Source organism: Quercus suber, unplaced genomic scaffold (assembly GCF_002906115.3).
Source record: "Quercus suber isolate HL8 unplaced genomic scaffold, Cork oak 2.0 scaffold_99, whole genome shotgun sequence".
Lineage (NCBI taxonomy): Eukaryota > Viridiplantae > Streptophyta > Magnoliopsida > Fagales > Fagaceae > Quercus > Quercus suber.
Genome location: NW_027069564.1, coordinates 238,483 through 309,869, shown reverse-complemented (window position 1 = coordinate 309,869; position 71,387 = coordinate 238,483). Strand labels below are relative to the sequence as shown.

The following is a 71,387-nucleotide window of genomic DNA, read 5'->3' as shown; positions in this document are numbered from 1 at the left end:
TCTATCAAAGAATCAACACCAAACTATTCCAAAAACAAGGCAGCAATAAATCCATACCAACACCAAAAAGAAATGCCCAACCCACCACTAAACATCAACCTAAGGCTGCCTGAACAGATAATCAGAGAACGTATTGAAGAAGAGAAGAAAATCAGACCATGGTTGAAACCCTCAATTGAAAAACTCTGGCAGCCACACTAGGGTGCAGGAGCGGTGGCACGAGGACCGGCGAGTAAGCTAGGCTAGGTCGCCGGAGGAGGGCGAGTAAAACCCTGCCTCTCTTGCGGTCAGGCGACATCGATTTGGTGTCGTGAGACTGGAGAGAGGGTCACCGGCGTTGGACAACTCCTTCAGCCACTAAATTGAGATCGTCGGAGGTCTCTATTAGGGTCGTCGGAGTTGGCGAGTAAGGTTATGGTTGCCGGCGACAAAACTATCGATGGGTGGTGGTCGAAGGGTTAACAGCAGCGGCAGGTTGGTGGCTCTGATACCATATTGTTAATTGTGAAAGTGTTTTAGGGTTTGATAAGTCAACCCTAACACATAAAATGTTATTTATATATAAAGTACATGATATTACTGTTTTGCCCCTATTACTCATAACAAATAAATAACAACCCAATTGGATTGATAAATGTAAAGATGCTTTGACCAATTATTACTGAAATTTTCAACCTACTTTTTTTTTTGTTTTTTTTTTTTTTTGAGAATAAGTGAGAAAATCCTTCAATTTTTTTTAATCCAACAGAAAATCACACTTTGTAAGTTCACTTGCAATCTAAAAGGTGAGTTCCAATAAGCTTACAATTTGAGCCACATCTTAAATACCTTCACATTACATATCATCTTATGATTAGTGATAAATAATATTAGCATTAGTGACTTAGTATAGTCTGATGCAAGGAAGATGATCAGAATGTTAAGATCAGTGACTTATTCCAGACCATTGCGTACTACTATCTTTTTCTTTTTCTTTTTTAATTGATCTTTTTACATGTGCCAGTATTTGATCAGTTCATTTTTCTTGTACTGCTCACTATTGTTTTTTCTTATCTTATTTTCACATGCGGAGAAGAAGGATGTGGTTGATTTGTGGGAACAGGTACTTGTATGAAGATTGCACTTGTAGAATTTGTCTGGAATGTTTAATTATTGGAAACTGATACAGATTGTGTGCTCTTCAGGTTTTTGTCGGAAAAGTGATTGAGCTGCATGACAAATACCTAGCATATGTGAATGATTATCACACTTTTCATAAGGTTTGTGTTAGAAAATGCCCTCAGGGTTTTCATGATAACACACATGTTCTTCTACATCTAAATATTCAGTGTTCATTTTAGGCGTTTGAGGAGGCTTTTGAGGTCTTCTGCAACAAGGGTGTTGCTGGAAGCTCAAGTGCAGAACTACTTGCCACTTTTTGTGATAACATTCTTAAGAAATGTGGAACTGAGAAACTAAGTGATGAAGCCATTGAAGAAACACTTGAAAAGGTCTCCTCCACTCCTGATGAGTTATTCTATTTAGCTTCTAACAGATATCTTAGAACTTAATAATTTCTAATCAACCTGCAGGTAGTAAAGTTGCTTGCTTATATCAGCGATAAAGACCTGTTCTCTGAATTCTATAGGTAAATAGTCTTATTTTCATATATCGGTTGTCTTCAGTCAGTTCTTTTGAAAATTCAAACCGCATTGATTATTGCTTTATTTTACTTTAAAAACAAGAAGTTGTAGATGATTCATTAATGTTGCATAATTTCTTGCAGGAAGAAGCTTGCTCGACGGCTTCTTCTTGACATGAGTGCGAATGATGACCATGAGAGGAGTATTTTGATGAAGCTTAAGCATCAATGTGGTGGTCAGTTCACCTCAAAAATGGAGGGAATGGTCTGTTAACTTATAATCTTTAAAGGACTAAAATTTTAACAGTTAATGAAGTACATTTCTTATAATGATGGATCCCAATATTTCATCACAATTCAATATCCAAAATAGTACTCTAGTGGAGACTTTTTCTATTTAATTTTTTCTTTTTTTTTTCTTCTAGATTACGGACTTAACATTGGCTAGGGAAAACCAGACCAGCTTTGAGGAGTATCTTGTTAATAATTCACATGCAAATCCAGGGATTGACTTGACTGTTACTGTTCTGACTACTGGCTTTTGGCCAAGTTACAAGTCTTTTGACCTCAACCTTCCACCAGAGTTGGTAATTTGGAATTCTTTTGTTGATATGATATAAATTTGCAATGTTAATTATTTTGTGGAAGTCGCTAACATCCTTCTCTTCTATTGCTATTGCTTTAGGTCAAGTGTGTCAAAGTTTTCCGGGAATTCTATCAAACAAAAACAAAGCACAGAAAACTTACGTGGATATACTCTTTGGGTACTTGTAATATCAGTGGGAAATTTGAACCCAAAACTATGGAACTGATTGTGACCACTTATCAGGTGATATGTTCACAAAGTTTTATTTCTATTCTGTGAATGCTTTTATGTGGTTATGAGTGCCACTTTCAAATGGATTTATTTCTTGCTAATATAGAGGGTTAATTCTTCTTCTTGTGGGGCAGGCTTCGGCCCTGTTGCTTTTCAATTCCTCAGATAGATTAAGTTACTCAGACATCATGACAGAATTAAACTTGACCGATGATTACATTGTTAGAATTCTCCACTCCTTGTCATGTGCGAAGTACAAGATTCTGACCAAGGTGCCTAACACGAAAACAATATCTCCTACTGATTACTTTGAGTTCAACTCAAAGTTTACTGACAAAATGAGGAGGATCAAGGTACTGAGCTATCTTCTGAATGTCTTGTCCCAGTTTACCCTTTCAATTTACTGATTTTTGCTTGGGATGTTTAATCTATTGCTTGGTTTGATGTGCAGATTCCTCTCCCTCCTGTGGATGAGAAGAAGAAAGTAATTGAAGATGTTGTTTTGGACAGACGGTATAACATTGATGCCTCGATGGTGCGCATCATGAAGAGCCGTAAAGTTTTAGGCCACCAGCAGCTGGTCATGGAGTGTGTTGAGCAGTTGGGTCGCATGTTCAAGGTTTTTATGTCACCATCTTCATTTATGATTTATGACCTGTTTCTTTCAATCAGCTATAACTCACTGTTGTTGCTTGAAATGTGATTTTGCAGCCCGATTTAAAGGCAATAAAGAAGCGAATTGAAGATCTGATCACACGAGATTATTTGGAAAGAGACAAGGATAAGCCTAATTTGTTGAGGTACGTGGCATGAGGTGGCCTAATTGAATATCACCAAATGAATTTGTGACTATTACTGCTGCAAATAACAAAGAAAATAGGCTGAGTTCGTGGTGGAAAGAAAATGGGCAAAGGCATGTCCATAAATGCCACCATGTGAGTGCCTCTTTGTGATTGCTTAGTAGCAGTACGCAGAGAACGCTTGTACATCTTTCCTTGGAAGCCAAGTAATGGACAATTACTGTAGATTGAGCACCCATGTTGGAGAAGTTGTAATCGATTCCATAAAGTGGTACAGTGCACTAGTTGGATCCGAGTTGTATCTTTGTGTTGTAATTTATTATAACTAGCCGCAAACCCGCGCGTTGCGCGTGATAATTATTTTTATGGTAGTTTTATTAAAAAAAAAATTTACAATTTAAACTAATCTAATAATGAGTAATGTATTTCGTAATTATATTTTTTATTTATTATAGGAACAATCATAAATGCAAAATAGGAACAATCCAAAACATCAAAAAAACGTTTAAAAAAAAAATGATAAAACTTAACAATGATTAATTGAACCAATATTAGGATAAAATATTGTTTTTGATAATCTATTAAGGTTTTTTTTTTTTTTTTTTGTAGAAATTATAATTTCGGCCACCCAAAACATATTATCAAATAAAAATTATTAGCAAAATCTAAGAATTAAATTTCTATACATGCATTGTTATAAAATAAAATAAAATTGCAAAAGTTAAAATTTGTCACCTATCCGATTATTTTCGTTTGGTTAACCTTTGCTTTTCTTTAAATGAATGACATTATAAAGTAATTCTAATACAGCTATTAAGAGTACTTTGTCCACCACAAAGGATTAGAAAAAAAGACAAAAATTAGTAAAGCCTTATAGTTTAATATCTAAATTAAGCACTATAAAAAACCATACATGTAGCAGAATAATTACCAAATTATCAAAATTATGCTATGTAATAGAATAATATCATATTTTTATATGCTATATTTAATTCTTTAGAACACAATAGGATAACATTTAACAAAAAAAAAAAAAAAAAACAACAACAACAACAACAATTTAAAAAATAAAACTAAATCGCATTAACCCAAAATAGAGTTTTAAAGAATATAAAAAATTATCAACCTAAAGTAGAGATGCAAAAAAAAAAAAAAAAAAAAAAAAAAATCCACCAAAAAATTTAGAGAGAAAGAGAGAGAGAGAGAGAGAGAACCATTTTTTTTGTGAGGGAAAACTATGCATAGAATAGAAAAGATAGTGACAAATTTATAGTAAGAGTGTGTGAATAAAAAGAGACAAAAATAAAGGAAGATGAAAGGAAAGAGGAAGAATGATATTAATGTAAAAGGTAGTGGGGAGATGAAAAAGTAAGGAAGAGAGAAAGATTGAAGAAGTAGTGGGGAGATGAAATGGTAAGGGAGAGAGAAAGGTTGGAGAAATATAAATATTAAAAATAAATAGATATTAAAAACAATTATAGGAAAATTGGAAAAAAAAAAAAANGTACATTTCTTATAATGATGGATCCCACAATTTCATCACAATTCAATATCCAAAATAGTACTCTAGTGGGAGATTTTCTATTTAATTTTTTCTTTTTTTTTCTTCTTAGTTACGGACTTAACATTGGCAGGGAAAACCAGACCAGCTTTGAGGAGTATCTGGTAATAATTCACATGCAAATCCAGGGATTGACTTGACTGTTACTGTTCTGACTACTGGCTTTGGCCAAGTTACAAGTCTTTTGACCTCAACCTTCCACCAGAGTTGGTAATTTGGAATTCTTTTGTTGATATGATATAAATTTGCAATTTTATTTATTTTGTGGAAGTCGCTAACATCCTTCTCTTCTTTTGCATTGCTTTAGGTCAAGTGTGTCAAGTTTTCGGGAATTCTATCAAACAAAAACAAAGCACAGAAAACTTACTGGATATACTCTTTGGGTACTTGTAATATCAGTGGGAAATTTGAACCCAAAACTATGGAATTGATTGTGACCACTTATCAGGTGATATGTTCACAAATTTTATTTCTATCTACAATGCTTTTATGTGGATGTGAGTGCCACTCAATGGTTTTATTTCTTGTAATATAGAGGGTTAATTCTTCTTCTTGTGGCAGGCTTCGCCCTGTTGCTTTTCAATTCCTCAGATAGATTAGTTACTCAGACATCATGACGAGAATTAAACTTGACGATGATACTTGTATAGATTCTCCACTCCTTGTCATGTGCGAAGTACAAGATTTTGACAAGGGCCTAACACGAAAACAATATCTCCAACTGATTACTTTGAGTTCAACTCAAAGTTTACGACAAAATGAGGAGGATCAAGGTACTGAGCTATTTTCTGAATGTCTTGTCCAGTTTCTTTTCAATTTACTGATTTTTCTGGGATTTTAATCTATTGCTTGGTTTGATGTGCAGATTCCTCTCCCTCCTGTGGATGAGAAGAAGAAAGTAATTGAAGATGTTGGACAGACGGTATCCATTGATGCCTCGATGTGCGCATCATGAAGAGCGTAAAGTTTTAGGCCACCAGCAGCTGTCATGGAGTGTGTGAGCAGTTGGGTCGCATGTTCAAGGTTTTTTGCACCATCTTCATTATGATTTATGCCTGTTTCTTTCAATCAGCTTACTCACTGTTGTTGCTTGAAATGTGATTTGCAGCCGATTTAAGGCAATAAAAGAGCGAATTGAAGATCTGATCACACGAGATTATTTGGAAAGAGACAAGGATAAGCCTAATTTGTTAGGTACTTGGCATGAGGTGGCCTATTGAATATCACCAAATGAATTTGTGACTATTACTGCTGCAAATAACAAAGAAAAAGGGCAGTTCGTGGTGGAAAGAAAATGGGAAAAGGCATGTCATAAATGCCACCATGTAAGTGCCTCTTTGTGATTGCTTAGTAGCAGTAGCGGAGAAGCTTGTACATTTTTCCTTGGAAGCCAAGTAATGAACAATACTGTAGATTAGCACCCATGTTGGAGAATTGTAATGATTCCATAAAGTGGTCCAGTGCACTAGTTGGATCCGTGTATCTTTGTGTTGTAATTTATTGTAATGTCCAGTCTCATGACTTAGTTTATGCTTGTCTGTTAATTGTTTATCCCCACCCCGCCCCCTGCGACCGTCTGCCAATGGAAATGAAAAGTGTATCTTTAATGTTTCTCATCATTGCCTTTTATTTGTCAATCTTCAGACTATCAGATGGATTGTCCATCACTCCATCTTCATATGCAAATCTTTATTGCTCTCTTGTTTTGTGCATTAGTCTGTACTTATATAATTTTATTTGCCTAATGTAAATTCCAAGTCACTGTGCCAGCGTCATAAGATGCTTTTTGCCTTTTTTTTTTTTTTTTTTTTTTTAAGGCCTGGGACACGTGTTGGATTTAGAACAGTAAAATGAATTTCATATTCTCTCATGCTTTTAGAAATCAATCTGTGTATTCAAATACTATTATGATTAATTTCACTTTATGGGATTTAAAATAACCCCTAATCTCCTTGTAAACAGATCATGAGTGTGTGTGTTGATTGAAATTATTTGTTCACTTCTCCAATATTGACATATACTAGTCATCGTACCTATGTCTTTCTAAACCATGAAAGTGTGGGATTGCCACCTTCATGAAGAATTTTTTTGGTATGAGCATAAATAACGAAAATAAAAGTATTATAATTAAACACTATAAGTACAACCCAAAATATAACACAAACCAAGAGAAGTGTTAGCAATTGCCATGCAAATATGTCTCCAAGATTGAGACGTTCCTCTCTCAAAGTGTGCTCAAAAGCCTCAGGATCTCTATCATAGCCTTAAAATCTTGCGAGAAATTGATGTCTGTAGCCGAAGCCCTAGGGATTTCTCAGCGTTGCACCGATTCGATCTATTTTAGAGCATATTCTGCCTTGTTAGTTCCATTACGACAAAGAGAAAGATTCGGATCCTATTAGAAGGTTTATGCCAAATTTGGGTTTGCTTGATTATAGCTATGGGTTTTCCTGAGTGATATTCAATTTTTCAAGTTATGAGGTTATACAATTTTTCTCGGTTATGATATTAGGTTTGCTCAATTTTATCTCAAATGAATAATATGCAAGATGCTCGATTTTTGTTGATGAGTTTGTTTATTTGTTTGTATTTTGAATTTAATCTTTTTTTTTAATCTTTTTTTTTCCTAATTTTAAATAATAATTATTAAAAAATTGAAATAGTATTTTATTGATTTTTTTGTTAATTTATAAAATTAAAAGAAAACCAAAACTAAGTTGTTTTTAAAGGCAGTAATGGCATGATTCTATGATGAATTAAATAATGTTAAAATTTAGAAGACTGAATTTAGTAAAGTAAGAGTATACAAATTGTAATTTAGCAAACAATATATATATATATATATAGGCATAAAAATTAATATGTATGTTAAGAACATATAAAAAATGTAATTCAACGGTTGAATTTTCAAAATATGAATTCAACACCAAGTTATTGAGTAGTAACATTGCTTAGAGTTATACCAAGTATAACATTGCTTAGAGTTATATATATATATATATATATGAGTTTGTAAAAATATTTGTATTAAATGAGTTATTAGTTGCAAAAATCTAAGGGACTCTACCACAATAACTCCATAATGTTTTTCATTTTTTATTTTATGGAATATCTCCATAATGTTGATCGGTTTTTATTATTATTATTATACTTATCCGTAGAGTAAAGTGTGCGTGTGTGTATATATATATATATAGGATCGTGTAGGATCGTATGAGATCCTATTGATTCTACTGATCCTACCAAAACATTAATGTTTTCTAGTTTCTAGTTCACTTGTAATCAAAATGAATGAATGCTTCATCATTTCTAAATGAAGAATTTATATTGGTTTTGCTACATTTTAAGTTATAATATTGTTAAATTTGTTTGATCAATATACTAATTTGTGTTATAATATTACTAAAAAAAATTTCTTATATATAATTTTATTAGTATGCTTGTATTTGTATATTGATTAATTAATTTTTTTTTTTTTTTGCATGCTCTATAATTGTTGCTGAGTGGTATAACTTGAATAGTTAAGTGTGAAGTTGTATCTTGATATCTTTTGTAGCTCTAATATACAAATATACAATGTCTACATAGATGATGAAATGGGTGATGAGGATTAAGACAGTAGTTATAAGAACTCTAGAATGGAAATAGTTAAATGTTTACTTCACCTTAATATTAATCTCACTTTTGGATTTCATATTTTAGTTTGCTAGTTTCCATTTGATAACTTATTTTGAATTTTAAACTCAGAACTTAGAACTTGGAAAATATTTCTATATGTGTTGATAAATATTTTGGTATTTGGTTGCTAATTAAACATTTATTGAACTTTTAGATACATTAGGTCAAAACTTAAATATATTTATTTCGTTAGTATAGACATAGCGATGTATGATATGCAAATTACATCATGTGATGCAAATCTTTATTTTTTTATGGATAAATTTACAATTTACGTGATTGTTCAACATATAAAGTCATTATCAATGTGTTTTTTGCTTTAAATTTAAAAAATATGTAGGATCTTATGGTCCATGATTTGATCTTACAATTCACGATCCTACCTACTTCTCACGATCTTATGTAGGATCCCAATTTTGACAACTTAATTTGGACATCAAATTCAAAACTCACTAAAAATCACACTTAAAATAATACTCACATAAATTTTAGAAAAAATAAATTTTACATAATTGTTGCTTTTTATAATGAATTCATTACTAATAAAGTTCTATAACAATTATGCTATAATACATATACAACATTCTTCAAAACCATTTTATATAAAACATAACAAAATTATCCATATATTGCACGGGTAACTTACTAGTTTATAAAATTCAAAGACAATGGTTGTTTTCAAAGGCACTATTGACGCAACTTTAATGGACACTAATGAGATGCTGAATGAAATAAAGTTAAAATTTAGAGGACCAAATTGATTAAAATTAAAAGTTACAAGCCTCATCGCACACGCAGCAAAAAAAAATCTTGTGTTTTTATTTTTTATATATAATTTTTATTTTGAGAATCTAATTTATAATTAACAGGAGAGTGGTCCTATTTTTTAGGCAATATTTTAGTAGGAGTTAGAGTTACATTTTTACCGGATTGTCCTTTAGTTTTGTCTTTACTTAAACATAAGGATGTAAGAGTATTTTTGAACTAAAAAATGAGGAATTCAAACAGGAGAAATCTCTTAAATAATAGTATAGATAAGACTGAATTAAATAAAATTAAGTTAGATAACTAGATTGAATATTTTTTCTTTGAAACCAATAACTAAATTGAATATTAAGCAAACTTAAAGCGTGCAAATTGTAATTTTGCAGCAACAAAAAAAAAATGTATATTTGGGATAATTATTAATTACAACAGATTAAATACTTGTGGTTTAGCACACCAGAAAAAAAAAAAAAAAAAAAAAACTTGTGCTTTAGCCGTTGATAAGAATTTTATTTAAATGAGAAGGAACCCTCTCCTCTTTCGTTGTCAGAGAGAGAGAGAGAGAGAGAGAGAGAGAAGAGGAGACCAGTACTGCTCCAGACAGAGTGCTTAAAAGTAGTGAGAAGCAGAGTTACATTTGGAAAAGCCGAATGGGTGCTCTAAATAATTGCGTACTCGTACTACTACTACTAGTATATATATAGGATCAATAAGAAAGCAACACAGTAGTCAATGTACACTTTCTTTTTCCTAGTCTTTGCTATTTCCACCACTCAGACTTCAAATAACGACTTCCAGGTCAAAAGTCTACGAGAATCAAACAAACGAAACTAAATTAGACCTTTTTTTTGGTTTTTTTTATTTTTGGCTAAAATGTAAAACTTACGCATTAAGTTTCATCAGAACTTACTCCTAAAGTTTCATGAAAACTTGGACTGAAATTTGGTTGAATTCTTGTGCTTTTTAATTGTTGCTTTTCTTTTGATGGGTTTCTCATATTCAGCTTTTATGTTCTTTGGATTACAACTCTTTTAGCGAGAGAGAGAGAGAGAGAGAGAGAGAGAGAGAGAGAGAGAGAATATATATATATGTTTGAAATTTCATCTGTAATCTTCATCCATTTTTGCAAAAAATTAACATTTTGATTCGTTTTATGCTATGGTTTTGTATTGAAAGGTGTTTTTCTAACAAAGATTTTACCAATTTGTAATTTCAGCTCTTTCAGTTGTACGTTCACTCTTCCTTTTCCTCAGCTGAGAAAACAGAGCATTGGGGTTTTTGGACTGAGGATAGAGGCAATTTTGTTTAGCTATCAATTTAAGCATCTGGGAAATTCAATTTGGGGGTTTTCTTTGTGTGAAAATTTTTTGGTTTGCAGGTTTTTTTTTTTTTTTTTTTTTTTTTTTTTAAATTTAATTTTGGGGGTTAAGGAATTAAAGCTATAGCAGAATGATGATGCATGAGCGAGAGACCATACCCTTCAAACAAGGATGGGAGCTTATGCAGAAGGGGATCACAAAGCTGAAGAACATTCTAGAAGGGTTGCCCGACCCGCAGTTCAGCTGCGAGGAGTACATGATGCTCTACACGTATTGATTTCTATGCCATTTTGCTTTATTAGCTTTGTGTTTATGAATTGTGTGTGTTTTGAAGATTTTGAGTTTGATGGAAATGATTGTGATATTATTTTTTTTGCTTGATGTTATATGCATAGAACCATTTATAACATGTCTACACAGAAGCCTCCTCATGATTATTCCCAACTGCTCTACAATAAGTACCGGGAAACATTTCAAGAGTACATAACTTCAACGGTGAGGAATTTGACATGTATTCTTGTTCATTTTGTTTGAAGTAGCTTAAATAAGTTGGCATAGCATGAAATATGAAATGTGTGATAAAACTGCTTGCTGTAGATTATCATATCAAAAAAAAAAAAAAAAAAAAGTTTAATTGTGATATAACTTACATATTGCATGTCAAATGACTTGATTTTTGCACAAGTCAAATGTTGTTGCATACTCATGCATGAATGGTGTGTTTGGTTAAGTGGTCAAGTAACATATCAGGTAGTAATTACCAAAGTAAGTAGTTAATATAATATTATTAATTAGGGTGTTATCATGGTCTATCAAGGTGTCAAAAAGAACTTCCTTAGGGTGTTAGCATTCAACTCTCAAAAACCTAAAATCCACATGTGCCATATGAGAAAATGGTTCGACTAGACAAGTGTTTGATGTGATCGTGCATGTTGTTGGTGCCTCCGCATAAGAGCAAGGAAGACTCCTATGTTGTCCTACCCATTGTTGAGTAAAAACTTTAAAGTGATGAGTTAACGCAACTATGCTTGTGTGTTGGCAGCTCTCATAGTAGTGCAAGAGAGATTCCCCTTTTTCTATTGGTAATTTCACACATGCACCCAATGATTTTTGAATCCATAACCTCACACTTCACTCTTTTCTTTTTGCGGGGGAGGATATGCCTTTTGAGATAGAACTCATTGGCTACAAAAAGATTCCCATGTTAGTTGTATTGATGGTTGAGTAAAGGCACACTAATGGCAAGCATTGGATTGTTGCGACACATGACACCTAAATTATTATGAAAAAGAATTCCATTTGAAGGGAGGCTAGTCAGAGTGTTGCTTGATGTGGCGTTATAGAAGGCTTACATGTTAAGGATAGATTTGTTAGAATAATTACATAAGATATTAACACTTATCAGAGTAAATATTATCACCTTGTCACTACCAACAGATCAAGCCATCAAAAAGACACTCCTTAAGGTGTTATATTCACCCTCACAGATACAAGATCCCTACATTTGGCCTCTCTATCAAGACAATTGAGCATCCTTCCCATCTCTGAAGTGGCTGTTATATTTCTTTGAGTTACCTCGTTCTCAGACTGGAGAACAATTTTGTTAATTTTCAACAGGTTTCACATTTACTTGTCGATCATTTGATGGCCTCTGCTGCATGTTGATTAGATTTTGAGTTCATGCTTTGTTGCCCTTTGTTTTTCATGCAAAAATGAGATTAAGGAAACAGCAAAAGGTAATAATATTACAAGCATAGTTGTCAGAATAAATTTTAAAAAAGGAGGAAAATACACATCCACTGTAATTTAATATTGTTACTGCTTGTTATACCATTCTCAGAAGCTTTTTGCCTTTCAAGTTCTCAATGGTTTGCGATTATCTTAAAAGATGAAGAAAGCATTCTTATTCTTTTCTTTGGAAAAGAAGTATTAACGGCTACTGTTTGTTTTGTTCTGAGATTAGTATTATCATATCGGCACTTTGGTCTTTAGATTTTTGTTATCTATGAGGAGTGAGGAAAACTGTCTGGAAAGTAATTACCAAGATAAGGGCATTTGTTTGATCAGTACCTCACTTCTAGCTAAAGCAATGTCATGGATCTTAGCTCTAATTTATTCTGTGTGTGCATGTGTGTTTATAAATATATATATGTGTGTGTGTGTGTGTATTTATAATTCTCTTGCCAATGAGCTATGGCTCAATTGGCACTTCCTTCTCCCCTAATAATGGGATGGAGGGTGAGTTTGTGGGTTCAAAACCCACTAGGTGCATGTGTGACTTACCACAAAAAAAATGTATTTTTAGTTCTCTTGCAATCATTTTCTAATGGTTTCTTCTTCTGTACAGGTATTGCCATCTTTAAAAGAGAAGCATGATGAATTTATGTTGAGAGAGCTTGTAAAAAGGTGGGCAAACCACAAAGTAATGGTGAGATGGCTTTCTCGTTTCTTCCATTATCTTGATCGATATTTTATTGCTCGGAGGTCACTTCTGCCCCTTAATGAAGTTGGACTTACTTGCTTCCGTGATCTGGTATGTCATGACCAAACCCCTATGTGATGCACCATCTTGATTCATGTTGTGTAGGCCATTCTTATTTTTATTGTCCTCTTGATAATGGATTAGTTCACATTCTAAACCAAGACTATACAGTCTTCCATCCAATTTGATGCTCATTTCCTTCATAAGAAATATAAATCATGATACAGAGTTACTAGATTTGCTAGATAGCTGTGCTTTCCATGCATCCTAGTTTTTTTGTTTTGGTTCTTAGCACGCTGCCTGTGTGCTTTGGATTTTTCATTGTTCCTTTTCATAGTTTTTGAAATGAAGTATTATTTACCTATCAAAAAAAATTTTAATTCTGATTTCAGGTCTACCAGGACTTCAATGGAAAAGTTAGGGATATTGTAATTTCTCTGGTATGTTTGTACTTTTGCCTGTTTTCTATACTGCACTTGCATGGCTCTGAAATAAGTCTACTGAAAACAATTCTTTTCAATCAGATCGATAAAGAACGTGAAGGAGAGCAGATTGATCGAGCTTTAGTGAGGAATGTTTTAGATATATTTGTCGAGATTGGAATGGGGCAAATGGATCAGTATGAAAATGATTTTGAAGCAGCGATGCTTAAAGATACTGTTGCTTACTATTCTCAGAAAGCTTCCAGCTGGATTTTAGAAGATTCTTGTCCAGATTACATGCTGAAAGTAAACTTTATATGCCCTTGTTATTTGGTAAAGTGTAATTTCTTATAGATATAGAATGATTCCTAATGTGTTCGGAATTCCAGGCTGAGAAGTGCTTAAGACTAGAGAAAGATGGGGTTTCTCTTTATTTGCATTCTAGTAGTGAAGCAAAGCTACTGGAGGTTTGTACTTTTTATATATAAAAGAAGTAATCTTGCTTTTCTGGTGTAGTAGTCCTGTGAATGATGTTTTATTAGGTTGATGAAAGATTAAAATTTTTAGTGATATTGATTCTTGCAATGCCTTTCAATGGTTTGTTACTAAATCTCTAAATCTGGCTGTTACTTTGTTATTATGACTTCTTTTTTCTTCCTTGTAGAAAGTTCAACATGAGTTTTTGTCTGTATATGCGACCCAACTGCTTGAAAAAGATGACTCTCAATGCCATGCATTGGTTAGAGACGATAAGGTACTTGGTGATTATATAGTTTTTGAAATAGTTTTGCTGAGATTATTTGAAAATTGGGCAATTATTACAGCTTTCTTATCACTCTATTTATTTATTTTTGTGTTTAATGATGTCTAAGGGGGAAGATTTATCAAGAATGTCTGGGCTTCTTTTTTATTTATCAAAAAATAAAGAAAGGTTCAGGCTTCTTTTTAAAATACCTCAAGGCATAGAACCTGTTTCCAGTATATTTAAGCAGGTTAGTAGCCTCTAGCTTATGCTTTAACCATTTTTCTTCAATTAAAAAGGGATCTTATGCATGGCACATCTTCCTTATCTCTCATTAAAGCTGTTTTTTCCACTGTTCTGTTATGCAGCATGTCACTGCTGAAGTAACAGCCTTAGTCAAACAAGCAGAAGATGCAGCAAGCAACAAGAAGGTCTGTGCCTTGATTTCTTTTTCCTCCATATTTATTGTTTCAATGCTTTTCCAAGAAGGTCTTTTTCGTCACTTAATACCACAGTAGGAATTGAAAAGGCAAATACTTTCTTTTCATACCCTTGAAGTGGCATCCGTCCTTCTTCACATAAGTGTTTTATTGTTCTTATATTCATGGAGCCATTCTAAAATCTTGGTGACAACATGCAACACTTTGAATTATTTCAGACATGTTACATTTCCCTGTACAAAATGTAAGATTAGATACATTTGGTTTACTAGACATTTGTGTTGTGTGTGTGGATGTGTCATTTATGTGGCACTTGATTGTTTGGCCCTTTTATTGCCCTATTGCTCGTAAACTATTAGAATGTCTGAAGTATCCAATGGGATCTCTGGCAGAAATTTCAGTAGCCTGAGGCCATAAGCAACATTCTAATTTGTTCCTTGTTTTGAAGATTGGTTTTGAGGGTGAGTTCTAGTTAGCAAATTTGAATATGTTTCAGAGATGTGATAGAAATATATAGAAATATAAAAACAAAACTTATAACAGTATAAAAGTAGGCGTGGAAAGATCACATGTTACAACAAAGTGGAATACTGGAATCAAAAGAGTAAGGCACGAAGACACAGAAAATGTTATATAAAAAAATAATTACAGGCAAACAGATTAATTTTAATTTATACAGTCATTATAAGTTCATTATGAATACAGCTGTTATAAGAATGAGTCCATAAAGTGTATGGTCACCATAGTCTCCATGGGTGAATTGGCTTAGGTGTATATCTTTCAAAATTAAAATTATTTCTAGGTTCTGAATTACTCATTTTTAATGACCCGAAACTAATCATTTAAGAAAATTTAATGAATAATATTGTTAACTGTGAAAGTGTTTTAGGTTTGATAAGTCAACCTTAACACAAAATATTATTTATATATAAAGTACATGATATTACTGTTTTGCCCCTATTACTCATAACACTCCCCCTCAAGCTGGAGAGTATATATCATACAATCCTAGCTTGTTACATAATAAACCCAAATGAGTCTTACATAAGGCTTTAGTAAACATATTAGCAATCTAGACTCTTGTAGAAACATATGGAGTAGCAATTACACCATCTTCTACTTTCTCTTGAGTAATATGATAATCTACTTCAATATACTTGGTTCGCTCATGGAACACAGGATTGGAGGCAATGTAAATTGTTGCTTGATTATCACAATGCATAGTCATAGGCAGCTTCATAACGAATCTTAATTCCTCAAGTAAATGCTTAATCCACATAAGCTCACATGATGTGTGTGCCATGGCTCTATACTCAACCTCTGCACTAGACCTGACAACAGCATTTTGTTTCTTACTTCTCCAAGTAATCAGATTTCCTCCCAGAAAAGTGCAATACCCAGTAGTGGATTTTCTATTTGATGATGATCTAGCCCAATTAGCATCAATGTAGGCTTCTACCCGTAGGTGACCATTAGCTTTATACAAAAGACCACGACCTGGATGTGCTTTAAGATACCTCACAATTCGAATAACTACCTCCCAATGTGGAAGGCGAGGATCTTTTATAAACTGGCTCAAAACACTAACTGCAAATGATATATCTGGGCGAGTAATTGTGAGATAATTTAGTTTACCAACCAAACAATAATATCTCTCAGGATTAGATAATGGCTCCCCCTGATCTTCATACAATTTGATATTAGGATCCATAGGAGTCTCCACTGGTTTAGATCCTAACAAGCCAGCTTCTTCCAAAATATTCAACACATACTTCCTCTGTGATAAATTGATGCCTTCTTTAGATCATGCTATCTCAATACCCAAGAAATAACGAAGTTTACCCAGATCCTTAGTTCGAAAGGAGTTTTGAAGGTATCTTTTCAAATCATCAATACCCTGCTTGTCATCTCCAGTTATTATAATATCATCAACATATACTATCAACAAAATCTTTCCTCTATCAGAGGTATGAGAAAACACAGAATGATCAGAGTGGCAACTTCACAATCCAAACTTTAACACTACTTTACTGAATTTACCAAACCATGCTCTGGGAGATTGTTTAAGACCATAGATGGCTATATGCAACCTACACACTTTTCTAGACTCCCCCTGAGCAACAAACCCAGGTGGTTGCTCCATATATACCTCTTCCTTCAAATCGCCATTCAAGAAGGCATTTTTAACATCTAACTAAAATAATGCCAACCCAAATTAGCAGCCAAGGAGATCAAAATCCAGATAGAAGAAATTTTAGCAATAGGTGAGAATGTTTCGGCATAGTCAACCCTGTATGTCTGGGTATACCTTTGGCAACCAAGCGAGCCTTCAAACGCTCAATAGAACCATCAAGCAAATACTTCACAGTATACACCCAACAACAACCAACAGTGGTTTTTCCTGGAGGACGAGTAACTAAAGACCAAGAAGCATTTTCAGACAAGGCAGACATTTCTGTCTCCATAGCAGATTTCCAACTAGAGATGGACAAGGCCTCCTGGACAGACTTAGGAACAACAGTAGAATTCAAGGATGTGGTAAAGGCATGAAGAGATGAAGACAAGTGACCATAAGAGACAAACTGAGAGATAGGGTGAGAGGTACAAGAATGCTTACCTTTGCATAAAGCAATTGGAAGAGAGGCAGGATCAGGAGTCGGATCACTAGGCGGGGTAGAAGTCTCTGTTGGAGGTTTCTGCCGACGACAATATACCTGGAGTGGTTTCTGAGGAGATTCAATAGGAGACACAAGTGGTAGGAGAGGAAGACAAGGAGGAGAACTGTCACTAGCAACCGAAGGAGAGAAATAGGACTGAGATTCATCAAATGTGACATCAGCACTAATGAAACGACGCTGAAGAGTAGGTGAGTAACATCGGTATCCTTTTTGAGTACGAGAATACCCAAGAAAAACACATTTGATGGATCTAGGATCAAGTTTGTCACTCCTTGGACCTAAGATATGAACATAACACACACAACCAAAGATCTTAGAAGGTAGATGAAATAAAGGTGCATCAGGAGAGAGCACAGTATAAGGGATCTAACCACCTAGAACAGTGGAAGGCATACGATTAATTAGGTGACAGGCAGTGAGAACAGCATCACTCCAATATGATTTGGGAACACGCATATGAAACTTTAAGGCACGAGTGACCTCTAACAAATGACGCATTTTGCGTTCAACAACACCATTTTGTTGTGGAGCATGGGGGCATGAAGATTGGTGAATTATACCATGATCATCAAAAAATTGAGACAAAGATGTATGAAAATATTCATGAGCATTATCAAACCGAAAAATACGAAGTGAAGCATTAAACTGAGTCTTTATTTCCATATAAAATGATTTGAAAATCGAGTACAATTCAGACCGTTCTTTCATAAGATAAAGATAGGTGACTCCAGAATAATCATTAACAAAAATGACAAAATATCTAAATCCCAACAATGAGGGAGTGTTTATTGGACCCCAAATATCAGAATGAACTAAATGAAAAGGACTACTAACACGACCCTCATGCCTAGAGGCAAAAGGCACCCTATGGTGTTTACCCAATTAACATGTTTCACATTGTAAAGACTCAATTTGACGACACGATGGAACTAAGAACTTCAAATTCTTGAGAGATGGATGACCAAGGCGACAATGATGCTGAAGAGGTGAGATAGACAAATGAGAAGCCACTAAATGGGAAGAACCACATTGATCCAAGTAATAAACTCCACTGGCTTCATGCCCTCCACCAATAATCTTCCCCGTCTTGAGATCCTGAAAGATACAATGAGTGGATAAAAAAATGGCAACACAATTTAAAATTTTAGTAAGCTTACTAATTGACAAAAGGTTAAAAGAAAAATCAAGAATATATAAGATAGAAGAGAGAGAAAGATTAGGACTGAGATTGCCAGTGCCCAAACCAGAAATTGTAGTGGCTGAGCCATTTGCCAATGTAACATTGGGAAGACTACTAGATTGCTCAAGGTCAGAGAGTAAACCTAAGGTACCTATCATATGATCAGTAGCACCTAAGTCAATGACCCAAGGGTCCTGAGTGGCAAGACAAGCAGCAGAAGTACCTTGTTGAGCCAAAGTAGCAGTAGAATCAGACCCAACAAAGTTGGAATGCAGAGACAAGAGACAATTGTACTCTTCCTCAGGAATAGAGACTACTCTGGATGTTGGTGGAAGTGACTATGAAGGCGATTCTTGAACTTGAAAACTAGCTTGGTGAGCTGAGGGTTTACCATACAACTCCCAACAAAAGTCTACTGTACGATTCTCACCATGACAATAAGTGCACTTACGAAGACCATGTCCTTTACCACGACCCCCTTGTTCACTACCGTGGCCCCCTTGGTCACGACCTCCACGGCCTCGGCCCCCACGACCTTGACCTCCACAACCACCTCTATTACTCCCCATATAAGTGGTAAAGGCAGATTTATCACCAGAAGGTAATGCATCAGTATTGGAGGAAGAGAAAGGGTCAATACTTGAATCAGATAATGTGGCCTGTCGAAGTCTACCAAAAATTTCACTCAATGAAGGGAGGTCTGGACTAGCTAAAATTTGTGATTTTACTAGATTCAAACTTTTAGGCAATCCAGAGAGGAAGCGAGCAACATGCATAGAATCTTGTTGTTTCATCATAATTTTAACATCAGAGGAGATAGGCTGATAAATATTGAGTTCTTCACATACACCCTTAAACTTGTTATAATAGTCTTCCAAAGACATATCACTCAAACTCAAGGAGAAATAATTTGATGAAGATCATAAATCCGCTTCAAATTGTTAACACCAGAGTAAAGTTCCTTGGCTTGTTCCCAAACAAGTTTAGCAATTGGTAAGAAAACCAAACTACAACTGATCTTAGACTCCATGCTATTCCACAAACAACTCCTAATTTGTGCATCTTCATCTCTCCAATCAGCAAATTTAGAGTCTGTAGGTACAGGAGGTTCCTTNTTATGACTTTGGTCATAGATACATATAAGATAAAGTAGATGGCTTTGTTTTCTAATTACAATCTAAAAATTGAAAATTACATGGATAAGCATTTGATCTACTAACCCTTAATCTAAGCTCGGAGGCTATGTTACAAGGTGGGAAGGTGTTAGGCATCCACCTTGCCCGATGAAACCAGTCTTCTAGACTATGATGACCAACATTCATATTATATCATCTAATATGTCAATCAATTTACATGTTGAATTTAATGTGTATAAATGTGATAAACCCCAATTCAATTTATTAAATATTGCATTTGAATTGAAAAATAAAATTCTAATGAATGTGTGTGGATGGTGATAACTTAGATTCAAGGATTTGAAAGAATTATTAAACAAACAATTTTTCATATTTTTTTTTTATGTGGATTTAAGATTAAAATTAGTGATATACATGAACATGTGATGAACAACCAAAAACATGTGAAGAACATATAAGAATAATTAAGAACATTCAAACATATTCAAGGGAATTTAAATGATTACTATCATGATTTAATTTTAAACTCTCATCATGTAACACAAAAAACAATTAGGGAAAGTGATTATACTTTCATGCACGATCCATATGGTGGAGGAGGAGACTCTTAGTGGAGGTTTGTAAGATCCATATGGTGGAGGAGGAGACTCTTGTTGAAGGTCCTAAAGGTGGAAAAAAAAAAAGAACTAAGAGAGGGAGAGTGAGTCTCACACAATACCTTGAGTCTTAAGAAGACGAAGATATGACAAGACTACTTTACTTCACTAGAACTCAAGAGAAGAGAAGAGATGAGGGTTTTTTGTGTGCTTTGGAATGAAGGAAAGGGATGATTTATATAGTAGTGGTAGAAGAAATATGAATGGAAGACCATTTAATGAGAGTTGACAAAAAATCATGAACCTATACCTCATTTTAGTATTGAAAAAATCTGGTGCATTAAATGGAGAGATTGGTGGGAGTGAGGAGTAAGCCAAAATTCGGTTTTCCCGTAGCTGCTGTAACAGCCTGTATAGCCAACTTCGAAAAATCATACCTAACTCAATTTTGACCAGAGTTGTCTCGTTCTCATGCTCAAATTGAAGCCCCAGATGTCTAGTTTCTGGGAAAATTAATCTCATTCACAGATTAAAAATATTTTGAGAGATATCGATGAAATGGTGAGTAGAGATCATTTGTTAGAAAATGGTTTCAGCACAATTAACATTAATAGGTCCCAAATTAGCTCTCAATTAACATTAAATGGCTCTAATCACTCTCATTTCAGACTTAATTGGTTCCAAATTTACTCTAATTAAAAGATAATTGTACAAATTACTCATTGAATAGTTATTGTTTAACTATCTAATTAATTAGATGTATGCAACATCACCATAAAATGTAGTCCTAACCAATCAAATTATGACACATCATTGATTTTCAATTGATTACACTTATAATCAATTGAAATCAATTGTTCATAATCACATATAGTTGAACTCAATTTGTGATAATGCATCTCAGCCATTAAAACTTGATTTGATGATAACTTTCAATCTGGTGATCCGATTAGGACTTATGACCAGTTGATTTGATCGTTACAACATCAAGATCGTTTTGGTGAAATAAGATTAATGATCTAATGACCAAAATAAAGATGCATATTTCTAAGGTGAAAGTACCATTTTACCCTCCATGTGAGGTTAAATGCGAATTGCAAAATGGGGTGTCAACAAATGATAAGGAGGATGTGGTTGAATTTCTATATTGAGTAAAATAGAAGAGAAGAAAAAAATAAGAAAAATTAAAAGATAAAACAATAAACACTAAATTATCCAAATTATGCTATGTAATGGAATACTATTTTATTTTTATCTAATATCTTTAATTTTTTATAATGTAATCGGATAAAATTTAACATTCAAAGAGCAAAATAATAATAATAACTTAAAACACAAAACTAAATCGTATCAACCTAAATTAAAGTTCTTTAAAACACAAAAATTTATCAACCTAAAGCGAAGATGCAATAAAAAATAAAAATCCGCCAAAACATTGAGAGAGAGAGAGAGAGAGAGAGAGAGAGAGAGAGAGAGAGAGAGAGAGAGAGAGAGAACATTTTTGTGAGAGAAGACTATGGAAAAGAGCGACAAATTTATAGTAAGAGGGAAGGGATAAAAAGAGACAAATAAAGGAAGATGAAGGGAAAGATGAATAGCAATATTAAAGTAGAGGGTAGTGAGGAGATGAAAAGGTAAGGGAAGAAGAAAGATTGAAGAAAGTGTAAATATTTAAAAAATAAGTGAATGTAAAAACAATTATAGGAAAATTGGAAATAAAAAAGAAATATATATAGATCTTAAAACCAACAAAGATGAATATGTAAAGTCATAATTTATTTATATTTTTTTGGTAAAAAAAAAGGAATAAATAATAAATAATAATTATGTAGCAAATGACATGGCGATGAGGTGACACAACAGGAGCTCATTAGCAATAAATGCCACACTTCAACTTTTAGTAATATATAAACTAGTTGCAAACCTACGCAATGCATGAGAATAAATAATTATTTTGTATTATAATATAATGTATACATTTTTCTCTAAAATTTGTTAAAGATAATTTTTTCTCCCTAAAAATTAAACTATTTCTATTTAGTCTCATTCGGTCCAATGTGGTCCAATTAGGTCTACATCAGTCCAATTTGGTCCACTCGGTTATTTTCGGTCCCCTCAGTCCATTTTAGACTAATTGGGCCCTAAATTGATTTTTTTTTTTTTTTTTTAGTTGCATTTTCAAGTTTAGCCCAAAAATTCTTTTTTTTTTTCTTAATTTTTGGGTTGAAAAGTATGAAATTTTATTATATTTGGGCTAAACTCTTTAGTTTTGAGTTAAAAAATATAAAGAAATTAGACATTAGAAATTAGAAATATGAGCCCTAAAAATGCAATAAAAATGATAAATATTCAAAAGTCCTATACGGTCCATTTGGTCCTATTTATACCATTCTGTCCACTTCACTTCTCTTTAGTCCACTTCGGTCCATTCTGTCCACATTAGTCCTATTTTGTCCACTCCAATCCTATTTTGTCCAGATTGGTCCTATTCAGTTTACATTGGTTCACTTTAGTCCTATTCAGTCCATTCTGTCTACTTTGGTCCACTCTAATCCTATTCGGTCCATTTTGTCCACTTTAGTTCTATTCAATCCACATTGGTTTAATTTGATCCATTTTGTCCACTTCGGTCTTATTCAATCAACATTGGTCCTATTACAGCCACTTCGGTTTAGTCTATCCACTTCAATCCTATTCAGTTCAATTTGGTCTTGTTTCGTCCATTTTGTCCACTTTGGTCCTAATCTGTCCATTTGTTCTTATTCAGTCCACTTTGCTCCTATTCGGTCCCCTTCAATCCTATTCGGTTCACTTTGGTCATATTTGGTCCATTGGGTCCACCTTGTTTCTTTCAATCCTATTATGTCCATTCGGTCCACTTTGTTCCATTTAGACCACTTCAGTTCACATTAGTCCACTTCGATCTATTTATGTGCACTTACATAATGGGAAAAAAACATGTTTGGGTTAAAAGCACCTATTCTGAATTCAAATTTATTATAAAAAATATAAATCTCAAGCTCGTAATATCTAAAATCTTAAGCATAGTATTTATTATTATTACGTTTTTGTTGAGTCACATTAACGTAGCATTTTAGTTCACTTCGAAACGACTAAATTTAAGTGAAAGTCTTTCTAAACATAAAGGTAATGAATATAAAATGTAATTATTAGGGAAGTTATTCATTTATTTTAATGTCATTACTTTAAAATGAATTGCATGAGGTTAATTATACATTTGAGCAAAATATATATATATGTATGTATCCATAGTTTTTATTTAAATAAATTATTCAAATTATTCATTCTCTTAAAAGAGATTATCGTGATAATCAAAACTCATATCACACTTATATTGAATATGTATAATTTATTCTCTAAATTTTATTGTAGAGAGAGAGAGAGAGAGACTACTTGTTATGGAGAACTAAAAAATATAACATCAAAACGTACGAACACAAAATAGAGTTTTAAAAATCACAATGATTCATCAATATAAAGTAGAGTTGGAAGAAAAAATAAAAAAAATCAAGAGAAAGGGAATAACCAATTTTTCAAGAGAGGATGTGAGAGAAAATAATAAGAAATTTATAGAAAATAATACAAGAAGAAAAATAAGTAAAAATGAAAAAAAATATAGTAATAAACACCAAATTATCTCAGTTTTTATGTAATAAAATAACATTATATTTTCATATACTATCTTTATAATGAAATATGATAAAATCTATAAAATCAAAGAGAGTAAAAAATATACCAACCTAAAAATACAAAACTTAATCGCATCAACCCAAAGTAGAGTTCCAAATAATACAAAAATTTATCAACCTAAAGTAGAGATGCAAGAAAACTATTTTTTTTTTTTAAATCCACCAAAAATGAAAAATAAAAAATTTGAGAGAGAGAAATAACATTTTGTGTGGGAAAACTATGTATAAAATGGGAAAGAGAATTGTAAATTTTTAGTAAGAAGAGGGGAATAAAGAAAGTAAAAAATAAAAGAAGATAAAAAGATAGATGAAAAGTGATATTAAGGTAGATATCAGTGGGGAGCTGAAAAGGTAAAGGGCAAATTACAACTTACCCATCAGTGGTTTGGCTAAAATTTAAGTTGTCTACCTATGGTTTGAAATTTAACACTTTCCCCCCCTTGAGATTAGCTTAGTTTTTTTTTTTTTTGAGTAAATAGTAATACTTATTAGAACACACACGAAAATAGTAATATTAGTGTTTTAAACCAGGTTTATAATACATTATATAACCAGAGTACAACTACAAAATAGCCTAACATTTGTAGTTATAGACTAGAGTTATAAACATGGTTAAATACGTAATTTTACTCCACTTTTATATCTATTTCCTCCAAAAACACAAGAAAAAAAAAAACATGAAAATACAAGATCAAATAAGATAAAAAAAGAAGCCAACGGAACACTTGCATCATGGAATTTCAAACCACAGGTTGGCAGTTTAAATTTCAGTCAAACCATAGGTGGGTAAGTTGTAATTTATTCAAAAGAAAAATGAAGAGAAAAAGTTAGAGAAAGTATAACAATAAGTTAGGAAATTAAAAAAAAAAAAAAAAAAAGAGTTTAAAAATGTTGAAATGGGTAGATGATGTGGCTCATCATGAGTATAGCAACAATAAATGTTACGCTTCATCTTTTAAATATATACTAGTCGCAAACTCATGCGATGGGTGAAAATATATAATTATTTTGCAATATGATATAATGTATAATTTATCCTCTAAAAATTATTGAAAATAATTTGTTCTCTTTAAAAATTGAACTATTTTTAGAAGTATTATCTAAGTCAATGATCCTAAACCCTGCAAGAGCCAAATTCCATATTTAGCATTATTAAAATCAAATAAAAATTAAACCCCCAATCATGTTCTTAGATTTTCTATTTCCTCATAACGAAACTTTTGAGATAGACTTTTTATTGTCTATTGGACTGCGAGATCAAATTATTATGTTCTGCACATAATAAGAAAAAGTGTACTAAACATAATATTTGTTGAAGCCAAACATAAATTGAGAAAGGTCCCACACACAAAAAAAAAAAAAAAAAAAAAAAAAAAAAAAAAAAAACTCCATTGAGTAAAAAAATATGAAAACAGTAATTGGAGTATAATACATTAAACTTTGGTTTTCTTTTCTTCTTATTTTTTACATAGAGTTAAACAAATGTCAAATGTAAGAAAACTAAAATATTAAAGATAAACAAATTGAACGGCTAAAACACAAATATAAAATAAAAATTGTAAAACATGAATATGAAGTAAGAAGTTGTTGTAGAGATTTCTAATTCTTGAAAACCCTTCTTATAATTGACAAACCAATCCTAGCCTCCCATAGCCCCAAAGTGATCAGACTGTTAGCAACCCACAAAAAAGCATTTCATCCACAAACTTTAGAAATCCAATGGAAAAACTGAAGTTGGGAGAAAAAAAAATATAAAAAGGGAAAGAACACACCTTAAAGGGACTTTCCAAATCTAATGCTACTTTGGCAACTTTTGCGGATGTAGAGAGAGCAACTGGAAATTTATAATGTTAAAAATAACATAGTTAATCACAGGAGTAGCAATTGAAGGGGGAAATGAAGAGTTTAGAATTGGAAAAAAGGCCAAATTAATGGTGAGTTGGATTTCATGAGTTAAAGAATGTGTAAGGTTGTTCATAGTGAGTTGGATTTAATGAGTTAGAGAAGGTGTAAAGTTCCACTATTTATTTATATATTAATATTGTTTAAAAAATGAAGGGGAAAAAAATGTAACATGAATCATGATGGATGATGTAGCTCAACTGGAGTGTAGAAACGATAAATGCAACGTTTTAGCTTTTAAATATATATAAATAGATATAAATGTCCAGTCTCATGACTTGGTTTATGCATGCTTGTCTGTTAATTGTCTATTGATGGATGGCACATCACTTCATCTTCATGTGCAAACCTTTATTGCTCTGTTGTTTTGTGCATTAGTCTGTTCTTATATAATTTTATTTTCTTAATGTAATTCCCAATTCACTGAGCTCACGTCGTAAAATGCTTATGCTTTTATTAAAAGGCTTGGGAGGGACATGAGTTGGATTTACAACTGTAAAATGAGTTTCATACTCTCATGGTTATTGAAATCAGTCTGTGTATTCAAATGCTATCTTGATTAATTTCACACTTTATGAGATTTAAAATAAGTCCTAATCTCCTTTAAACAGATCAAGAGATTTAAATGTATGACTTGATTGAAATTACCCGTTCAATCATGCCTCCATTTTGACATATACTTTTCATCCCTTATGTGTCTTTTTAAGTCATGAAAGTGTGAGATTGCCATCTTCAACAATGTATTATAATTAAGGGTCAGGTTTAGGTCCAGTGTTCAACAGTATTGGACCCGTTGAGATGATGACATGTGTCCATTTTTGGATACATGCCATTATCTAACCGGGTCCAATGCACTGGATGCACTGGACCTAAACTAAGTCCTATAATTAAACATTATAAGCATAACTCAAAATATAACCAAAAGTCTTAGGGTGTCTATCATAGCCTTAAAATCCTGCAAGAAATTGATGTCTTTGGTCGAAACTCTAGGGATCTTAGTATTGCATCAACTAGATCTTTTCTAGAGCATCTTCTTGCTCGCTAAGCTCCATCATGACAAAAACAAAGACGAAGATTCGGGTCCAATTTGAAGGTTTACGACAGATTTGAGTTTGCTCGATTATGGTTATGGGTTATGATACTAGGATTGCTCGATTTTTACCTCAACTAAATAATTTGCAAGATGCTTGATTTTGTTGCTGAATTTGTTTGTGTTTTGGGCTTAATTTTTTTTTTGTTTAAATCTTTTTTTTAAAATTTAATTAACAATTTTAAAAATTTTAAAAAGTATTTTATTATTATTTTTAATTTTTTTTTAAACTTATAAAATTCAAAGAAAACCAAAACTATGTCATTTTCGAAGGCACTAACACCACACTTTTGACAGAGAGGGATGACTCAAATAAAGTTAAAATTTAGAGGACTGAATTAAGTAAAGTTTAAAAAGTTAGATCATTAAATTGAGAAAAAGTGAAGTTAGAGGACTAGATTGAATTTTACGCATACTTAAAACATACAAAAATTGTAATTTAGCAAAACAAAGAAGGAGCCAAATGAAAAATGGAGAGTATATAACGGCTCCTCCAACTCCAACTTGTAGTTAAAAACCCAATTTCACATTGTCTTCCCGCGGGAAAAAACAGAAAAAGGAATTTCTTTTTTGGGTGAGAGAATAAGAAGGAACCATCTCCTTCACTTTCGTTCTCAAAAACACAGAGAGGAAGAGAAGAAAAGAGAAAGAGAAGGATCAAGAAAGCAACACACTGTAGTCAATGTACTCTTTTCTTTTTCCTAGTCTTTGCCATTTCAAGCAAAGAAAGTCTTTCTAGGAGAATCAAACAAAGAAAGAATTGCCAAACAAAAACTCTTTTTTTTTTTTTTTTTTTGGGTTCTACAAAATTACCAACTTGCACTGAACTTTTGGTTGAATTCTTGTGCATTTTTCTTGTTGCATTCTTGATTCTTGTTACTTTCTTTTGATGGGTTTCTCATATAACAGCTTTTGTGTTCTTTGAGAGAGAGAACACAACTCTTTTAGAGAGGAAGAAAGAAAAGAAAAAAATGTTTGAAATTTCCTCTGTAATCTTCATCCATTTTTTTTTTTAAATTAACATTTTGATTCGTTTTACGCTATGTTTTTGTATTGAAAGGTGTTTTTTTTTTTTTTTTTTAAATTTTCCCAACAAAGATTATCCCAATTTGTATTTTGAGCTCTTTCAGTTGTACTTTAATGCTTCCTCTTCCTCAGCTGAGAAAACAGAGAGCATTAGGGTTTTGGACTGAGGATAGAGGAAATTTTGTTTAGCTTTCAATTTATGCATCTGGGAAATTCAATTTGGGGGTTTCTTTCTTGTTCAACAAGTTTTATGTGAAATTTTGTAATTGAAATAATGGGATGTGAGTGAAAGTTTGATATTGGGTGTTTTGTTTTGCAGGTTTTGGTTTTGGGGGTTAAGGAATTATGGCCATAGCAGTATGCCAATGGGTGAGCCAGAGATCATACGCTTCGAACAAGGATGGGAGCTTATGCAGAAGGCGATCACAAAGCTGAAGAACATTCTAGAAGGGTTGCCCGAGCCGCAGTTCAGCAGCAAGGACTACATGATGCTCTACGTATTGATCTCTTTGCCATTTTGCTTTATTTGCTTTGTTTTATAATTGTTATTATTTTTATGAATTGTGTGTGTTTTAAAGTTTTAGAGTTTGATGGAAATGATTGTGATGTTGTTTGTTTTGCTAGATGTTATATGCACAGAACCATCTATAACACGTGTACACAGAGGCCTCCTCATGATTATTCCCAACAGATCTACTATAAGTACCGGGAAACATTTGAAGAGTACATAACTTCAACGGTGAGGAATATTACATGTTTTCTTGCAAATTTTTTTTGAAGTGGCTTGAAGAAATGTGTGTGTGTGTGTGTGATAAAACTGCTTGCTGTAGAATGTGTGTGGTATAGGATTGAATGGTTACGGAATAGGAAATGCTGTGTGAGTTGTATAAAATCAGGGAAGACGTCAGGCTTCCTTTCCTCTTTGGAAGGCAACGAATATTTTTAGTTGAATCTTATTCTTGTGTGACATTGGAAAATTGGAGTTCTCCTTACTAGGTTTTATCCTCTATGTTTGGTTGGGTTCAGTTGTGGGTTGCGAAGACAATGGTTTATTGCCGTAATTGAAATCTCGCTAGCCCACAAGGGAAGGTTATTACATAGTGAGGCATTGACAGATCTCTGCTAAGAGATGTTTAGTATGCTATTACTGGATATATTATTTTGAACATGAAGAATTAGACTGAGGTCTCTTGATACCATAGTTAGTGAGGAGTTTTTTTTTTTTTTTTTTTTTTTATTATTACCTTTGCGTTATTAAAGAGTTAAATGTATCAGGCTCGACCTTTATTTTACTGTCAGCAGAATTGGCAGTTATTTATTTTACTTTGAAACACATTTTTTGTTTATAATAAGGGAAGCATTTCTTTAGGGTTTTAGCATTCAACTCTCAAAAACCTAAAATCCATATGCGCTATATGAACCAATGGGTCAATGATTGAGTAAAGGCACTCTAATGGCAAGCATTAGATTGTTGTGACACATGACACCTAAATTATTACGAAAAAGAATTCCATTTGAAAGGGAGGTTAGTCAGAGTGTTGCTTGATGTGGTGTGATGGAAAGCTTAAATGTTAAGGAGAGATTTGATAGAATAATTACATATGATACTAACACTATTATCAGAGTAAATATTATCACCTGGTCACTACCAACAGATTGAGCCATCAGAATGAGACTTCTTAAGGTGTTATATTCACCCTTACAGATCCAAGATCCCTACATTTGGCCTCTCTGTCAAGACAAGTGAGCATCCTTCCCATCTCTGAAGTGGCTGTTATATTTCTTTTGAGTTACCTCATTCTCAAATTGGAGAACAATTTTGTTAATTTTCAATAGGTTTCACATTTACTTGTCGATCATTTGATTGCCTCTGCTGCATGTTGATTAGATTTTAAGTTCATGCTTTGTTGCCCATTTTTTGCATGCAAAAATGAGATTAAGGAAACATTAAAAGGTAATATTACACATCCACTGTAATTTAATATTGTTACTGCTTGTTATACCATTCTCAGAAGCCTTCCGCCTTTCAAGTTCTCCATGGTTTGTGATTGTGTTAAAAGATGAAGAAAGCATTCTTATTGTTTTCTTTGGAAAAGAAGTATTACTGGTTATTGTTTGTTTGGTTCTGAGATTAGTATTATCATATCAGCACTTTAGTCTTTAGACTTTAGTTATCTATGAGGAGTGAGGAAACTGTCTGGAAAANATTGGGTGCATAACTTACCAATAAATAAAATGTATTTATAGTTCTCTTGCAATCAACTTCTAACGGTTTCTTCTTCTGTACAGGTATTACCATCTTTAAAAGAGAAGCATGATGAATTTATGTTGAGAGAGCTTGTGAAAAGGTGGGCAATCTACAAAGTCTGGGGAGATGGCTTTCTCATTTCTTCAGTTATCTTGATCGATATTTTATTGCTCGGAGGAACCTTCCGCGCCTTAATGAAGTTGGACTTACTTGCTTCCGTGATCTGGTATATCATGTCTGAACCCCTATGTGATGGTTCCATCTTGATTAATGTTGTATAGGCCATTCTTATTTTTATTGCCTCTTGATAATGGATTAGTTCACATTCCAAATTAAGGCTTAACAGTCTTGCATTCAATTTTATGTTCATTTTCCTTCAAAAGAAATATAAATCGTGATACGGAATTACCAGATTTGCTAGATGGCTGTGCTTTTCATGCATCCTAGTTTTTTGTTTTTTTATTTTGGTTCTAAGCACGCTGCCTGTGTGCTTTGGCTTTTTCATTGTACCTTTTCAATGTTTTTGGAATGAAGTATTATTTACATATCAAAAAAATTTTAATTCTGATTTCAGGTATACCAGGAGTTCAATGGAAAATTTAGGGATGTTGTAATTTCTCTGATATGTTTGTACTTTTGCCTGTCTTATATACTGCACTTGTATAGCCCTGAAATAAGTCTACTTAAAACAATTCTATTCAATCAGATTGATAAAGAACGTGAAGGAGAGCAGGTGGATCAACCTTTACTGAGGAATGTTTTAGATATATTTGTCGCAATTGGAATGGGGCAAATGGATCAGTATGAAAATGATTTTGAGGCAGCGTTTCTTAAAGATACTGTTGCTTACTATTCTCAGAAAGCTTCCAGCTGGATTCTAGAAGATTCTTGTCCAGATTATATGCTAAAAGTAAACTTTATATGCCCTTATTATTTGGTAAAAAGTGATTTCTTATAAATATAGAATTATTCCTAATGTGTGTTGGGAATTCCAGGCTGAGAAGTGCTTAAGATGAGAGAAAGATGGGGTTTCTCTTTACTTTCATTCTAGTACTGAGGCAAAGCTACTGGAGGTTTGTACCTTTTATATTTAAAAAAAAAAAAAAAAGTAATCTAGCTTTCCTGGTGTAGTAGTCCTGTGAATGATGTTTTATTAGGTTGATGAAAGATTAAATGTTTTAGTGATGCTCATTGATTCTTGCAATGCCTTTCAATGTTTTATTACTAAATCTGTAAATCTGGCTGCTACTTTGTTATTATGACTTCTTCTTTCTTCATTGTAGAAAGTTCAACATGAGTTTTTGTCTGCATATGTGACCCAACTGCTTGAAAAAGATGACTCTCAATGCCATGCATTGGTTAGAAACGACAAGGTACTTGGTAATTATATTATTTTTGAAATAGTTTTGCTGAGATTATTTTAAAATTGGGCAGTTATTGCTGCTTTCTTATCACTTTATTTTTTATTTTTTTATTATTTTTTTTTTTGTGTTTAATGATGTCTAAGGTGGAAGATTTGTCAAGAATGTCCGGGCTTCTTTTTTATTTATCAAAAAATTAAAAAAAATAAAAAAAAAAAGGGGTTCAGGCTTCTTTTTAAAATACCTCAAGGCATAGAACCTGTTTCCAGCATATTTAAGTAGGTTAGTAGCCTCCAGCTTATGCTTTATCCATTTGTCTTCAATTTATAAGGGATCTTACGTATGGCACATCTTCCTTCTTTCTCATTAAAGCTGTTTTTTCCACTGTAATGCAGCATGTCACTGCTGAAGTAACAGCCTTGGTCAAACAAGCAGAAGATGCAGCAAGCAACAAGAAGGTCTGTGCCATGATTTCTTTTCAATGATTTTTCCAAGAAGGTGTTTTTGGTCACTTAATACCACAGTAGGAATCAAATAAGCAAATACTTTTTTTTTCATAACCTTGAGGTGGCATCCATACTTCTTCTTCACATAAGTGTTTTATTGTTCTTATATTCATGGAGCCATTCTAAAATCTTGGTGACAACATGCAACACTTGAATTATTTCATACATGGTACATTTCCCTGTACAAAATGTAAGATTAGATACATTTGGTTTACTTGACTTTTGTGTTTTGTTTGCACTTAATTGGTAGGCCTTTTTGTTGCCCTATTGCTCAGTAAACTTTAGAATGTCTGAAGTATCCAATGGGATCTCTGGCAGAAATTCAGTAGTCTGAGGCCATATGCTACATTCTAATTTGTTCCTTGTTTTGAAGACTGATTTTGAGGTTGAGTTCTAGTTAGCCAATATGAATATGTTTCAGAGATGTGATAGGTATATATGGAAATATAAAACAAAACTTATAACAGTATAAAAATAAGCATGTAAAGATCACTTGTTACAGCAAAGTGGAATACTGGAATCAAAAGAGTGAGGCATGAAGACACAGAAAATGTTATATAAAAAAATAATTACATGCAAAAAGATTAATTTTAATTTATAGTCATTATAAGTTCATTATGAATACAGCCATTATAAGTATGAGTCCATCAAGTGTACGGTTACCATAGCTTATCTGGGTGAATTGGCTTATGTGTATGATCTTTCAAAATTAAAATTATTTCTAGGTTCTTAATTACTCATTTTTAATGACCCGATGCTAATCATTTAAGAAAATGTAATGAGTAAATAGCAACCTGATTGGATTGATAAATGTAAAGATGACTCAGCCAATTATTACTGAATTTTTCAACTTTTTTTTTTTTTTTTTTTGAGAATAAGTGAGAAAATCCTTCAATTTTTTTTTAATCTAACAGAAAATCACACTTTGTAAGTTCACTTGCAATCTAAAATGTGAGTTCCAATAGGCTTACAATTTGAGCCACATCTTAAATACCTTCACATTACATATCATCTTATGATTAGTGATAAATAATATTAGCATTAGTGACTTAGTATAGTCTGATGCAAGAAAAATGATCAGAATGATAAGATCAGTGGCTTATTCCAGACCATTGTATCTTGACCATTGCGTACTACTCTTTTTTTTTTTTTTAATTGATCTTTTTTATATGTGCCAGTATTTGAACAGTTCATTTTTCCAGTAATGCTCACTATTGTTTTTTCTTATCTTATTTTCACATGCGGAGAAGGACTTGGTTGGTTTGCAGGAACAGGTAATTGTATGAAGATTGTACTTGTAGAATTTGTCTGGACTGTTTAATTATTGGAAACTGTTATAGATTGTGTGCTCTTCAGGTTTTTGTCAGAAAAGTGATTGAGTTGCATGAAAAATACCTAGCATATGTGAATGATTATCACACTTTTCGTAAGGTTTGTGTTAGAAAATGCCTTCAGGGTTTTCATGATCACACACATATGTTCCTCTACATCTAAATATTCTGTGTTTCATTTTAGGCGCTCAAGGAGGCTTTTGAGGTCTTCTGCAACATGGGGGTTTCTGGAAGCTCAAGTGCAGAATTGCTTGCTACCTTTTGTGATAACATTCTTAAAAAAGGCAGTAGTGGGAAACTGAGTGATGAAGACATTGAAGAAACACATGAAAAGGTCTCCTTCACTCCTGATGAGTTATTCTATTTAGCTTCTAATAGAAATATTTTAGAACTTCATAATTTTCTAATCAACCTGCAGGTAGTAAAGTTGCTTGACTATATCAGCGATATGGACCTGTTCGCCAAATTCTATAGGTAAATAGTCATATTTTCAAATATCTGTTGTCTTCAATCAATTCTTTTGAAAATTGAAATTGTATTGATTATTGCTTTATGCTTACTTTAAGAATAAGAAGTTGTAAATGATTAATTTATGTTGTATAATTTATGGCAGGAAGAAGCTTGCCCAACGGCTTCTTTTTGATGAGAGTGCAAATGATGACCATGAGAGGAGTATTTTGACGAAGATTAAGCAGAAATGTGGTGGCCAGTTCACCTCAAAGATGGAGAGAATGGTTAGTTACCTTAAAATTGTTCAGGAACTAAATTTTAAATGTTATAATGAAGTACATTTTTTTATACTGATGGATCCCAATATTTTATCACTATTCAATATCCAAAATAGTACTCTAGTGCAGACTTATTCCATTGAATTTTTTTTCCTTCTTGTAGGTTACCGACTTAACATTGACCAGGGAAATCTGGACCAGCTTTGAGGAGTATCTGAGTAATAATTCACATGCAAATCCAGGGATTGACTTGACTGTTACTGTTCTGACTACTGGCTTTTGGCCAAGTTACAAGTCTTTTGACCTCAACCTTCCACCAGAGTTGGTAATTTGGAATTCTTTTGTTGATATGATATAAATTTGCAAATGTTAATTATTGTGGAAGTCACTAACATCCTTCTCTTTTACTGCTATTGCTCTGGGTCAAGTGTGTCCAAATTTTCCGGGAATTCTATCAAACAAAAACAAAGCACAGAAAACTTACGTGGATATACTCTTTGGGTACTTGTAATATCAGTGGGAAATTTGAACCCAAAACTATGGAACTGATTGTGACCACTTCTCAGGTGATATGTTCACAAAGTTTTATTTCTATTCTGTTAATGCTTTTATGTGGTTATGAGTGCCACTTCCGAATGGATTTATTTCTTTCTATTATAGAGGGTTAATTCTTCTTCTTGTGGGACAGACTTCGGCCCTGTTGCTTTTCAATTCCTCAGATAGATTGAGTTACTCAGACATCATGACAGAATTAAACTTGACCGATAATGACGTTGTTAGACTTCTCCTCTCCTTGTCATGTGCGAAGTACAAGATTCTGAACAAGGAGCCTAACACGAAAACAATATCTCCTACTGATTCCTTTGAGTTCAACTCAAAGTTTACTGACAAAATGAGGAGGATCAAGGTACTGAGCTATTTTCTGAATGTCTAGTTCCAGTTTGCCTTTTCAATTTACTGATTTTTGCTAGGGATGTTTAATCTATTGCTTGGTTTGATGTGCAGATTCCTCTCCCTCCAGTGGATGAGAAGAAGAAAGTAATTGAAGATGTTGACAAAGACAGACGGTATGCCATTGATGCCTCAATTGTGCGCGTCATGAAGAGCCGTAAAGTTTTAGGCCACCAGCAGCTGGTCATGGAGTGTGTTGAGCAGTTGGGTCGCATGTTCAAGGTTTTTATGGCACCTCTTTTCCTCATATATAATTTATGTCTTGTTTCTTTTAATCAGCTGTATCTCACTGCTGTTGCTTGAAATGTGATTATGCAGCCCGATTTGAAGGCAATAAAAAAGCGCATTGATGATCTTATCACTTGAGATTATTTGGAAAGAGAAAAGGACAACCCTAATTTGTTCAGATACTTGGCATGAGGTGTCCTAGTTGATTATCACCAAATGAATTGGTGACTATTAATGCTGCAAATAACAAAGAAAAAGGGGTCAGTTCATGGTGGAGAGAGAGGGCAAAGGCTTGTATATAAATGCCACTAAGTGAGCGCCTCTTTTTTTGTTGATTGCTTAGAAGCTGTAAGCGTAGAATGCTTGTACATTTCGCCTTGAAAGCTAGGTTATGGACAACAACTGTAGATTGAGCACCCAGATTGGAGAAATTGTAATTGATTCTATAAAGTGGTCCAGTGCACCAGTTGGATGCCGCCCTGTATCTTAGTGTTGTAATTTTTTGTAATGTCCATCTCATGACTTAGTTTCTGCCTGTTTGTTAATTGCTTATCTCCACCAACCTCCCCCCCCCCCCCCCCCCCCCCTGAGTTTCATATTCTCTCATGGTTTTAGAAATCAGTCTCTGTATTCAAACACGATCAGGATGAATTTCACACTTTATGGGATTTAAATAATTCCTAGCCATTAGCCCCAAATATTATTGCCAATCAATTGTCAGTCATGGATTGTGATGTCATGTTGGAGCCATTATTCCCGTCAATTGGTGATTATGTATTGTGATGTATGATTATATAGTATCCAGAAACCATCATATGCAAAGACCCTAATAAATTTGTGGGGAGAGAACTAGTCATTGTTATAAATGTACGGTTTTGATGAGATCTGAACTCATTTGCATTTCTTTTTTAAAGAGTGAATGAGGGTTCTAACACAGACACCGCAAGCTCCATTCATTTGCACGTGGAGAGAACTAGTCACTGTTATAAATGTACAGTTTTGATGAGATCTGAACTCATTTGCATTTTTTTTAAAGAGTGAATGAGGGGTTCTAACTCAGACACCACAAGCTCCATTCATTTGCATGTCTTTGATGTCATTGTATCAAAATGATTTTTTAGACACAAACAGACATAGTAGCTATCTACTTGCTGTAATTGTTCACTGCCTCTTAATTATGTTGTTTGGTCCTGTCTGATTTTGTCGATGCTGATACACTCAGCTGCTACATAGAACCTCTTTACTGTCAGACTGCCGTTGGCAAATTTAGATGTATCCTAACTTCTTCTGTAACGAAAGTAACAATTATAAAACATTAATTTTTCATTTCAATCCTAAATGTGTTGGGGGTTCTGATAACAGATAGGAAGGTCATAAAGAGTTTTAAGGCTTTTAATCTTTTAATGTTTCTGTTGTGAGAATAATTTCAAGGCCTTACTTACCTTATGAACAAAAACAAATCCAAATTGATATTTGCTCAAATTATGTTGGCAGGCAAAGATGGAGGTAGCTCTCACTCAGATTTGCAATTTTGGTCATGATAATGAAATGCATGAGTGGTAATGTGCTACTTTAACCAATTTTACACGGCATCAACTTCTTAGGCAGGTAAACAGCTCGTGATTAGTCCAATGTGCGAGACTAACTTCTTGCAACCCAATTGAGGCTAACTTAAAGACCAAACAATGAAAAGAAAATCATTAAAAAATAATTGACTCACACTGCTGGTCTAGGCCTAACTAGGTTCTACTTTGCTTTATGATAGGAAATTCACACCAATTGAGTTTTGTTGGCAAGATTTTACTGGTTCTTATTTGAACCCACTTTTGACATCATTTTTTTACTTACCACTAACAATCTGCCGCATAAGTTGGGTGTGAAATTTAAAGGCGAAAGTAATTTTCTTTTCTTTTTTAAATAAAGTTTTTTTGTAAAATTTGTCTGAAACTAGTTCTAGGATAATTATCACAAGTTGTCCTGTCCTGCACAATTTGTTTTTCTTGCGCAAGCAAACGACAAAAGAAAACTGCAGAGTTTTCTCCATATTCTAGTGTGAACAATATGAGTGATTTATTTATAATATACTATAAACTTCGAACTTCAAAGTTGGACTATACATGCATAAAAAGAAGGGTTGGAATGAGGTTCAATGAATGTGAACAAACAAACAAACAAACGTGCCAAATTCACAATTCGCTTATGTAAAACGAAAGCAAAATTAACGGTCCTCTTCACATTCCCCACTCATGAAAAAGAGACCAAGAATAGCTCCCATGAACACACACAATCTACTACTAGTACCTACACCCTTGCTTGTCTTTTTCTTTCTTCCAATGGTTACACTTTTTGGTTTGCTTTTGTCTTCAACAAATTATTTGTTTAATCATGTTGGGCAATCGCTATTTAAGCTTGTGAATTGAACCCATTTGCTGAGATCACCCTCAAACTCTAACCCCAAAGACAAACAGAGAGCTATTATTGGAAAAAGATAGTTTGGAGGTAAGGGAGGTGAAGTTTTATTTCCTCCAATAACTTGAGGTAATGGCATTGGCAAGTAGGTACAGCAAGCAAAGCACACCTTTGCGTAAGCACTAGGTTTCTACTAGTGGGTTGTCATTTCCAAAAGTCATGAAATGGGTCCAGACCTTGTTTTGTTTTGTTTCTCAAACATGGCTACTAGCCTCTCTGCACTCAACCTTCCAAAGTCAAGACTCAAGGAGTTGATTTGTGATTTGATGAATTTTTTTTTTTTTTTTTTAATGTTCTATTTCTTGGGATGTGAATTCCTAAAATATCATTTCAACATTTTGACTTGTAGTTGAAAAAAAAAAAAAAAAACTTGGTCCATGTTTCCATGCCCAAAAAATTGTTAGAGTTACTCTTTATATATATATATATATATATTGACATAGGGGTATTTAATATTCTTGTAATTTTTTCACATCACTAAGTTGAGAAACTAATTGATTAAGCCCTAAATTTTTTCTCAAATCTCTCTCTCTCTCTTTCTTTACTCTTCTTTCCCCTCCTTTAACCCTAATCTCTCATGTTTTACCCCTAAACTTGGTATAAGAGCCAAGTTCCTATCCTAGGACTTTAAATACAAAACATTGACTGAATATCAAATAAATCTTGACTTTAAAGTTTACACACTCTTGAACAATTGATTTTGCTTTTTGAAAAAGTGGTAGGCCGAAACGCAGGATTTGGAATTTCTGCTTAGGAGCTCCATTGCTCAAACACCAAAAATCACCTTTGTTGGACCAAAAAGCACAATTTTAAAATTTTACCAAACACACCCAAAAAAAAAATCACATTTTGAAAATATAATCATTATTTTGACCAAAAATGCGCTAACCAAACGAGCACTTTATTGACTTTATAAGTACCCAAGTCTTTAATCAGTTTCTCTTCCCTGTTTTTTTAAATTCATTTTTGGATAGATCTTTCATGTGTAATCTGTATAGATCTTTAAACAACTAATTTACTCAAAAGGTCTGATCTTACTTGTTACTTAATATCTTCAATTACTATTTCAATGACACTAATTTCTCTTTCAATCCCATCCTCCTTGCCACCACACCCCTCCATCAAAGTGAATAAAGTTTATTTTGATGTTGGAGTCTGATTCAATTTTCTTGTTAAGAAAGGTAGTTCATTTTTTTTNCCAAAGGCAGAAAATGAAAAGTGAAAAGTGTATGTGTAGACTTTCTATAATTTTATTTGCTTAATAGAATCATGAGATGCTTATTCTTTAATTTAAGAAAGGTAGTTCATTTTTTTTTTTTTTTTTTTTTTTTACGTATATATATACTGGAGAAAAAAATTAAAAAATTTCCAAGTTAGTGTGTAAAAAGATCTGAGATTGCAAAGGGTAAGAAGTTTGTTATAATCAAACAAAATAACTCAGTCTGCTTGCAAGATGAACTACATGACTTGGTCATAATACATGCATGTGTATGCCCCTACCATACATTACAAACATATTCCCATTTTTACAAATGACAATCTATTAGTGTTACCCAAAAATTCCCATAATATTCTACCTTGATACCATAAAATACAAATGTTTGTGATACATGTTCCTATGGGTTTGAGTAATGGGGGTAGAGGTAATCATTTAGAGTCATATCACCTTCCTCTGGTTTAAACTATGTCATCTTTTTTACCACAAGACTAATTGCATTATCATTTACTTTGTTGACTATGCTTCTGGACTTGGTTCAACCCAAGACATCATTCTAGTTGCATAGGTCATCGTTGACTGTGCTTGGGTCATTTTTTAACCCATATTTCACAAAGCTCCTTGCATCATCAATTACTTTGGCCTATGTGGTCTCTCAACTTGTTGAACTCTTATGTATTATTTCAATTATATAGTGAAGAATGAGGTATTTGATTGCAGTTATAATAATTACCTTTGTGTACTTCACATCTATGTCATGAATGTTGCAGATTTGCTTTGTGCTCTACTTGTTAGCACTCAAATGTCATTTCAGCTCTTAGTGCTTCCCTCCCTCATACCAATAATATGAATAAACAAACATGCATATATGTGATTTGTGGGCCTCTCCTCTTTCCCACCACTAAGAAAAAGCTCTCTCGCCTTAACCAATGGAATGCCCCATGAGATTCTTAAATTTCGGTTTGATTCTTTCAAAATATTGGGTGGAGGTATTGTTGGGTTTCCCCACATGATTTAATGCTTCTTTCCTTATTAGGAATCTGATAGAGAAAACAGTAAGAATGAAATCTGCTTCTGTTTGATCCATGTTTTCTTCTCTGCTTACAGCTGCTAATTCATGAAAGTCCCCACAACAAACACAACTTGAAAAGAAAAGATTCCATTAATTAACGGCTAATATAGAAAGGAGATACACATGAACATTGCAGTCCAATGATCCACACTGATTTTGATATAGAATACCATTAACTAGTGTTTTGGTCTATATTTTTCTACCAGTTATAGGGAACTGAAACTTAATCATATTGTACCCTTTATACAAAGTTTAATAATGGGGGCTAAGTGGGCCTTCCTAGTTCGAGATCTTTGTGTGAATCTTGGCAAAATCCAGGGTTTTTTTACCTTGTAACTTGCTTGTTACATAGTGTTTGCTGTACTCTCCATGATTGTACCTTCTATACTTGCATGGGTTGCTTTCATCAACAAATTCTGGCATTGGACCAAGCTCTATTTCATAGCTAGGAGCATAAAATGTGACAAGTGAGAGTCTGTCTTTCTCCTTATGAGTCACTGCTCTGTGCTCCACACTCTTGTATTTACCATTTGAAAGAACCTGAAAATTTTTAAAATTTAGAAAGACCCCCGTTGAGATATTGATTTTGACACAGAAGATACACATAAGATTTTAGATCTCTTACTTCTATTGTGTCACCAATGTTGATTACTAGAGCATTTGGTATAGGCTGAACAGGCACCCATGTGTTATCTTTAAGGATTTGCAGTCCTACTGAACTGCCCTTTCCTTGCTGCAGCACTGTGAGGGCACTTCCATCTGAATGTGGGCTTAGACCTAAAACAAGGTCAGGCCTTGAACATGCTGGGTAGTAGTTCATCCTTATGGCCTGCACAGCCACCCCAAACATCTCTTCAAAGGCTTGTTGTCTCAATCCTAGGCTCATGGCTATATATTTCAACAGATTATTGCAGAGTGCCCTCACTTCTTTTGAGTAAAGCTCTACAGTTTCACTGCAGACACAAAATATGAGTTTCAGTAATTAATCAAAAATATTGGAAATGATTAGAAAAAGGTATGCAACAACTTTTACCTGAACTTGGCTGGCTTTGTTGGCCATAAGTTGGGGTTCCTTATGTAGTGGGGCTCAACCCCAAGAGCAAACATGTTGCACCAATCCAGCTTTTGGTCCTCTGAGAACACAAATGCCTGCCCATAACCTTGAAGAGTCCCTGGTATCATTGGGTATTTTTGTTTCTCTTCCAGAGGTAGCATGAAGAATTCCTTGGCCAGCTTCTCTATGCTCTCAAGCAAACTAAGCTCAATGTCATGGTTGATTACCTTAACAAAATAACAAAGTATTAGCTTACACTGTAAAATGGCCATTTTTAACACTAACATTAAGATAACGCAAGTTGTGTACCTGAAAGAATCCCCACTCCTCACAAGCTATTCCAAGCTTCAAAATTTCACTATGGACTTCATCTTTGTCTCCTTTTATAATCTTGGAGAAATCAATAACTGGAATGTCACTAGTTGATGATAGAGCTGTGGCTAGTGTTGGCCGCTCTGTCATGTCCCTTACAAATCTTTCTGGAATTGTAGTTGGCTTAGCGTTTCTTAGTTCTTGGACATCATCAATGTGCCCAACCTTGACTGGAGAAAGGGGTACTGGGGCCATAGGAATAGAACTTAGGAAGTAAGTGAATGCAAAGAGGTTTTACTTGGTAACTCTACTCTTACACAAATCTCTATTTATAGAGGAAGGAAAATACAAATCTAAGCACTTTGTTGGGCTTTTTTTTTTTTTTAATATAAATTTTGTATCTAATTCTTTGGGGACCCACATTATGCATTTTATAAAATTGAGGTACATATTTTAAAATCTCATTTTTGCTCGTAACATTAATTGAGTCATACATGTAACCCCTTACATATACCGACTAGATGTCTGGTTGCAATTGGAGCACAAACAAGGCCACTAAATCAACCAAATGATACACATAAGTTACCTCTTGGCTCTTACTGCATCGCTTGTTTTTTATTGGGGGGAGGAGGGGGTGTCCTTTTATGTATGATATCATCATTTGTATGAAAACATTATACATACATACATATATGTGTGCTTTAAGATCATGGAATCTAATAGTACTGGTACTGATTGTCTCTTGTGGCAGACTTATGCGAGTGGTTGTAAGTTGGGGCCATTCTCAAATTGTGCAAGTAGTAGATGTCTCCATTTCCGCAGACCAAATCTAGTGTTGTTGTTCCCTTTGTCCATACTAGCTCTTATTTAAGGCTCCATGCTTTCTAAGCCCCTCTATTATGTATGTTCCAAGATCCTTTTTGGAAAGCATGAAATAAGAAAAGCACCCACTCAATCTTTAGTGCTAGCAGAGACCCCTACTTAGTCATGTTTGGGAAGATTGTGTCACCCCCAAGAAAACGTTATGGAGTTCTCAAAACATTTTGGTTTAGTAAATATGAGTTACATCTTAAAGCTTAATAGCTTTTCCCAGTTAGGTACAAGTTTTGGAACTTACTTAAATGGCTGAATCAGTAAGGAAAATGTTGAGACACAAATCAAGCAATAATTGATTCCAAAAGAGGTTTTAGATATTAACCCAGAAACTTACGTGGTGGAAATGAAATCATCTTTTGGTTCATGTGCCATGTGGCTTCTCCCATAAAGTTAACTGCTTTGTGCTAAGGAGGACAGAATAAAAATCTTATCCCCAAAGAAGAAGTAGAAAAATCGTACTTGAGAATCTTAGAAAGCAAAAGATCATATTCTTTTTAGAAAAGTGAAGTGCAACAATGAAAAATGTGTTAGTGAGATTCCAAGGCAACTAAATTTTGTGCAGCACTAGGCAGTGCAATTTTGTACTGTCTAATATTCACCATGCTCAACCTGTGAGCTACCTAGCATTGCATTGAAAGTTGTATAAACTGAACAATTTATATGCACATATGTATATATGATCCATGGTGAGAAGGATAGAGTAAAAATTGTCCCCAAAGAAGAAGTAGAAAAATCGTACTTGAGAATCTTAGAAAGCAAAAGATCATTTTTTTTTTTAGAAAAGTGAAGTGCAACAATGAAAAATGTGTTAGTGAGATTCCAAGGCAACTAAATTTTGTGCAGCACTAGGCAGTGCAGTTTTGTACTGTCTAATATTCACCATGCTCAACCTGTGAGCTACCTAGCATTGCATATAGAAGTTGTATAAACTGAACAATTTATATGCACATATGTATATATGATCCAAAATGATCATTCCCACCCAAATGATCTAATGTCAATTAATATTAAAGGGGAAAAAATTTTGAGGTCCCAAAAGTCTGTTCCCATTGGACCAATACATTATTTGTAGTTCTAACTTCTAAATAGCAAAAAGAAAGTAGAGGGGTTGATACATAGTCCCCCCAAAGCCTTCTAAATTTTAATGACAAGTGTCTGACCAAAAAAAGGGGAATGGGCTTGAATGAAGGTGGACCACACAACCTTTTCTCTCTCTCAGTGGTCTTTTACAACTTTATCAGTTTGTTGGGCTTTTTTTGCCAAGACAAAGGATATAAAGCATGCTATCAGAAAACACCAATAATTGGACTATCCAACAAGAACAAATTGTTTATGAATAACACCCATCGTTTGAAGCCATAAAAATCTATGGAGGAAATACTTGGATAATTGCTTCCCCCACCAAAATCTGCAGCAACAAATGATGGAGTTACTAATTTTGAACTAAATATTTGAACAAAAAAATTACACAAATCAATGTCTTAAAACAGTAGGTGACCAGCTAAAGTAAAATAGAAAGTGTAAAGGGACCAGATAAGACCAAACAAAACACCAAATAATAGCAAATCTACATGTACACCTTTATTTGTTCCACATGAAGTCCCCCCCACCCCCCACATTTTAAGGATAAAATTTTCAATCAAACAAGATAGGAGCTCATCAAAAAATGAAGTGCTAGCTCTCAACAAAGAATAGAAATCTAATGAAATTTTATAAAACATTCACACAATATGAATTGATCAAAATTAGATCATATTCAATAACAATTTGCAACCCTACGAACAAAAATATCCAAAATAAGGAACTCTAAGCCTAAGGTATCCTCTAAATATTGTTATCCCAAACCCACCCCACCAAACATACAAGTTAAAGATGGACCTGCTTATCAACTAAGTCAGTTCTCTGTAAGAAATATATATGAGTGGAAAAGTGATGGAAAATCTCTATAAAAAATTGTTGGCGGTTACCATTACTGAACCCAGGAAATAATAAATCAATATTTAAGAAAATGAACATATAAAAATGGATATAAAAAGCAAATTAACAAATGTGGGAAATTAACTTTGTGTTCAAAAGCAAACAATGAGAAAAGCAAATTAACTTTGTATTCAAAGTAACACATATGGGAAATTAATTAAATTAAAATAATAAACGATAAAGAGTGATTAGAGCATTAGTATTGGTGGTGTTAAAAAACTAAATTGCTATTTTTAGCACCACAAACTACAAAATTGGGGCTGCATTGGTGGAGATAAAGTAATAATTTTTTGCGTCTCAGCTACAAAGAACAACTATCTTTGGCTGTGCACTATAGCTTAAATGTTTTAAATATATATATATATATATATATTTTTTTTTTTGTGTTCACACTAGGTCAGATTATCATGGGTTTGTGTTTTTGCTAGCTTTTTGGTTATTCTTCCCATAGGAGTTTCACACTTGTGGTGGTGGTGGTAGTAGTGGTGCTGTGAGTGCTTGAAAAAGTTTCACACTTATGGTGGTGGTGGTGGTGGTGGTGGCAGCAGGGGCAGGGGCAGCGACAGCGTGAGTGACTGTAGATTGAAAAAAGGGAGAAAGAGAGATAGTGAAGAACAGAGAAAAAAATAATAAATAAATAAATTGTTTATTTTTGTAAATATATTATTTTATTATGTTATTTATATTATTTTATTGTATTGAAAGTTAAAATAAAATCACTTATGTTGGGTGTTTTATTAAAAAAATAGTAAAATAGATAAAGTAATTTTTTTATCGTACCAAATTGCTAAATTTATGGATCCATGGATGCTCTAAATAACCGGTACTTACTTGAAGCTTTTGACAATTTGAACATAAATATTTGGATTAATAATTTTGGAAAGTATTAAAATTGATGAAATACGAAGGAGAAAAGATAAAAGAAATAGGAAAGGGATTACAATGAGACATGACTACAAATGAGAGCAAGAGTGGAATGTCTTTTTGTGACTCTAAAGGCTTGTCCCTAAACTAAAGCTGCTCCCTGAAAGTCTTTTTCTAGCCAATTCTTGGAGGGATAAGCATGTGATCTTGTAGCCACGTACTACTCTCATGCAAATGGAGTTTGTAGAGTACTTGGACACTTCGAGTGTTACTTTCATGAAACTGACATCTCGATTCTGTCACTACTTGCATGTAGATGGAGTTTGTAGAGTTTTGGTTCAACTCATTAATTATATTTTAACACGTAATTTTTGAAACTGTACCATTTTACGCATCAACGTTCTAATATATATTTTTAATTGAGTTTGAATACTATTCTATATAAATTTAAACTCTAAATTAGAATCTGGCCACATTATATATTTTTTTAAATGATATTCCGTCTATCCCAAAATGTTAGTTGTTGATTTCATTTTGAGGTGTCTTAAAACAAAGTTCTTTTTACCATCGCACACTCTTGATGTGATGGTTACTCCACAAGTATAAGTACTTGTGGATTATATGAGACAAGAAGAGCCAGGGTTCAAGTCTCCAAGAAGAAGTTTTACACACATATATACTTAAATTAGGTTAGAGTAAGATTTTTATCTTGTATTTAAAATAAATAAATAAAAATCCTCTTTGAAAAGTCAATAAATAAATTTCCTAACATACCCTCCACTTAAAAAAATTTAAAAAAAAAAAAAAAAAAAAAAAACAACAACAACAACAACAACAACAATACTTGTTCCACTATCATTTAAATTAGAGAAATGTTATATCTATAACATTTTCACAACAAATTTTATGTGTCAAGTTATTACTTGCTGTTATTAATAGGCAATAAAGCAATTTTAGTGGTAGATTCAAATTAAAAACCTATAACAACTTGTCAACTAGAATTTGTTATCAAAATGTTGTGAACGTAGCACTTCTCTTTAAATTAAGATAGTAATTTTGGAAAAATTGTACATTTTTATGTAAAAGACAATGTATTAAATAATGTTCCCTAAAAAAATAAAATTTTCTAACCTAACAAAAGGAATGGAATAAATAGAAAGTACATAATTTCATATACAAACACAATCATAATAATTGTCTATTAATAATTATCATAATTATATACTATTTAATAGCTCCATATAAAAATACAATCATAATAAATGTCTATTAATAACTACCATAATTATCAATTAATATTTCACATACAAATATAATCATAACAAGTTTTTAATAATAACTATTATAATTTTCAAATTTTATATTTATACACAAAATATTAAAATAAAAGAGATATATTATTTTTTTTTTGAGATAAATAACTTTCTGTTAAATAAGAGAAGTATGAAAAAAAAAAAAGGCAAAACTATACTATTGGTCCCTAAAGTTTACCCTGTGAGTGCAATTAGTCCCTCAAGTTTCAAGCGAGCGCTATTAGTCCCTCAAGTTTTAAAAATGTGTGGTACTAGTCCTTTGGTTAACTTCAGTTAGAAGTATTGCTTATGTGGTTAATGGAATACTGAGTTGTCATTTTTTTAATGATGTGACATTTTCAATAAAAAATTACAAAATTATTTACAACTGGTACATCTTTTACAGTTTATTACAAGTGCTTTTACAAACTGATGAGTGGCATATGAGTCATTATATTTTTTTATTTTGTGAAAAAAAATATTAGACTCTCCAGTATCTTCCTGTGACCTAAGCACTTCATCTTCCTTTCTTGCCATTCTCCCAACCATTGTGGTTGCAGTTGCCATCACTATCATCACCACTCTTCCTCTACCGTATCGACTCCTCCAAATGACCTTCGTTGCCACCGCAACAGCCAACACAAGCTCTATCCTTCACCATTCTCCATGAATGTCCATCGACTGCTTATCTCCTAAAGATCTTTATGTTTCTTTGTTCAGATTTGTTTCCAAAGGATCCATAAATAGCATGAAAAAATATTTAAATTTGTTTCATTATAAATGTTCAAATGTTTGAAGTATTATATTCAAGTTTTATTTTCCTTAAAAAAAATTGAAAAAAAATTGGTCCTTTTTCTTTCTCTGCAATGAACCAATGGTAGTCATTGTGGGAATCCTTGTTGCCTATCACTTTTGTTGCTCTCAAAATATTTGTTGGTTTCTTGCTCTTGACACTAGACTAATCTCGTTAACAATAGAGGATTTGTGGCCAATCAATTTAGATTAGAAAGAGAGTTACGTAAAAGACTTTGTATCCTCAAAGGCTGTTCTTTTCAACTCATATCTGGATTTTTGTTAAGAGAGTTTCCAGTAAATTATTGTTGGCTTTGAGGTGGTCCGGCCACTTGATTAGAAAACTAGAAAACAGTGAAGCGAAGAAAGGGAAAATAGGGAAGGAGAGATTGAGGGGCCAAAACCAACCCTATCTTTTTTTTTTTTTGGCATAAGAATAAATAAAATCCAATTAAAGATGACATGGTAACTTTATAATTAAATAGATGATATGGCATAGGACACTTAAGTTGCCACGTAGTTTATAAGTGCCTGCAGTAAAATTATAAATGCCACGTCACTTTTCCGTTAGCAACATAAGCAATATTTTTAACAGAAGTTAGTCGAAGAACTAGTTCCACTCATTTTTTAAACTTTAAGGATCAATAATGCTCACTTGAAACTTGAGGGACCAATTGCGCTCACAGGGTAAACTTCAAGGACTAATAGTGTAGTTTTTTTTTGAAAGCGAGCCTGAATTTTATTTAAGTAAACTGAGAATCATCATACAATGCTTGTATTGCTGGTGGAGGAATATCCTCCAACCAAACAACCTCATCCTCAATACTTCTTGCATATCTAGCTAAAGAATATGCCGCAGAATTAGCTGAGCAACTCACACAACTGATGGACACTTCCTGTAAACCTGAAATAATGCAGCCAATGTCTTCATACAAATGACCCAGACTGGAATAGTTAGCTCGTGCCTTGGAGATGGAGGTGATGGAGTTCATTACAGTGTTGTTATCCCCCTCAATGATCAAACTGTAGAACCCCAAGTCCACTACAAACTCCAGGGCTTTCCTGCAAGCAAGCACTTCGGCCTCCTCACTGTCAACCACCGCTAGACCTTATAGCTGAAATGGAAGCCATTACCTCCCCCGATTCGTTTCGTATAATGGCTCCGAACCCTAACGCATGTATATCCTAGAATATAGCGGCATCGAAGTTTAGCTTGAAGCCATTACCTGCTGGTGGGTGCCACCTCGAGACTCTCGGGACACTTGTTGGGACCTCCAACCTGAACCTGGGCTTCCCTGTATTCCTTCAAGAAGTCTATAGCTCTCTGAACAAGCCGAGATGGGTCCTACAAATTCCCTCCATGTATAACCATATTCCGCTGAGACCATATTAACCATGCTTGTAAAAAGAATAGCTCGAGCTCTTCTGATGTTAGCTTGTGTATCATCTCCTCCTAGCTATCTAATATCACGCACTTCATAGGTTCCCTTCTGCAACTTCCTAATACTCCCTACCCACACTTCCTAGGCCACACTACATTCCCACAGCACATCCAATGCAGATTCAGCTCCTCTTGTACAAAGTTCACATGTCCAATCCTCGATAATGGTTTTGCGTGCCAAATTTTCATGGGTGGGTAAGATATCATGACAAACACGCCAACCAAATACCTTGAGTTTGTTTGGAATATGAAGCTTCCATAGAGTACTCCACACCGAATCACCCATACTGTGTTGGAACATTCCCCCTGCATATTTTCCTCCTTCACAATCTACCTGGCAATTTGGTACCCAGATTTGACTGTATACTCCCCCTCCCTATTGTGTATCTAGTATATAGAGTCCTGGATATGTCTCCGACTTAGTGGAATTCAGAGTATAGCTGCTGCATCATCCCGGTGAAACTTCTCCCCAATAAGTTGGCTATCCCAAGTACGGGCAAACCAATCAATTAGTTCTATCACTCTCCATTCCCACTCCTCATCTGGAAAAGTATGAATCACTTTATTCGTCTGGTGCTTTGGGATCCATCTATCTTTGGTAACCCGAATTGCCGATCCATCTCCAACCCTTCAGCAATGACCTCTCTCTAAAATTCATTGGGCCGCCAAAATACTCTTCCAAACATAGGAGTTGTTTGGTACTTCCACCACATCCAAAAAGCCGCATCTTGGAAAACTGGTGTGCTGTCATAGGCAACCAAAAATAAAACCTATACTCCTAAAAATATATGTAGTAATGCAAGTAAGGATCGTTCCCACAGAGAGTATCTAGCCTAGTTTTATGCTATGTGAACAAGGAAGGGGGGGTTTGAGTATAATGAAAACAATTTTAAGAAAAACAACTAAGGAACAATTCAAATTAAAGTATCAAAATCAATCAAGAGAACAAACCTTAGTCCAAGTCAACATCCACCATCGGAATTTTACAACTGATCATCGATGCAAGTATATATCAATTTACACTTTGAATATACATCGTTGGAACTATTTTCCTATCTCTCCTTAGTTGCAGTTAATTAGAAAATAAACGATATAATTAACCCTAACCACTAAACAACCCAAGACAAGCGCTAAAAGTTTAATTTAGTAGCAGCCTTAAAAACTAGAGAGATCGATGAAGCTAAACAACACAAACACAAGCGGTTGCATTTAATTTAGTCGAGCGTTCTTCCTAAGATCTAATCATTTCTGACGCAGCAAATCATTAAATCTTTGTTACTTTACAAGTTAGAGAGATCAAACAATTACGGATTTGATATCTAACCTAGCAATAGATTGAAACGAATAATAAACTAGTAGGCCTCCTAGTAATTAAACGAGACAATCATGAAAATAGGCACAAAAGAACATCTGATATTCAAAGCATAAATTGAACAATAGAAACAAATTAGATCTCATAGTTTTATTGATTCCAAGGCTTCAGTTTCCTTCAATCAAGAATAAAAGTTTTAGCCACACAGAGCCATGATAGAAAACACAAAGGAGAAAATTAGAGAAGAGGGGAGAGAGAGGCGTGTGTGTGTCTAATTCTGATTTCTCCTCCCCTTTTACATGTTAATTCCCCCTTTCCCAAGCCTACAAAATCTCCTAAAAATATTCTAAATAATAACATCAAAATCTGACTAATTAAGGAAAAATATTAAAAATAAAACAAAGTCCTAATATAACTAGGAAAGCGGTGTTTTTCAGCTAGAAATTTCGTGCATCACATCTAGAACCTTTCAAAAATAAACCACATTAGATCTGCATATTAGAATTTCAAGCAAAGGAACATTCCAGAACGTCAACAGTGCAGGTGCAGCAACTTCAAGCCCGATTTCGACCTTGATGTGTCCCGTATCTCTCAAAACTCAAAACATGAAAGTTGTAGAGCTTTGTCTTGGCGTTCCATAGCATCTTGAATCATCTCAATCAGAGCTCTGATGAGAGAGTTATGCCCAGATTACGAAGCAATGTCAAAGCTGTACAAAATCACCCAATTAACTACGTTTTGCACTTAATGCCTCCATTTGCATCCTAAATCAAAATATAAGAATAATGAGTACATTTAGGCACCAAATAAATATAAAAGACAAAACATTAAGGGATAAAAATATGACATTTTGCATTCTCATCAAAAACATTTCGCTTTGAAGCATCTAAATAGTAATGAGTCTTTTCCTTGCATCAACCTCCATCCTTGCTTGGATAGCATTGCTAAATTGAAGCTTCGAATATTGCGGAAACCCATTCCCCCCTCTTTTTTGGGTGTAGACAGCATATCCCAACTCCTCCAATGAACCTTCCTTTCATTGCCAACTTGTCCCCACCAAAATCTTGCGCACATAGCGTTGAGTTCATTGCAAAGCTTTACCGGCAATTGAAATACCCCCATTGTATAGGTTGGTATTGATTGTGCAACGACTTTTATGAGCACCTCCTTGCCCGCTCTTGATAATAGTTTTCCTTTCCACCATTGCAGCTTTTTCCAAACTCTATCTTTGAGAAAAGAGAAAGTTTGGTATTTTGAGCATCCAATCAGTATTGGAAGTCCCAAGTATGACTCAAATCTATCCACCTCCTTAACACCCAAATTATGTTTTATCCATTCCCCTTGTTCCACCTTTGTGTTACTACTAAAGTATATTGATGATTTCTCCATATTGATGCACTAACCGGAAGCCTTAGCATACAACTGCAATGTATCCATGATCACTTGAACCTCTTCTTGATTGTATTGGCAGAATAATAGAGAGTCGTTTGTAAACAAGAGGTGAGTAATAATAGGTGCTCTTCTGCAAATAGACACCCCATGGATCCAGTTCTCCATCTCCGCCTTTGCCAGTAAGGAAGTGAACCCTTCTGCGCATAAGAGAAACAAATAAGGAGATAGGAGGTCTTCTTGTCAAAGCCCTCTAGAATGAATGATATTACCATAAGCTTTACCATTAATTTTAACAAAAAAAGAAGAGGTGGAGACACAACACATCACTCATTCTATCCAAATTTCAAGAAATCCCATCTTCACCATTATACTTTTAAGGAAGGCCCACTCATGGGTATTGTTCCCTGCATTGTGTGTATCACAATTACAATTATGTATTATCAAAATCAATTGCTATGCAAACAATTCGTATGTACCAGCATTGTCCTAACTTTGCCAATAACTTATTGGCCTGATTGTCCCAACTAGTGGGATTCAACTAGGACTCAATTCTCCTCACCCACCTTTTAATAAATAAATAAATAAACTTTCCTAACTTTCTATAATATTTACACTATTGAAAAAGGTAAATTATATTTTATAAATGGTTTCAAATAAAACTCTATATTTTAAAAATAAACCATGAAGCTTAAGATTTAAGAATGTTATAAGTTACACCTTATAGTTCCATTAGTTTCAAGTCAAATCTTAAACGTTTCAAATTATATCAATTTAAATCTCTAATTAAACCCGCAAATCAAACCCCTAAACCAAACAAGAAAAGTTCATAATTTAAATTCTAGGGTTTGATTCGAAACTAAGAAACTATAAAATTTAATTTGTAACGATCATAATTTTTTTTTTAAATCTTAAAATTTTGTTTAATTTAAATCATATGAAACTATACAATTTAATTTGAAACCAACTTTAAAATATATAAAGTAGACTCACAATATGTTGTTCAACTTCACGGGCCTACTATAATGTGCATTTGGAGAAGAAGATATTCCTGGTTAAATCTGCTGGGTTTTTCTAACCATGTCTAAAAAGTTTGTCTAATCTTTTTTTTTTCCCTAGAAAGTTTCAATTTATAGTGTCTGCTCATGATGATAACTGTTATCATCAGATCAAGATACCAATCGATTTTTGGTGTAGGTGAAAATTAAATCTCAGATCTCTTATTCAACCGTCAAAGCCTTTATTAGTTGAGCTAATAGAATCCGCTTTGTCTAATATAATCTATTTATAATCTTTCTTTTTTTTTTTTCCTTCCAAAAAACAAAGAAGATTTTTTTTTTTTTTTTTTTTTTCCTTGGACCAAAATGTCCTCATGTTGCTTTGGATAAAAGTGTAGATCCCAAAACCAAAACCAAAACCAGTTTGTGAGTGCGTTTGAAGCTGATGAAGAAGTGGTCTTTGAACAAAAATCTCCTTTTTGTCCTTACCTCCTCATCTCTTTCCCGCCAAACAAAACTGTCAAATTTTCATACAAAAGCTTATCATTGCATTCAACAGCTTCGAAATTGTAACGATTTCATTTCTGCAACCTTAGCACACTCCAACGTTTTAAAGTGTGGTTTCCTAAACGACACCTTCGCCACCAACCATCTTATAAACTGCTATGTTAGACTCCAAGAATTACAGGATGCACACCAAGTGTTTGATGAACTGCCGGAACCAAATGTCGTGTCGTGGACTTCGCTTATGGCAGGTTATGTCGATGTGGGTCAACCCAAAATGGCTCTTTGGCTCTTTTGGAAAATGCCCGGAAGTTCGGTCATGCCCAATGATTTTACTCTGGCGACTGTGATTAATGCTTGTTCAATCCTTGCTGATGTCAAAGTAGGGAGAAGAATTCATGCGCAAGTTGAAATATTGGGTTTTCGATCTAATCTTGTTATTTGTTCTTCACTTGTTGATATGTATGGAAAATGCAATGAGATTGATGAAGCTCGACGGGTTTTTGACATAATGGATTCTAGGAATGTTGTTTCTTGGACTTCAATGATCACAGCGTACGCCCAAAATGCACAAGGCCACAATGCACTCCAAATTTTTAGAGAATTCAGCAGCTTAATGCTGGACCGTCCAAATCATTTCATGTTGGCTAGCGTAATAAATGCTTGTGCGAGCTTGGGTAGACTGGTTTCCGGGAAAGTCACACATGGGGCAGTGATTCGTCGTGGCCATGATTCAAATGATGTGGTTGCAAGTGCACTTGTGGACATGTATGCCAAATGTGGGTCTGTTAGTTATTCAGAAAATGTCTTCATGAGGATTCCAAATCCTTCTGTGATTTCATATACTTCAATGATTGTAGGTGCTGCAAAATATGGGCTTGGGAAGCTATCTCTCAATCTCTTCAAAGAAATGATTGATAGAAGAATAAAACCCAATGATGTCACCTTTGTTGGAGTTTTACATGCTTGTAGTCATTCAGGGCTAATTGAAGAAGGCCTTGAACACTTGAAGTCCATGTATGTGAAACATGGGGTATTGCCAGATGCCAAGCATTATACTTGTGTTGTTGATATGCTTGGTCGAACTGGTCGTCTTGATGAGGCCTACCAATTAGCAAAATCTATCCAGGTAGAGTCTGATGAAGGGGCTTCGCTGTGGGGTACACTTCTTTCGGCTAGTAGGCTTCATGGAAGGGTAGATATTGCAGTTGAAGCCAGTAAGCTGCTAATAGAATCCAATCAACAAGTAGCAGGTGCATATGTAACATTATCAAATGCTTATGCATTGGCTGGGGAGTGGGAGAATGTTCATAGTCTACGGACTCAAATGAAGCGTACCGGAATTTACAAGGAACCCGGTTGTAGTTGGGTTGAGATTCAGGATTCTACTTATGTGTTCTATGCTGGAGATGTAGCTTCATGTCCACAGGGGAGAGAAGTGATGAGTTTGTTGAGGGAGATGGAGGAGAGAATGAAGGAAAGAGGGTATGTTGGAGGAAGTATGGGTTTGGTGTTTGTTGATGTGGAACAGGAGGCTAAAGAAGAAATTGTGGGTCTGCACAGTGAGAGATTGGCATTAGCTTTTGGACTAATAAACATACCTAAAGGAGTGACAATCAGAGTGATGAAGAACTTGAGAATGTGTAGGGACTGTCATGAGGCTTTCAAGCTTATTAGTGATATTGTTGAAAGGGATTTTGTTGTAAGAGATGTGAACAGATTTCATCATTTTAGAAATGGATCTTGCACTTGCAGAGATTTCTGGTAATGATCAGCCAATCATAAAATTTAAATTGTTATGATTATGACTATATATTCGACTCCAAAATTGAGACTAAGATTTCGTTTGTTGTTCTTATCATAGTTATATTCTAAAACCCTACAATAACACAGTGGGAAAAGCCTCCCAAAAGTAGACTACTGTCCAAATTTCACAACTAGATGATAAGAATTGTACTAGATATGGAACAGGCAATGGTTGTGAAGTCTTGGTCAAATGGCATCCAAGAGAACGGTTTCCCCAGAAAAATCTTAGTTTAAGAGATTGTGAACTCAATCTGATCCATTGTATCTACTTTGATGTGCGTGTGTGCGAGTCCGTGTCAAGGTTCTGGCTACAAGGCTATATGATGCGAGATAAATTTTGTGCAGTGACCCATTTTTTTCTTTTATTTATTTTCTTATTTATTTTACTTTTGGACCAGCCAGTGTTGAAGAATGGGACTAAGGGAGTAAGGTTATCTATCAAATTCCTCTCCCAAAATTGAGGGTTAGGTTACCTATCAATTACCTCTCCCACCAACGGCCAAGAACCTTGTCCACTAGAGATCTCACAGAAACGGTTGCCTTGTTCATTGGATACAATCATCCAAAATGTGATGTGACAAATACAAAGAAAATTGATGAGTAACTCAACTACGACAATCATTATCCCAAGAACAGTATGAGAACTCTTAATGACCACCTTTTAAACAACAAAGAGTGACACTTTAAAACGAAACAGCAATGTTGCAAATCAGTATTAATAATGGCTTCTCTAAATGAAGCAATGGCATCCTCTACTCTACATAAACAAAGTTCATTTGCAATGGATATTAGACTAGATTTTATTGATTTGATATTTGAGACATCCAAGATCCATCAAGTTGCCAATAGCAAGGGTTCAATCTGAAAAAATAATGTACATTGTTTTCAGCAAATAATACCTGCTGTCACAATAACACAATCATAGGAGAAGATAGAACGAAAAAGAAGAAAAAAAAAATGTAGTGACCAAAATGCCTGATTCTTTATTATGTAAGCTACAAGAACAACGGTTTGTGTGCATATCATTCTGAGAACATCAATGGATATCAACTATGCACTTTTATTACAATCTATACTGAAAAGAATAATACAAAAATTTAGGGGGGAGAAGAATGGAAATAGGAATAGTCTATGTGAATGCCTTGAATGCCATTCATCAGTCTGTGCTTGCAGCTGCCTGCCATCAAGTCAATGCCCCATTCACCTACCCAAACATCCTTGCTTCTTTAACAATCATATTCATTACATAGATTCTGCTGAGCTACCAGCTAATACGGAAGCATCAATGCTCCCATTGCCACAGGACAGATCTATTCGCAATATTTGAGACGACAAAATCATGATCCCCTCCAACTCCAAGACGTTAATCAAAAAATTGGCAATCCTTCCCTCGGTTCAGAAAATTATGAATATGAGATACAATGTCCACACTCGTAACAATAAAAGCAAGAAACTGAATTACCACCTCCAAAATATTGCAGATACTTGCTAGTCCATTTTTTTTCCTAGGTAAGTACTTGCTAGTCCAAATAAGAGAAAAGAGCAATAACAAAGACAAGCAAAATCTGACTACCACCACTACCAAAATCCCGGAAGTTCTGCTTTTCTACAAATGGAAGAATCAATTTAATTTTCTTAACAAAAAACAAGTGACATGAGAGAGAGAGAGAGAGAGAGAGAGAGAACAATGTGAGACAAGAATTGGTCACTACAAAGGCAAAAGCTGAAGCACAGTTATCATGGAAGAAACATCTAAGCATAGATATGTTTGCTTTTCTAGTAATACAAAATGAAAATAAAATAGAAATAGTGTAACCCACTTATATCCAGCCACATCAGTTCATATACTTCCACCATCAGTGTTCCATTTCCTATCTCCTTAATCACAGAATTTGCAATGTAATGACACCTGTCAATATGTAGTTCCTTTGTAAGCGTGGCAATGCCATCTCCAGACATTGAAAATATGCAAGGGAATAAGATCTGACAAATTCATGCCATGTGGTGAAGAGAAGTATATCTTCTTTATGTTATGCGCACACACAATAGTGAACATTTGTTTGCAGTCACAAAGGACATAAATTGGCAAAATATCACCATCACCTATAGTTGATATACATCCCCACTAATATATATATATATATATGATGATAGTAATAATAGTACAAAACATAACTTTTTATTATTATTCAAATGTACAAGTGGGGGAGGGGGGATTCAAACCGTGGTTCTCGTAAAGATGACATGAGGCTCTTGGCAATTGTATAAAACTAAACTCAAGTGGAAACACATCATTGACAAAAAACTGAGGTCAGTGAAAGACTGAGCCGGTATGATCATGGTGAAAAAACAGCCTATAAACTTATTTGCTTTGGGTGGGGGGTGGAAGGCAGTTGCAACCACATAGCCTCCATTTGGATTGAAATGAAAAATGAAAATTATTTTACTATTTAGCTTATTTTTGCTACTATTCACAAAACCCACTGCACTTTTTGATACTATTCATAAGTACTACTGTACTATTTCAACTAACTATTACCTTTATTTACAGTATTTTCAGCAAAAAGTTTTCAGTTTCAGCAAAATAAGCGGATCTCAAACAAACCCATAATATCCCAGTAAAATTAAAACTGAATAGTAGGAGGGACAAACACTTGACATAAGGAAGAATAGATTTCCTTGCATGAAGAGTAAATGGAAAGAAAAAAATTGCAAGTATTGGAATAATGGAAAATTTAGTGAAAGCAAATCACAAACTATATCCTAACTAAAAAAGACAACTTTTTCTATAGATAATTACACATGCACCCAGTGGGTCTTGAAAGGTGCTATCTAAGCTAGAGTCACTGGACCAACTGAAAAGAACAGATCTATAAGGACAAAGTACATTTGATCTGTTTCATGGGAAATCCAGAGTGTTTCAATCCCAAAAAGAAATGTAAAATTTGATACAAAAAGAAAGAAAATATAGATGTACCTCTTACATATCTATGCAGCAAAACTGCCAATAAGAAATGCAAAATTTTGTCTCCTTATCCAAGCATTAATCTATTCAACAGATGCAATGACAAACCAATACCCCTTCCTGCAATTCCTGTACAAGTCAGATAAATAAGCATAAATTGAACAACCCAATGAGTAATCAAAAGTAGAAGTTCAACTAAATCTTGCAAAAAGTTAAAATACTTTGCGAACCTTGGTCAAGGTAATTAATTCACATGTGGTGAACACCCAGATCCCAACAGAAGCAGGAGGCCCTAAAAGTAAGACCTACACAGAATTAAACTTGACATTATAAACTGAAAAGAAGAGGACTAAAGCTGGAGCTCCTCCGATATACCATGTTGATGAAACAAAATTTTACATACCTGCAGACTCATACTATTTCTTTAACAGGTAAAACCGGCAGGGTCAGTTAAAACAAGGTGCATGCATGACAATTCTGCAAACAATATAGGAAACCCTCCACAAAAACTTGGATTTCCATTCCATCAAATTTTGATAAATGATAAAAAGAAAAGGGAAGGTGAGGGGAGGGGGGATACTTGACAGAAAATTGACCAGTCATCACTATATCAGTATTCAACCTCCTCAAAATGGTTGCTCTTGGAATGGTTGCCTAAACCGTTTCCAATCTCTATAAATATTTTACCCTCAAACCCTGAATCAATGGAGCCAAAAGAATATATATAACTGAACTAATACATAAACTCTGAATTGTGTTGCCGAACAAGAGTTCCATGCCTCTTTTCCCAACCCTTGAAACTTAGGGGTGAGCATGCCTTGCCCTTATCCATGTCAAGAACTAGCTGAACATTCAAAAATACATTACAAAATTTGCTAATCAATCTCACTTTGTACACATGTACAGAGGGGTAACGAACTCTCGGGGACCCGCTTCTTTGCAGGTTTCCATGGGCAGGTCTATGTAGGCATCTTTTACCCATTTCTTTTCCTGATGCCTGCTCACTAGGGGAAACAAAACTGGAAGAAAAAATAAACATTATATGTACAGGGTTGACTTAGTCTCTAGCACCACTGAAATCTGAACGACTTATTGCCTCCATTGCAAGCCGAACCAGGCGTATTAGTTCCTCTACATCTTGGAAGCTGAAATCAATGACCCTCTTAACAGAAGTAACACAATCCTTATTTTGTGCCTCTTCTAGGATTACATTGGCAGCCGTAAAAGCATTCTGGGATTTTCTAGAGGCCTCCATTGCAAAATTTACATCCTGTGTCTGCAAAAGAATCAAGCAGTAATTTTTACCCTCCTATGCCAAATATAGCCACAAAGGACAAGATATGCACACAAAGCTACTATAAGCCTACTACAAGTTTACAAATAAAAAAGTTATAGACCACATTAGATTGGACTATCAAGAATCAAATGTCCAGATATGGAAAACCAGACTAAAGGATTTGGATGACAAAAATACTCCTGAAATTTCAAAAACATGACAGCCTATGCCAAATCCTTTCATGCAATAATATGTTCACTTTAAATTTAAACCCCCCATTAACACAATCCGTTTGGCACAAGACATGTACCACAAGGCAAGTGGTAGACCATTCTTATTCACCTTCCCAACACTTCAATCATAGATCCCTGGGCTTTTCTATGCTTCCCTCTATTAAGATAATTCCTCCAGCATCATATGTTACAGGAAATCAAGACTCCAGAACACACAATGACTAAACCCTTGACCAATCAATTGCTTAACAAGTTATATGATATAAGGCAGAGATTGTAGAGAAGATTAAATCAACTTACGAAGTCAAGTAGACGAACAAAATTAGGGCGGTTTCGAGAAACAATGACCTGGTTTCCAGCAACATTAGAACCAGTACCCTTGGATAAATTACCCTTATCCACTGTTGCTTGATTGTTCAAGTTATCAACATCTGAAGCAGAAGATGATGGAGATTCACCTAAATAAATTATTTGAGAAAAAGTGTCAAATCGGTGATTTTCTTAACCCAAAAAATAATTACATCATTGATGACATCACTTTCAGAAACACAGTGCATCTTTTTACTTGATCCAGTTACCCACAGACCATAAAAGTAAAGTTTTCAACATTTAAAATAAGAAAATTGACATTCTTTGGCAGAAGAAAAGCTACACCACTTCATAGCAGAAGAATGACTAGACAACATCTAAATAAATAAATGCACACAACTTCGAAAGAAGTTGACAACTTATTGTAAAAACATAAGAACAGAAACAAGCCTGAATGTATAGCTGCACCATGACCAACTTCTATTACCTTGAGGAACCACCTGTAAAGTTGCTTGCAACTCATGCCGATCTCTATTTGTACTAGAATTTTTGCAATAAACCACTCTCATGTATGCCACCTCCAAGCATTTGAAGGCCAAAGCAGCAGCTGCCATCTCTTGGCGACTTTTATATTCATGAGCACAGTGCCTGTGGAAATATAGGGTTCAGCACATGTTAGACCTTAATAATAGTAGAGTGCAGTAAAATCATACTTATTATGTGGTTGCACCCATTTTGCTTTTGCAAGAAACTTTCTTGCTAAGAAAAATGTTAAAGCAACCACCTCTAAAAGGCGATGACACCTAACTGAGCTATTATGGTCAGTCAATGGAAATCAATCAAAAACTAATCACCAAAGGCTGAATATTGACCATAACAGTCATTGTCACACACATGGCCAAGCCAAGACAAAGCGAAATAATAGGCTGCTGGCTGCCGGGTTTGTCCAATGTTTTAGACTACAAATGCACTGTCAGAATGTGATCTCCTCAGGCTTGGCTTGAATAATTAACAAGCTCAAGCCAGTCCAAGTAGCTCAGTCCATCTTCTAGTGTATACAAAGAAGCTTTTGAAACATGACCTGCTCATGCTTGTCTTGGAAATTTAATAAGGTCAGGCCAGTGCAAGTAGCTCAGTTAGTCTACATTCCAGGTCAGGGAAAAAAATGTCTACCACATCAAAAAAACATTTGCAAGTCATTCAAAATATTTTGGGACAGACTTCTGGACCAAAGAAAAATAGAGAAGAAATAGTCAAATAGATGACTCAGACATCCTGAAGAAGGAGAATCAAAAAGATTCTTGTAAAATGTTTATTTATCATTAAATTTCTTTGCTCCACCATCATATTCTTGCTTAACAACACCCGATTATAATGGATACCAAAAAGGTAACGCTGTACTTAAGATATACCTCACTTGAATTGATAGCAAATTATCAACAACAATCAACAAGCAAATTCGTTACCTATCAAAAAAAAAATCAAGAAGCTAATTCATAAGAAAGAAAGGTATTTAAGACAGTCTAATTACATCGGACTCCTACTATATATAAAAGCAGAGTCCAGAGAAGCAATGTTTTTCTTCAAAATTGAAAATTTTCACCTACTCGCACAGTTTAGCTGCAGTGCCATACGCTTGAATTGGAGTCATCTCCCCATGTCTACCACTATCGCTACCACAAGTTTCTGTAAGTGAAGCTCCATGAAGATACTTTAAGGCAGCTTGGAAATAAGCCTCATTACTTTCAAAAACAAAGCAAGAGCTCTACGAAAGATATTGAATCCATACCAAGAATTAGAATAACAGGAAACACAAAAATATCATAGAAACAGAAGGTAAACAATTAATAAGGGTAACAGATGTACCTTAAGACGATCTGCAGTGTCTCTAAGATCTTTGGCTTCTTTCAGGGTATTGCTAGCAATCTGGCTGGAGGAAATTGTTCTCACAGGACTTGAAGCATTGAGATCTCTGACCCCTTGTCTTTCAGGCACAAAATGCCGCAAACTGTTGTTAACTCCATTGGTTTTATCAACATTCCCATTCCCAGAATGTCTTAATGCCTTTGACACATCACTAGGTGCATCAATAGGACGTCCATCTAGCACAACTCCTTTCTGGTGCCCTAGTCCAGGTCCACAACCAATGGATACTTTTTCTTGTTTACCTTCACCATCAGAACGTGAGAATAACTTTAATTTCCCATTTCTTGGCTCTATTTGTATTAGATTAGCCCTATTTTCACCCTCAAAATCTTGAATCGGGCTCTGCTGGGGGCCAAGCTTCCCATTTCTGCTACATGGAGCACCCAATTTCATATCTGAATCATCGTGCTCTTTTTTCTTTAACTTGCTCTCCTTTCGACTCTCACTTGACCATTGTCCTACAGGATCCACCCTACTGGCATGATTCTTCTCTTCCTTGCTGAACCTAATCCTAGAATTCTTAGGAAAACTGTGTTTAGCATCGGCCACTGTTTCATGACCAGGAACTCGGAGATTAGGGTCAATCTCTGAGTCAGTGCTCTGGTTCTTCTTTGTATACTTATTAACTGGATCAGAAATGTTCATTGTATCTCTATCAAACTCAGACTTGGATCTTCTGCCCTTGTCCCTAGATTCCAAAGAGCTATCCTTACCAGATTTTTGCAGAACAGTATGTTCATGGTGGTTCTTCTTCACTCTATCTTCATCATAGATATGTTCTGGAACATGCAGATTGCCAGGGAACTGGACATTTTGCTCAACAGTGTAAACATCACCATTAAGCATATGGGTATTCCCAACTTCAGAAGAAGGTTTTAATTTAACACTGAATTTGTGACTAGCATCTCCATCTGTTTTATACGCTAGTGTAGAAAATTTACAAGATTTAGGATGAATCACTGTCCCAGACAAATTAACCTCAGCATTAATGTCCCCATCCGAGCATCTTCTAGAATCATCCATCACAGGGAGATCACTAGTCATAGTATCACCTTTCTCTACAATGTTTCCTCCCACCAATGTAAACTTGTCTAAATTAGAGGCCTTCAAAGGAGAAGATGAAACAGATTCCACTGGTGAACCTTTCACTTCTTCAATGTTGGCCCTAGTTTTACGGGATCCTGAAACCTTTGAAGAGCTTGAGGTGGCTGTACCAGATACCAAATCTCTTCTCAGTGAATCTACAACATCCACATTCTGTTTAGATGAAATCTTCTTTTTATGTTTCCTGAGTTGCTGCTCATCATTTCTCCTGACTTCTTCCATGCTGTCAACAGGATGATCTCTGTTGGACAAGATAATCTGTGACATCCTACCTCTTTTATTTGACTTATCATCACCATCATTCGTGCTGGACTCCTTCAGCTCGGTCTTTGAAACCCTGAACTTCTTTTGCTTCCTGAATCCACTTTCACTACTTTCCTCTTTCTCGTATACCCCGCCATCATGCGCAGTATTTTGAAACATCTCGACCTGATTCTTGTTGTCCTCCCAGTTATTTGATTTCCTTTTCTTCAAAGAACCATCCTTTGTACTAGACTTTCTCATATCCAAGGACCCCCCGTCTGACATGATCTGAGCTTGGTCTCCCAGTTTCTTAACAGAAACTATTACCTTGTCCTTTACATCAAATTTTGCGTCCTCAGATAAACAGTATTCATCATATTTTCGCATATCCTTCCCACTTCCCTTAGTTGGCAAAACAGCACTTGAACTGATACGCACCCTCACAAGGTCCATTTCAGAAGTCTGATGCTTATCAGAATAGTACATATCCTCTGTCTTGGACTTCTTAGAGGTTCCACTTCCATGTTCATCAGCCTCTCTCTTGCTTTTCATTTTTATTTGTTTTGCATCACCTGCAGATATTTGATGACCCCCAAGAACGCACAAACAAACACACAATTAACTACTTTCCCAAGAAGTCAATCAGCCACATAAAATTATTTCTTATGTAAAATACATACCTCCATTAATTGAGCTTTTTATATTAGGCATGTCCTTTTCCACAACCAAGTTGTGTAATCTACTCAAATGTTGAGAACTAGATTTCTTCATTGGAATTGATTCTGCACGACGCTGGTTCATGTCATTTAAGCTCCTGCTTTTTGCAGATTCTTGTAGCTGTTTCTTTGTAGAATTAGAGATTTGAAAGGGGCCACCACTGGTTCCTGCATTTGCTATTTCCTTAGAACTATGTTTCTTCTTTCCTCGATTAAAAATGTCATGGGAACTGGAATTCAGGTGATTCTGATCAAGATGTTGGACATCGCCTGAGGATACCCCCAATGCAGTTCCACTGACATGATTTTGTGGGTTATTCTGACTCTCAGGAACCGGTAATTGATACAATGCACGAAGGGCTTTTGTTGTCTCGTCCTCGCTGATGTCACAGCGATTCATACTAGGCCTGTTAAAACAATGCAATAGCATAATGAGAAGTCACCAATATTTATATATACTCATACTTTGTACACACGCAAAGAAAGAGAGAACACAATGTACAAAGAGTACGAGCATTGCACTCACCACCTCATTTAGTTTTCAGCTGAAGTAATGCCTACATCCTACATTGATTTAACTGAACATGATGATTTATTAAGCAACGTGTAACTCCAAAAGGAGAAAGCAAACTTACAGCCAATTTAGCATGCTACACAACCATTTATCAGGGAGTTGCTCTGGCTTTGTACCAATGGGTAGAAGCCTCCATGTCTGACAACGGTCACACTGTACCCAATCTTCTTCTATAACTACAGGAGCTGCCATTGGAGGTGCCATCTCAGAACCGAGTCCATTTTCCATAATAGGAGGACATGCAATTGTAGCATCTTTTATAGAAGCCCCTGATATTGACTTCTTATCAACTTTCTTACCACTTAATCTTCCCTTTGGTTTATCCAAGAATGCATTCCTTTGAATTTCAACAGCAACAAGGTTAGCATCCTTCAGCCTATCCTCAGAAGGCCTCCCCACTGGATCCATTTGATTATCTTTCTGTTCCAAGTTTGTTACCAACAATGACTCTCTACGATCATCTCTGCCTTTATTCTCCTTCTGTGGCTTTATTTTTTGAGTTTTACTATTACTGTCAGTAACAACATAACTAGTACTCTTCTTATCATTTGGTTCTGCAGTTGTACCAAACCTCGAGCTTTCATTTGTTGAAACAGCCACTGCATTGCCATTACTTTGTGTCCCCTTTGACTTATTTTTGCGCTCAAATGACGGCTTTTCCAGTTTACAAGGAACATTTGTTTCATCATCTTCATAAGATGTAGCTTTCCAACCAACCTTCTCTTTTTGAGGATTTAGATCTTCCTCACATTTGGACTCATCAGAGTAGCCTTTTAGGGAGGAAGAAGTTTTCTGACCATTGCCATTGTCCTTGCACTCAGTTAAAACATCCTTGTGGGAGTTTACTGCTATGTTTTCACTGACATTTTCCACTAAAATATTTCTAGGATTTCTCTTATCACTCTTACCACAGTCTTGGCCTGATACTGACTCCGAAGACTCCTCTTTCACTATTTCAGAGGAAAGTAATCTACCTTTCCCACCATCGTTGCAGCCTTCCCTGAAAACTTCAGATGCCCCACCAGCATCTTTCATAGAGTTGCGAGCATCACATACCAACTTGGAAACTGGTGTGCATTTCAAGTCACCAGACATAAATTCCTTGCCTTCTGTGGTTTCATTTACTGATATTTTCTTCACTTGTAATGTCAGGTCATTCTCAGAAACTGCACCATTCCCATGCTTCAATTCTACCCGCCTATCCTTTTTCCCCACAAGCTTCTTTTTCTTTGCCTTTAACAATTTCCCATTTTCCATCATTGAAGCTGACTCATCTACTAACATGGCAGAGTGCTCCTGATGACCACTGAGGGATGGCAAGGGTTTACTGACACTAGAATGTTTTCCCTTTCTCATCAAATAAAGCAGACTGTCATTAAGAGGTGAGATCAGTCTACCACCAGGGATGGGGAAGGAAGTCATAACCTGTTTTTAACACAGACAAAAAAAATCAAATGTAAGAAGGTTTTGTTCCATCTAGTGGCAATGAAACAGATTATTCAGAAAATGCCGAACAAACCGTTACCTGAATAATGCTAGTGGGAGACCTATCAGTGGCCTCTTGAGAAATGGGTGATGTCCCTTGACTGTCCACTGGGCTGTCTCCTGGTGATGAAGATGGGGAGTCATCAAGTCCAAGACCACTATAAATTGCTGCATTCTTCCGTTCCGAGTTGTCACAACCCACTTTTATTCGAACCTTCAGTGTTCTTTGGTCAGTCGGATTGCCTGATGGCTCTGATCTGCTTGAAACTTCATCCTTCAAGGTACTCTTAACAGCAACTTGGATTTGCTTGATGGAAGCATCTGCTGAAGGAACTGTTGAATTGTGCAACATGTGGGCACCACAGGAAGAAGTCCCAATTTTCAAAGATGGGGTAGTAGTAGAGGGAGCTTTCAAATTCTGAGAGGCACCCTGTATGGTAACATAACCCACAGAGCTCAAATAAACTAGAATTCCCCAAGCTGGCAAGATTTCAGCCAAATATATCTCTTTCCTACCAAATGATCTTTTATGTTAAAAGAAATTGTCCATATACCTCAATGGGTAAATTGTTAGGAGATCTAGGCTGATTGTGGTTTCTTTGTGGAGTCTTTGGATGAGACCAAACAGAAGGAGAGCGTTCATAGGTAGGTAAAAATGAACCGTACCCACCAAATTTCGCCCCTGCCAAATTAAGCAAAGTTCCATATTATTAATTTCAATGCATAAAGAATGCACTTATCTCTGTGTTCCACAACTCGCTACCAGGTCACTTACCCAAATTCTCAGCAGACACCCCGCCTTCAAATTCTTTTTGAAAGTGGCCAAGAACATTTTGAAGCTTCTCATCCTTTATGAAAATAAAGTAAACTCTTACAAGTGTCATTTACATACAAACTATAACAAAATATCAAGAAATTTATCTATGAAATATCCATAATGAATTACTAAAATAGCAGCCATCAAAAAGGCCACCACATTAGAATTGCGGGAAAAGTTAAAGACTGTTCAACAGGTTTTGAAATGGTTTCACTCATTTAAAGGAAATTTGCACTAATGGTCAATTTGGTAGTATAACCAAACTTCTATTAATCATTCTTTCAGTGCACAAAAGATGATATAATCAACTAAAGCAAGTCTTCAAATTTTATTTAGGGGTTTGAATTCTTTCTTTAAAAAGATAAAAGGTCCCTCAAATATATCTCCAACCAGAACAGGTTAATGATCAGCATAATAGCAAAGAAGTTTGGCTAGGTTCTAAACTCTAATCACCAAAATTTCTAGGAATATAACCTACAGGTTCCCCACAATCGGTTATAACAAATTTGCTGCATGCTATCAGCCATATAATGCAAGCAATCCATCAAGGAGCACTTCCTCACTGATTTGACGAAGCACAAGTCGAATTATCCTCCAAGACATTTTATCCTTATTTGACCCCCTCACGACTACAAGTATTGCATTCAGGTTTCCCATAAACAATATGAAAATAAAAACAAGATTCCAAAATATGAACCTAAAATCATCGCTAACTAGAGCAATGCAACTAGTTTAGGTTCATATTATTGTTCTTCGCATGTGATGTGATTTGACCATCCTTTGTGTGTGTGTGTGTGTGTGTGTGTGTTTGATTCCCACGAAACTTAAAAGCTCAAAAATTAAACTCCCTTCATTTTCCTACAGTTTCTGGTGAATTCTAAACCAAATTAAACAATTTAATCACCACAACACAAATAGAAGCTCAAATCAACACATTCACACATAAAACTAAATTCAATTTCTTCAACAATCACAATTAAATCAAACTCCAAAAAATAATTAAGAGAAAAATAAACAAACAATAATAATAATTAGAACAATTATATAATGCAAACAGCAAAGAAACCCTTACAATGTAAGACAGACAGGTGAGATCGATGTCAGGGTCAATGTTATTGTTGTTGTAATACGAAGCCTCGCCTTCTTCAAGCTCTGTATTATTCTCTTCCATCTCCTCCTCCACCACCACCAAACCCTAACCCTAACCCTAACCCTAGCCCCAAAACCCTAGCCCTCCCTCCTCCTCCCTAAAGTCCAACATCACCAAATCTCTTCGCAAACACCACCAACAATAATCAAAGCTCCCAATCCCAGCTCTGACTCCGACCCCACCAAATCACTAACCCTCATTGATCGGGGGCAGCGAGATCGATCGGACGGTGCAGATTGATCGGACCCGATCAGCGCCGACTCGGGTTGACTCGGACCGGAAAAAAAAAATCGATTTCTCTCACAAAACAGCAAGAGAAAGAAAAACAAAAATACAGCTTTTGTGTTTTTCGGTCTTTGGTTTTTATTTTTAATTTTTTTTCAAATTCAAAATTTTTTTCATCTATTTTTTCCTTATTTAATTTTTTTCCTGTTTTTAGAGGAAACTTTTATTTCTAATTTTCTAAGAGTCCGTTTTAGGAAGCAAAACTCTTCTGTGTGTGAGCTTTTGCTATAGCCAGAGAGAGATCAAAGAAAAAAAGTACTTTTTATATTTTTTGTGCTTATATTACTACTTGTTGATGGCGCGTGCAGTTTAAGCGCGTGGATATGTGAATGTGTTTTTTATATTTTATCTTTGGGAGTGGAGGAGGAGACAGAGTAGCTAAGAAAACGGCGCCGTCTGGTATGTTAAGTAAAGGTGTTTGGTAGTTTTGTAAAACAAGTTTTGTTTGGTTTTGTCTTTGTATAACGAAACGATGTGGCAACTTCTTCGTGTCCGTTAGAAAAGCTGTGTTTGGACATGTGTAATTCCATATGCGTGACATGGTTTTTTTAGAGATACCTAGATTTTCCGTTTGTTTGTCGAGAAAGTCAAAGTGAAAAAAAACTCAAGAAAAGTGATAACGATTGAAGATGAGTTTTGTTGTGGTGGATAACCTTTTGCGATCATCTACAGCAAAACTCTTTTTTTTTATTTTTTTGTCTTTCGTGGGTTTTGCTGCCCCCCACTAATTTTCCATAGCTTCTTACTCTTCACATTAATATTTGACATGACAAATCGACCGTGAGCACGACATGGACACGATATAGGTTTTTGTGGGTTCGTGTCAAAAATGAGTCGATACTTTTAACACAACTAATAAATTGATCAATTTTGGTTTACTTAACCTGTAAATCAACTCAAAATTACTTGATTAATATAAAAATTGTCATTTTCCTCTAAAATGTATTTGAATTCTAAAGATAATTAAGTTAAAAGAATTTTAATGGTTATGTTGATAAAATTTTCTTTGAAACTCTAAATTCTTTGACCCTTTTACCCTCAACAAAGAAATAAACTAATTTTTTTACTTTACTTTTTTTAATTGCATATTAAATAAGTTAAAATGGGCCGTGTTGTATCAACTTACCTAATCAAAAAATTGTGTTAGGGTTAAGGGGAGTTTGACACGATTATTAAATGGATTGCGTTAGGGCTGAACCATCTTTTCGAATGCTCACATCTTGACATGACACGAAAATGATTTACTAACATGAATTGTCACCCAATCACCTTGACCCAATAGACAGATTTAAATATAAATTTTTCCTTTTCTTCACACACTCATACCAAGTTATCAGGAGAAGTTCTAGTTGGTAGTTGATTCTTTTTAATGGCCACTACAGTTTCATACTCAAATTGAAACAGTTCCTGCGGTTTTGGTGACCCATTAGCCTATTTCAGAATTGATTACTTACTCACCATTGAAGGTGAGTAGTTGAGTGCCAATGCTTGCTTTCATCTCATCTAGTTTAGTTGGGAATAATTTCCTAAGTTCAATTCCGGTCATACTAACCTTAAGTATACAATGGTTCTTCAATTATCACTATTTTAAAGTTCTTGGGGTGCCAAATTAAGGAAATAAAACATTATAGTCACATCTAAATAGAATCTTCATGATTGATCATATATATCTTCATTACCTTATCAAGTAAATGATGTAATAATATTTGGCAACATTTTCTTTTCACTTATTGGTTTATGAATAATCACAAGTGAAGTCACACATTATGGTTCTGTTTGAAATCTATTTATTTTGCTAAAATTGAAAACTTTTTGTTAAAAGTATTGTAAATAAAAGTAAAAGTTAGTTGAAATAGTACAGTGAGACCTATAAATAATACCAAAAAGTGCAATAAAGTCTATAAATAATAGCAAAAATAAACTGGCAAATTTCATCCATGACAAATGCACACTATTTATGAAAATACATTATGATAATTTTAGAGAAAAAAAAAGTTATATATCCATAATGATAACATAAAACTTGTGGGAAGAGAATCAATTGTAGAAACGCATTCTTTTCTTGCGTGATGGAATAAATATCATAATGGAACATGGAATGCGTTTTCTTCAGAGTACTTATAGTTATATATACCTCATTCCTGCCTATTTATGTCGTGTTCAAAGATTTCATGACAATCCATGTGAATGCAAGCCTTTTTTTAATTTTTGCTTTTGATATTCCACTAGGATTATGTGATTTTCAATGTTTTCAGCACCAACTACATTTGATGTCAACTGCAGAACTAACAGGCAACCATGCAATAATGTTAATACGAACAAACTTCTTTAATGTGATAATTATTTCCCTCTTGTTTTTTGAGAATCTTTTTTTTTTTTTTTTTTTTAATAATGAATTATTTCCCTCTAGTTAATAATTATTCACATGATCAGAGTGATTGACACGAAATTTACGATGATTATTTGTAAGTTTGAAAGTGCCAACAGATTAATGGATGCAACAAATCTTGGGTTGCATTTCAAGTTTGCAACCTTAGTGGCTCTAGCAACAAGCATTCAAGCTTGAGCTGGACTACAAAAAGTTTGTACAATAGGCATGAGCTATAAGGGTCTTTTTTTTTTTTAATACCATAAAAAATAATATACAACTTATAAAACTGTATTTTTTTTTTAAAACAATTAAAAATAATCTATATCAAAATATCACTTACACTTAGCCTCACATTGAGACCAACATTTTGTAGTTGTTTTATTACATTTTTCAACTTTATCCAAGTATGCAAGAAGAAGTGGCCAAAAATTTTATAGTTCAACTAGCACTTCATGGTATTTCCAATGAATACACTCAGGATTCAAATTCCTACACCTCATTGTAATTATAAAATTATTGATATATGTATCTATGTGTGTGTGTGAGTAGAGCGTTGTTGAAGGCACTTTCCCATAACTGGGGGCCCATAAAATTACTTATGGGCAAAGCCCACAAGGCCCAACACCAATCAATAAAGAATTTTCGGTCCAACTTATTTTTGTATTTCTATTTGTTATGTGAACCAAGCCCGCATGTGAAAGGAATAACCCAAGTAAAGAAAAACTTAGGAGATATTGGATAGAGAGCAAAAGAGTCATTCAGCATTGGTTTGTGCTTATTGAAAGATCTCTCTATTGCGCTTGGAGCGCTTGTGAGACCAATGAGCTCATACTTGATGCAATGTGTAATACATAGTTATTCGTGGAAGAATCAAACAATCGCTGAACCAGAATGCATGCATTCTCTCACCCAATAAAGGATTCAATCAGCATTTAAGGTGTGTTTGTTTGGAAGTGAATAGGGTAAATGAGAAATTTTGGAGAGAAAAATGGAAATGAAATTTTTTTGGAGCGTTCTTGGTTGGATGGGGATGAAAGAAAGTAAATAGTAGGACCCGAATGTTTTCTCCCAGAGCCCACTAAAAAGTTTTTTCCCAAAAATGGGAAGAAAACTGAAAGAAAAATATGAGGCTGCTTGATGGACGAAAATGTCCATGTGCACTTGCACATGGGCTTCATCAATAGCCTTTACTTCTTCTTCTTCTTCTTTTTTTGGTCTTCGTTTCATCCAGTTGCTTTGTT

General features: G+C 34.5%; 6 protein-coding genes and 1 long non-coding RNA gene across 11 annotated transcripts in view; 5 read left to right on the top strand and 2 right to left on the bottom strand.

The window, feature by feature from the left end:
* The window catches only part of LOC136068102 (cullin-1-like), a 21,315-nt gene extending 4,118 nt beyond the window's left edge, over positions 1-17,197 (top strand). The window contains exons 4-12 of the mRNA XM_065774800.1: positions 10,957-11,056; positions 12,909-13,094; positions 13,436-13,483; positions 13,568-13,771; positions 13,855-13,932; positions 14,130-14,219; positions 14,338-14,457; positions 14,576-14,638; positions 17,177-17,197. Coding sequence (XP_065630872.1) covers positions 10,957-11,056; positions 12,909-13,094; positions 13,436-13,483; positions 13,568-13,771; positions 13,855-13,932; positions 14,130-14,219; positions 14,338-14,457; positions 14,576-14,638; positions 17,177-17,197 — 910 coding nt within the window. The remainder of the gene's footprint in view (positions 1-10,956; positions 11,057-12,908; positions 13,095-13,435; positions 13,484-13,567; positions 13,772-13,854; positions 13,933-14,129; positions 14,220-14,337; positions 14,458-14,575; positions 14,639-17,176) is intronic.
* LOC112015976 (cullin-1) lies at positions 751-3,644 on the top strand. The gene is made up of 10 exons (XM_024048441.2): positions 751-1,102; positions 1,185-1,259; positions 1,341-1,490; positions 1,572-1,627; positions 1,766-1,886; positions 2,047-2,208; positions 2,307-2,450; positions 2,573-2,791; positions 2,890-3,057; positions 3,150-3,644. Exons 1-10 carry the CDS (start codon positions 995-997, stop codon positions 3,249-3,251), a joined length of 1,305 nt encoding a protein of 434 aa, XP_023904209.2. The 5' UTR covers positions 751-994; the 3' UTR covers positions 3,252-3,644.
* A 10,260-nt stretch (positions 17,198-27,457) lies between the features above and the next one.
* On the top strand, positions 27,458-28,703 carry LOC112007706 (uncharacterized). Its single transcript, XR_010629519.1, has 3 exons — positions 27,458-27,623; positions 28,285-28,462; positions 28,590-28,703. It is a non-coding gene; the product is annotated as an uncharacterized LOC112007706 (long non-coding RNA).
* A 1,161-nt stretch (positions 28,704-29,864) lies between these two features.
* LOC112015971 (cullin-1) lies at positions 29,865-35,849 on the top strand. The gene is given in 16 exon segments (XM_065774799.1): positions 29,865-29,919; positions 29,978-30,072; positions 30,255-30,313; positions 30,361-30,439; positions 30,920-31,123; positions 31,497-31,586; positions 31,970-32,032; positions 33,362-33,511; positions 33,596-33,745; positions 33,830-33,885; positions 34,025-34,145; positions 34,303-34,464; positions 34,568-34,705; positions 34,828-35,046; positions 35,145-35,312; positions 35,409-35,849. Coding segments are annotated over 16 exon segments (1,911 nt in total). The 3' UTR covers positions 35,511-35,849.
* A 4,297-nt stretch (positions 35,850-40,146) lies between these two features.
* Positions 40,147-41,761, bottom strand: LOC112007715 (protein LATERAL BRANCHING OXIDOREDUCTASE 1). Its single transcript, XM_024040081.2, has 4 exons — positions 41,439-41,761; positions 41,109-41,356; positions 40,701-41,028; positions 40,147-40,615 (listed from the first exon to the last, which is right to left on the bottom strand). The coding sequence occupies exons 1-4, from the start codon at positions 41,694-41,696 to the stop codon at positions 40,355-40,357; spliced, it is 1,095 nt and encodes a 364-aa protein (XP_023895849.1). The 5' UTR covers positions 41,697-41,761; the 3' UTR covers positions 40,147-40,354.
* Positions 41,762-52,740: 10,979 nt separating this feature from the next.
* LOC112007717 (pentatricopeptide repeat-containing protein At4g15720) lies at positions 52,741-54,724 on the top strand. The gene has a single exon (XM_024040082.2). It carries the CDS (start codon positions 52,828-52,830, stop codon positions 54,652-54,654), a length of 1,827 nt encoding a protein of 608 aa, XP_023895850.1. The 5' UTR covers positions 52,741-52,827; the 3' UTR covers positions 54,655-54,724.
* A 928-nt stretch (positions 54,725-55,652) lies between these two features.
* LOC112007695 (cysteine-tryptophan domain-containing zinc finger protein 7) lies at positions 55,653-68,040 on the bottom strand. Of its 5 annotated transcripts, XM_065774825.1 has the most exons (14): positions 67,413-68,040; positions 66,299-66,371; positions 66,078-66,205; positions 65,564-65,953; positions 64,100-65,463; positions 63,429-63,871; positions 61,342-63,320; positions 61,083-61,240; positions 59,963-60,123; positions 59,467-59,624; positions 58,061-58,933; positions 57,888-57,962; positions 57,670-57,786; positions 55,653-56,601 (listed from the first exon to the last, which is right to left on the bottom strand). In XM_065774825.1, the coding sequence occupies exons 1-11, from the start codon at positions 67,509-67,511 to the stop codon at positions 58,715-58,717; spliced, it is 5,172 nt and encodes a 1,723-aa protein (XP_065630897.1). In that variant the 5' UTR covers positions 67,512-68,040; the 3' UTR covers positions 55,653-56,601; positions 57,670-57,786; positions 57,888-57,962; positions 58,061-58,714. The 5 variants fall into 5 exon arrangements, with proteins under 5 accessions (XP_065630897.1, XP_023895832.1, XP_065630899.1 ...); XM_024040064.2 differs by having other exon boundaries at positions 57,888-58,933; XM_065774827.1 differs by having other exon boundaries at positions 55,653-56,076; positions 57,888-58,933.
* Between the last annotated feature and the right edge of the window lie 3,347 nt (positions 68,041-71,387).

What these genes read in the sequence shown, in the direction of transcription:
- LOC112015976 (XM_024048441.2), top strand. Translation starts at nt 995, where the DNA reads ATGTGCCAGTATTTGATCAGTTCATTTTTCTTGTACTGCTCACTATTG. An exon ending in TGGTTGATTTGTGGGAACAG is followed by an intron (nt 1,103 to 1,184) that starts GTACTTGTATGA and finishes TGTGCTCTTCAG; the next exon opens with GTTTTTGTCGGAAAAGTGAT. An exon ending in ACAAAATGAGGAGGATCAAG is followed by an intron (nt 2,792 to 2,889) that starts GTACTGAGCTAT and finishes TTTGATGTGCAG; the next exon opens with ATTCCTCTCCCTCCTGTGGA.
- LOC112007715 (XM_024040081.2), bottom strand. Translation starts at nt 41,696, where the DNA reads ATGGCCCCAGTACCCCTTTCTCCAGTCAAGGTTGGGCACATTGATGAT. An exon ending in ACAAAGCCAGCCAAGTTCAG is followed by an intron (nt 41,029 to 41,108) that starts GTAAAAGTTGTT and finishes TTGTGTCTGCAG; the next exon opens with TGAAACTGTAGAGCTTTACT. An exon ending in ACATTGGTGACACAATAGAA is followed by an intron (nt 40,616 to 40,700) that starts GTAAGAGATCTA and finishes AAAAATTTTCAG; the next exon opens with GTTCTTTCAAATGGTAAATA.
- LOC112007717 (XM_024040082.2), top strand. Translation starts at nt 52,828, where the DNA reads ATGAAGAAGTGGTCTTTGAACAAAAATCTCCTTTTTGTCCTTACCTCC.
- LOC112007695 (XM_024040064.2), bottom strand. Translation starts at nt 67,511, where the DNA reads ATGGAAGAGAATAATACAGAGCTTGAAGAAGGCGAGGCTTCGTATTAC. An exon ending in AAAAAGCTCAATTAATGGAG is followed by an intron (nt 63,321 to 63,428) that starts GTATGTATTTTA and finishes AAATATCTGCAG; the next exon opens with GTGATGCAAAACAAATAAAA. An exon ending in TTTACAGGTGGTTCCTCAAG is followed by an intron (nt 59,625 to 59,962) that starts GTAATAGAAGTT and finishes TAATTTATTTAG; the next exon opens with GTGAATCTCCATCATCTTCT.